At 56.1% G+C, this 67,120-nt stretch overlaps 6 protein-coding genes across 9 annotated transcripts; 1 reads left to right on the top strand and 5 right to left on the bottom strand.

The window, feature by feature from the left end:
• Positions 1-7,884: 7,884 nt before the first annotated feature.
• BUD13 (BUD13 homolog) lies at positions 7,885-15,229 on the bottom strand. 4 transcript variants are annotated; one of them, XM_035346176.1, is made up of 12 exons: positions 15,099-15,229; positions 14,876-14,966; positions 14,348-14,432; positions 14,126-14,183; positions 12,628-13,460; positions 12,066-12,207; positions 11,880-11,973; positions 11,433-11,541; positions 10,806-10,944; positions 10,270-10,454; positions 9,805-9,886; positions 7,885-9,383 (listed from the first exon to the last, which is right to left on the bottom strand). In XM_035346176.1, exons 1-12 carry the CDS (start codon positions 15,212-15,214, stop codon positions 9,290-9,292), a joined length of 2,028 nt encoding a protein of 675 aa, XP_035202067.1. In that variant the 5' UTR covers positions 15,215-15,229; the 3' UTR covers positions 7,885-9,289. The 4 variants fall into 4 exon arrangements, with proteins under 4 accessions (XP_035202067.1, XP_035202065.1, XP_035202063.1 ...); XM_035346174.1 differs by lacking the exon at positions 15,099-15,229 and having other exon boundaries at positions 12,628-13,063; positions 13,259-13,460; positions 14,876-14,991; XM_035346172.1 differs by lacking the exon at positions 15,099-15,229 and having other exon boundaries at positions 12,628-13,151; positions 13,308-13,460; positions 14,876-14,991.
• A 264-nt stretch (positions 15,230-15,493) lies between these two features.
• ZPR1 (ZPR1 zinc finger) lies at positions 15,494-19,937 on the bottom strand. The gene is given in 15 exon segments (XM_035346192.1): positions 15,494-15,789; positions 16,122-16,187; positions 16,447-16,533; positions 16,874-16,984; positions 17,104-17,193; positions 17,682-17,752; positions 17,947-18,013; positions 18,114-18,167; positions 18,372-18,494; positions 18,580-18,666; positions 18,855-18,925; positions 19,093-19,183; positions 19,541-19,702; positions 19,784-19,876; positions 19,878-19,937. Coding segments are annotated over 15 exon segments (1,347 nt in total). The 5' UTR covers positions 19,923-19,937; the 3' UTR covers positions 15,494-15,660.
• Positions 19,938-21,151: 1,214 nt separating this feature from the next.
• Positions 21,152-22,691, bottom strand: APOA4 (apolipoprotein A4). The gene is made up of 3 exons (XM_035346195.1): positions 22,532-22,691; positions 22,257-22,383; positions 21,152-22,152 (listed from the first exon to the last, which is right to left on the bottom strand). Exons 1-3 carry the CDS (start codon positions 22,578-22,580, stop codon positions 21,225-21,227), a joined length of 1,104 nt encoding a protein of 367 aa, XP_035202086.1. The 5' UTR covers positions 22,581-22,691; the 3' UTR covers positions 21,152-21,224.
• A 764-nt stretch (positions 22,692-23,455) lies between these two features.
• APOC3 (apolipoprotein C3) lies at positions 23,456-24,245 on the top strand. The gene is made up of 4 exons (XM_035346219.1): positions 23,456-23,521; positions 23,642-23,701; positions 23,794-23,920; positions 24,023-24,245. The coding sequence occupies exons 2-4, from the start codon at positions 23,644-23,646 to the stop codon at positions 24,117-24,119; spliced, it is 282 nt and encodes a 93-aa protein (XP_035202110.1). The 5' UTR covers positions 23,456-23,521; positions 23,642-23,643; the 3' UTR covers positions 24,120-24,245.
• Positions 24,246-24,831: 586 nt separating this feature from the next.
• Positions 24,832-26,618, bottom strand: APOA1 (apolipoprotein A1). Its single transcript, XM_035346221.1, has 4 exons — positions 26,516-26,618; positions 26,203-26,258; positions 25,776-25,929; positions 24,832-25,685 (listed from the first exon to the last, which is right to left on the bottom strand). Exons 2-4 carry the CDS (start codon positions 26,243-26,245, stop codon positions 25,088-25,090), a joined length of 795 nt encoding a protein of 264 aa, XP_035202112.1. The 5' UTR covers positions 26,246-26,258; positions 26,516-26,618; the 3' UTR covers positions 24,832-25,087.
• A 1,754-nt stretch (positions 26,619-28,372) lies between these two features.
• Positions 28,373-66,208, bottom strand: SIK3 (SIK family kinase 3). Its single transcript, XM_035346145.1, is given in 25 exon segments — positions 28,373-30,314; positions 30,693-30,860; positions 31,215-31,347; positions 32,115-32,278; positions 35,626-36,509; positions 37,111-37,394; positions 37,396-37,469; positions 37,985-38,094; positions 38,796-38,881; positions 39,194-39,319; positions 40,094-40,244; positions 43,324-43,467; positions 47,125-47,195; positions 47,796-47,951; positions 48,446-48,599; positions 49,519-49,628; positions 49,734-49,811; positions 50,077-50,220; positions 50,379-50,489; positions 50,839-50,957; positions 52,493-52,616; positions 52,984-53,108; positions 57,974-58,135; positions 63,622-63,685; positions 66,094-66,208. Coding segments are annotated over 24 exon segments (3,774 nt in total). The 5' UTR covers positions 66,136-66,208; the 3' UTR covers positions 28,373-30,314; positions 30,693-30,702.
• Between the last annotated feature and the right edge of the window lie 912 nt (positions 66,209-67,120).

Here is a 67,120-nt window from a genome sequence, read left to right as displayed (position 1 = left end):
CGTGTGCAACCTGCGCAGCCCCGGGGCCAGCGCCTTATGCACCGCGAGCAGGGCGCGCAGCGCGGCCGGGCAGCGATGCGCCCAGCCACAGGGACACTGCATCTGCAGCGCTAGCGCCTGGCCAGTGCTGTGGGTTGTGGCACGGCAGGGTTACATCAGCCAAGTCTCTGCGCTTCATTTCCCGGCCTTTCGGAGCAGGTGGCAGAGCCTTGCTCACAGCTCCATGGGGCACCGCTCGCCGGGCTCTGCCCGAGCATCCTCCCCCGGGCTGGGGCAGGACCAGCAGGTACCAGCTCCGGCGGTGCCGGCACGCAGCCACCTCACGCCTCGGCACCTTCCCAGCCAGGCTCGCCCCAGGCATCTTGCAGCAGCCAAAAATGCAAAGAGGAGCTGTTTTGGCGGTGCTGGTTTCGGCGCCACCGCCAGCTCCCCCCCTCCCCAGGTCTCCCCTGCTGTTCCCAGCCGTTCCCAGGGATGGAAATAAATGCTCAAACTTCAGCAGATTTTTGTGCCGCACACAAAGAAACGGAAACAGTCTGCCTTTGTGGGGAGTTTGTAAGTGTTTAGTGCTGGGTGTATCTCAGCGGAGCCACTGGATGCTCAGCACTTCAGCAAATCTGGCCTATTTATTTAGATGCCTTTAAGTGGGATCTGAGTTATTCTGTAAATCTGGCTGTAAGTGGGTAATTTGCTCTGTATTATGGGTTCCCCCTCCGCCCACCTCGGAGAACAACCATCTGCCAATCTTTCCAGATCTAAAGTGCACAGTCAGCAGCCCAGCAAAGGGAAAACATCTCTGCTTAATATTCAGCATTAAATAATTCAGCCCCCCTACAGAGAGACCGGGAAGAAGAATGAGTCTGACAAAAAATGTAAAGATTTCCTATGCCACGTTAAAAATGCATTGACCTGATTAGCTCGCTCAAGAGATGCTGAGCCAGGGTGGATCAGAGCAGGGAAGCTTGCTCTCAGTGACAGGAGACACAGAGAGGACCTTTGTGGGGCAAATAAAACTCCAGCGTGATGGCCTTGTGTGCATTTTATAGAGAGCTTTTCCTTCTTTCCGTGCCGGTCTTGCTGCAAATGGGAGCTCCCTCGTCCAGGAGCCATCTCCCACCTTCCTCTCGCAGCTCCATGGCCTCCTTGCTTGGGCTTTGCCTTCCTCATGGAGAAGAGAGCTCCTTGCTTGGGCTGTGCAGGCCAAAGGCGAGATGCCCTCTGCGTGCCCAGTGCTCTGTCCCGGGGTGGCTCCCCCCAGCTCCAAGCTCCCTGCGCGGTGCCGGTGGCCTTGGTGTGCGCCTGCCCCGCGCACCGCCCTGGCAGCCGGCACCATCCCTCCACGCTGCTTGGCAGCTCGGGCTCTGATGTGCAGCTTAACGAGAACTGACGAGCTGGAGACAAGCCTTCAGAAGCCCAAAGACAGGGCCCGGAGCAAGCCTGGAAGGGACGAGACGTCTCGGCACGCTCCCTTTGATTTCTCTGTGCTTGGCTTTGCCTCCGGTAGCGGGGTGAGACGGCCTCAGCGGGGCTGGCACCGGCCTGGCTTTGGGAGGGCACCCGGGCACCAGAGGGCTGTGAGGTAGGGCTGTGCTCTGCAGGGTGAGGCTGGCCCCAATGCACCGGGAGACACACCAGTACCAGCATCAAGGTGTGCTCTCATAAACCCCAAATCTGCCAAGGGGGTGACCCCCGGCACAGCACCTCCTGGCAGCTCAGCGAGCGCACGAGGAGCAAGGCAGAGGCAGGGGCGCTGCTCGGCTGTGCCCAGCACAACGCAGCTGCAGCTCCAGAGGCAGCCCAGTGCCGCTAATCCCCTCCCCATGGGGGGCTTTTCCCCCCCTGGAGCCCACCGCCTGGCCTCCCCACAGCTCCCCGCCGGCCGCCCCACCGGGACAGCCCCTGCTGGGCACCACCGAGCACCTGCATCGCCCCCAGTGCCCCCGCTCTGCATTAAGCCCTTCAACGAGAAATCTATTAGCTAGTAATTACATGCAGCCTCAAACACTGCAGTTTTATTACAGCCATAAAGCACTCCACAATTATATCTGTAAGTCCTGCTTGCAGGGTGTTTACCACCAGAAGCACACCTGGGTCGCAGCGCCGCACCGGCTAGGACCCGAGGGCTGCGGATACGCTCGCACGCACCAAGGATGCTGCTCGGGGCCAGATCCATCGAAACAGCCCCCGGCAGGAGGAGAGGGACCAGCACTGGTCCCCACGGGCCAGATTCCTGCTCCTGCTGCAGCCCCAGCCCCGCGGTGCTGGGGCAGGATGAGCCCCACTGGTGGCCGGAGGGCTGCGCAGCCGGGCTGCTTTGGCTGATGAAGTTGCAGTTTCTGCCGTTCCTCCAGAATGAATATGGATGCACATCTGTCTCCGCTTAGGTGTAACAAATTGTCCGAGATTGTGTTAAATCATCCCAAAACCGCGTCCGCCGTTGACATCCCAACGACCGCGGGCACGTACCGGTGGCGGCCCGGATCTGCCAGGAGCTGTTCTGTAGCCTGGAAAGAAGAAACACGGCGGGCTTTTAATGTTTCAGCAGCAGCGTGCGCTAATACCCTCCGCTGCCTCCTCCTCTGGCCGTTCCCGGGGCAGGCAGCCGCCCCGGCAGCCCCTCACCTCACCGAGGGATGCTGCGGGGCTTGGGGCTTCCTGGGGAAACTGAGGCACGGGACTGCCCCCCTGCCCTGCTCGCCCCCCGTCCGCTGCCGAGCAGCCCCAGCCCGATCCCCACGACTCGGTGCTTTGCTCTAACCGCTAGATAACATGCCTTAAATGTGTTTATTTCCATCCAGGCTGCTTTTTAATTTGATTATTTATCTCCCGTTTAGCCTTTGACAGATCAAAGGCTCGGCAGAGGGGAAGCCGAGCTGGGCTGCGCATGAGAATGAGCCTCGATACATAATTAATTAACATAAAACAGTTTCATTAGGAGACGGCGCTACACGGCTGTTTGTCTTCAAAATTTAAACCATGTAAAGAGAACGAGGGAAAACCCATCTCCGTGCCGCGCGTGTCCGTGTCCCGGCCCTGCCCAGTGACACCAGTGGCACCAGTAAACACCAGCCCAGCTCTCCCCAGGCTCCGGGACCAAGTTTGGGAACACGCGCCCCCTCCGTGGTCCCCACCCCTCTGCCTTAATTGCGTGCAGTGTCGCCTCCCGTTGATTATTAATCTGTTTTTAATTCTATTAAGAGATGGCCAGGAGAAAGAGTATCAATTTTAGATTAACAAGGTTATTAGCACTTAATTATGTGAGGTGTCTTTGTAATTGAAAAGGAAAAGAGGAAGCACCATAAATATCCCCAGCCTCTGAGCTCCTCGGGGTTTGCGGGTGGCTCCTTTTATTCACGAGGATATGGAGCCATAAATATTAAATATCTTGCAAAAAAAATTACAAGGCAGGGAGAGGAGGATGCCCTCTGGATATTCCCGCGCTGAACGTTCTCGCATTTACAAATATTCATTAACTGGGATCTGCAAAGTTATTTCCACCAAGACTGGGAGAATGAGCAAGAGAGAGAGGTTATTTAAAAAAAGTAAGAGTCTAGAGTAAATATTATTAGTAATTTTTATCTCGGCATGTCCCTAATTATTCCATAATTAGGAAAAGTGCACATGTGCATATACAATCACTAACCTGTCAGGCTTGTTGGTTTTTGCTCCTGGCCCCGCTGCCAGCCTGGGGAAGGGGTCGGTGCGCAGCCCAAAGGGGGGCTGGGGGTGAGCCCCCCCCACGGCACCTTCCCCTCGGCCCCAGCCGCACTCCCCTGCCCTTCCCCTGGCCCCCGGGCCCTGGAGGAGGCCGCGGAGGCGCTGCCAGTAAGAGAAAAATTTAAATGACAGATCTTGGGCTCTTTTTAATTAAAAAATAATAGGAGATCTCAGCAGGAACCGGTTACAATAACGTGTCATTTGCCAGAACCTGCTTTATTGGAACTATTAAAAAAAAAAAAAAAAAAAAGGAGCCTGGTGGCCGGGAGAAGCCACATTTCCCTCCATCAGTCTCGCTGATGGATGTCTGCCCCAGGGGCACGGGAAGCAGTGGGGGTGCCCCAGCCTGGCAAGCTGCAGCAGGGCACCGAGGGGCTGTTGGCTGCTCCCAGGCAGCCCCAGCACCCTCCTCCCCCAGTCACCCACTCAGGGCCCTGGTGGGGAGCAGGAGGAGAGCTCGGTGCCCCCATCCCACCTCCTGGTGGAGGTTGTAACCTGCTCAACGGAGCCAGGCGAGGAATTTAGAGGTGACAATGGGACACCAGGGAGGGCAGCGACTGGGAACAGGAGCCTTGGAGGAGTGCACGGCCTCTGGGAGCCCCTCCAGCCTCTGCTTCCCCGGCAGGGTTTCCCAAAGCACTGCCCAGCAGCAGCAGAGCCCAGGGGGAGTGGTGCGGGTTGGGAACCAGGCAGAGACAGAGGGGCTGGAGGAAATTACAGCATTTCAGAGAAAGCGCTTTCATCTGTTTCCCAGTGTGAAGTATCGACACACATTCATCTTTCTACCTTCTGCAAACCTGCCCCATTCATCTGCGGAGGAGGGAGCACAGCGAGGGTCTGCGGCTTTCTGGGGACTTCCAGCAAAGGGCGATGGCGAGGAGGAGGCAACACGAGGCCGGGGAGAGCTGGCTCCAGGTACCTGCAGAGGGCTCCCAGCCTGTCCACGCGCATCCTTCCCGTGCAGAGCGATGTTCCCCGGGCCGTGGAGGTGCAGGAGGACAGAGGCAGGGCTGTGCCCCTCTGTCCGAGGCTGTCCCATGCCACCCAGCCCCCTGGGACTGGGCAGGGGTCATGGGGGGCAGCTGGTGTCACCCGCCAGGAATTAAGCCCTTAATCTCCACTAAACACATTACTGATGAGCTCATCAACAAAAATCTAATTATTATGTGTGAGGCCAAGCTTAATTGCTTGTCCTTGACATGAATAATGCACCACGTAAGCCTATTAGCCAGTGTAAGCCTATTATTATTATTATCGTGCTCACTGTCAAAAGTATAAAAGTAAAACAGTCGAACAGGGGGAAAAAATAATGTTATGCAATTAGCAGCAAAACGCCAGACAAATAAGCTCATTAATTCTTAGAGGGAGCGAGCTCCACCAGTAATTAGCAACTGCCCGTTTGGGGGCTGGTCAGGGGTGAAGCCTGCTCCCGCCTGCCAGGACAGCGGGCAGAGGGACAGCAGCAGAAAGGAGTCGATGGGCAGGGGCTGGCGGCCAGCACCAGCCCCCCAGGACAGCGGGAGCAGGGGCACCCCCAAAGAGAGCAAATCCCTGGGGAAGCGTCAGCGAGGGAGCTGGAAGCCAGGAGCTGGAAGCTCACTCCCCATCCCAGCAGCCGCAGCAGTGCCGGGGCTGGCAGCGCTCCTCCCTCACCTGAGCACAGGCACCGGCCCTCGACCTCCCCCCAAGCCCCGCTCGGCTCCTCTGCATCGTTTGCTAATTAAATCCCGTTAATGAGAAAATCAGGATGCAGGAGCTGGCTGAACAACGCTGCCTCCTGCGCATACGCTCCTCGCAGACTTATCACTCGTCACAGGATGTTTACAATAATTTTTAATTTGTGCAATTATTAATCATTTTTCTATCTGCCTAATTTGCATAATAATTACTCTGCTTGGTGTTTGCCATGACTGTGAATGACAGTGTTTTAAATTAAATTAAGATTTTAATTTTTTTTTTTTTTGGTTAAAGCTAATCAAAGGTGCTGGTAGATGCCAGCCGGGGCTGCTGCCCTGCCAGGAACAGTAACGAAGGGGTTCATTCCCAGAGGCACTCGATCCATCTCCACCACCCCTCTCATCCCCGAGGAGCCCGGGGCATTTTCCAATTTCCCTGCAGAGCCACGTCGGGGACAGGAGAGCTGTGCCAAAGCCGGACATGGACCGAGGGCGTGGGGACAAGCCAGCCTCCCTGCTCCTTGGCCCAACCGCGTGCCCGGCAGCAGCTCCCCGTGCCCGCAGGGTCTCCCTTCCCCAGGCTGGCAGCACCCTCTGCCGGCTAGCAGGGCCTGGCCAGCCCAGTGAGGGGAGGCAGGGCCCGTCCTCACCTCCTGCTGCCTCCCAGGGTGTTGCCTGGCCCTTGGTAGACACTCAGAGCTACAGGGAGAAGCATTCACACTTGCCGTGGAATCTCAATACTCCCTTGGAGCCACCTCCCCGTCCTCCCATCCTCCTACGGGAGCCCAGCACAGCGGGACACTGCTGGACAGGATGCTCGAGGGCAGCTCTGGGCTCCCCAGCAAGTCCTGCTCGCACCAGGAGGGGCTCTGCGTGGATCCAAGCGCTTGTGCTCCCTCCACCACCCCAGGTTTGCAGGCCAAGCCTGCGCCACGCAGCACGCGCCTACCCCGGGGAGGTGAGGACGGCACGAGGAGAGCCCCAGACCTGGTGTCTCCAGGGGGCACAGCCCCAGGGAGCTGCGGCAGCACCTCGGCAGCGGTGGTGTCAGCAGGCCCCTGGCAAGGCACCGGCACAATTGGAGGCTTTTTCAGTCCAGCGGTGCTCCCAGGCCGCTCAGCAGATGCAGAGAGGCGGCTCTCCTGTCCCTTCTCACACCAAAGGGCCACTTCGGATCCCGTATGTTATTAGTCCAGCTGCAGCCACGCCACCCATCACAGCATTTGCCAATTTGCATCCAGGCAACGACAGAAAAGGACTCATTTTAATGGTTAAATTGCATCATCTGAGCTCTCCTACACTCTGTTACTTCACACGGATACATCTTAGCGAGGAAGTGTCTGGTAATAAAACTGTAATGGATGTATGATATAAATTCAGTACCGTAACGAGCTCTGCTCTAAGGTCCCTGCGGTAGTAATACACACGTACCTCCCTTTAAAATTTTAAAACTGGAGCCTTCAAAATAAGTTGCAGGAGCAGAAGTTTATGCTGTTCGCAGGTGCTAAAAAGCACCGTGCTTAGCACCAGCACTAAGATGGCTCTGCCTTCCCGAACAGCAACTTGTATTCCCTACTGTCGTGCCAGCTAGCCAGCTGCGGTCTGCTCCTCTGCAAGGAAGCAGCACGCTTCCACCCGGGAGGGGTGGACAAGAAAGTCCAAGCACCTAAACACAGCAACAGTTCTAAGGTAAATTCAGTAATACAATGTAAAACAATCAAAACACACAAGAAAATACATCTCCAGAAGCACTGTTAAGTGAGAGCACAAATGAGTGTGTTTAAGGTAACTGTTCTTCATGGCTGCAACTCCCGCTGGATACAGGAATAAACCAGGACCTTGGAGGTGAAGGGAGAAGTACAAGCAGAGCCTGTGCGTGGCTGAAGAGCAGGTTTTCAGTATGCTGCAGCAAGCAGCTCTGCAGCACTGAACCATTTCTGCTGCTTCACACTAGTGCCTCGCGCTCCCAAACTACTTTCCTGCCTGACAGGGTGCAGCAGGGCCCACGCAAGCCAAGCGTGCCTTTACACCGCCTGTGTGTCCACAGAAAATGAGCCCTGCTCAGGGCTGCTTCCCTCGGTTTAGCTATTAAAGTAGAAACCACAACTCACTCCCACAGGATCTACGAACGGTGCCTCATTCTCCATTCCTCTCCTGACCCCGGTCGCGGGCTGTGAACAGAAGCCCGTGGTTTATGTACTTGCCAGCAGGGATGGAGGGTACCTGTGCCCACAGAACGCAGCGAGGCTTTTACCAACCACCCATCAATACCAGCGGGGCTGTCAGCGCAGCTACGGTCCAGTAAGTTCCCGCTTTTAGCTGGATAGTTACCAACAGACTGAAAAAGATGTTAGCGAAGTACGATTTGTTTGGCCAAGCAAAGCACGGGCTGTGGTGGCAGCAGAGGAAATTACACCCAATCCTTTCACCAGCAGGCTGACAATTATTTACCCTCCCCGGCCTCGCCTTGGAAAAAAACAGCACACAAAAATCAAGTAAAAAAAGAAAGCTGTTATTTACAAGTGTACATACAGAGTCCAGGATGGCCAGAAACATAACAGGGAATGAAAAACAGGGAAGGAAGTCTCAAGGCTCACACACTCCAGAGAAAACTTTGTCATTATATTCTCACCCACAGCCCTCCTACTGCTCACGAATCGCTGCAAAGAGCAATGCTGATGACTGGCCCCTGATCACTGCTGAAGACAAGGCATCTCCATGGAAACTGCCGGCTGCAGTTAATACACGCTCTCTGGGACGTAAACAAGAACAACTGTATTTATTTCCAGAAGTGCTTTCTCACAAGCAGGGATTGAGTGAAACACTCTGCCTGGCCTTCAGCTCCAAGCCCGACAAATCTGATCACAAGAGGGGGGTTACGTTCCGCGCTGGAGCGAGCCCCCAGGCAGTGGTGTTAAGAAGTGCCAAGCAGCACTGTCCAGAGACATCTGTGGGGACTAATCCATGACCATTAGCTACTCTGAAGAAAATAATGGTCAGGGGAAACAGTTTAAGCCGCCTCTGCATGTTTATTTCCACGAGAAATTGACCCCCAAGGAGCTGCTAGAGCTTCTGAAGATTTTGCCTTCAAATACAACCTCGCGTGTTGTTCTTTCAGCCTCTTCTAGGGTAGAGCCAGAGTGATGGATGCACAGCAAGCAGCTTCCTGCCACAGACCGACCCGCCTGGCACCGCTCCAGCAGGACAAGGAGCAGCTCTGCTTTACTAATTTCCCTGCAAGCCAATGACTCTGTGAACTAGAGGGCACAACAGCTACACAAAACCGAACAGAAGCCCTCTGGGCTCACCAGCAAGGACGTGGGGGCAGATCTGACGCAAGCCCAGGGGCAGATCAGCTCACAGTACTGAGTTTTAGGGCACAGATGCTCTCTGGAAGAACTCAACCGCAACTGGAACAGACTGACCTACTGGATGAGGTTAACTCTCCAGCACCCAAGTTCCCAGCATACTTTCACCATGAAAAACCCTGAGATTTAAAACACCTGAAGATCTGTAAACCACCTTCAGAGGACAAAGCATTTGGCATAAAACAATTCCGCATAGCTTCTACAGCTTGTTAGAAGAGAAATCAACGGGCCAGTCTGTGTCTGCAGCACCTCACGAGGGAGCGCCAGAGAGCAGCAGCAGGCAGCAGCCACTGCACCTCTCCGTCACACTCCGCCGCCGCAGCTCTCTGCGCCAGTCCGCTCCGGCTGGCAGGAAATCCTTTCAGCAGCTCCTCTAAACGCAGCCTTGCCTCCTGGCAGACGGCCCGCCGGGATACGCTGAGGGCAGCGCTTGGTCCAGGCAGAAGGAGCCACTACTTACGGCCCTGGCAGCGGTAGTAGGTGGAGCCCTGTAGTCCAGGCGTGGTGTTCTGCACGGTTTCCTTCTACCTACATGTCCTCAACGCTCCACTTGTAGGCAAGCTCCTGAACCGCCTTCTTGTTGGCTATCCTGGCAAAGCGCTGCTGCTCAAATCCGTTGGACCTACAAAGCGACACCAAGACAGGAGATTTTCTAAAGCAACATCATCTTTTTAGAGACATCACAAGTTTTTCACTACTTTTGCTTTGCCGTCTCCAGCTGAGTTTCCACCTTGATCTGTGGTTAACAGCAGCTAGTGCCTTTGATGAGAGTTCAGCGACTACATCCTGAGGCTGAGGGGCCAACACACAGCACAGCATGCTCCCCTGGTGCCTCGTCAGAGCCACTACAGGCCTTGAAGGACCTGATCAGATTAGAGCCTTGCCCCCTTCTGTCCCAGGCAAGGATGTACTTACCACCCATTCATAACTGTTGGCAACGTGAAGGCTGAACGTGTTAAATCTCATTCACTGTAAGCTCTCTGAAGTAAAAGCCCTTTATTTTTACTGCTATTCTATGTTACCAATGTCTCAGGAACACATACCTGTCCACACCATCCCAGCGATGCCCCGGCCATATGTTAAATCTGTTGAGTGGAGGTGCTGGTCCGTTGTACCGAGGTTTTTCTAGGGACAGAAAGAGCAATACAACCATTTACTACCACATGGCAATCTTGTGATCCCATCAGCCTAGCAGCTATATACACACACACAGACATAACGCACAGACTGCCTAGGAGCCAGCTGGAGCTCACAGTGGATACCCCCAGCACTCCCTTAGGCAAAGGGAAGCTTGCAGACTGCTCAGTCACTGGACACGCTCTCTAAGCTAACAAATAGCAGGAAGGGTTACTAGTAACAAGCCCCTAATAGCAAATTCCGCTGTGTCACTAACTCCAGACAAGGACTAAGCTGCCATGAAGCAATGTTATGCTATTAATTAAACAGCAGCTGCACTTCTATGTTCCTTGGGCCTTAAAACCTACAGCAGTGTAGCTTAATACCCATACCTTTCTTTTCTTTGTTCTCCTTGGCCTTCCTTTTTTTGATGAAGTCAGCCATGGGGTCTCCTTCTCTCTCTTGTTCTCGCAGCATTCGATCCAGATCCTGATCATCAATATAACGAGCCAGTGGCTTCTGCATCTCTCTTATTGCATCTTCCACATTCTGCTGCTGTTGCCTCCCCTGTGCTAGCCTGAAAATGAACACAAACAAAGCTTTATCCCCAAACCACAGAATCCTTTACCGTGACTTGCAGTACTGATCACAGTCCTGAACTTCCGTTGTGTGCAGCATTCCCAATGCACACGCAGCAATGGACAGGACAACTCAAGGGGTCTCTAAGATGTGTTGGAGTACGTTGTATCCTGGTCCCAGGCTCAAACTCAAAACAGTATTAACCTTCAGTCCCTGACCCTGTGAAACGACATGCCACCAAAACCACCGCAATAAGCGGTACCTTTGGTGGTACCAAAGCTGGACGAAAACGCAGGGAGTGGAGTTGTGATGCAGGACCCAACGACCACGGAGCTAGAAAGACCCTTACCCTTTTCCCCATCTGGCGTATTGCTCATCTCTCTCGGACTTGGCTTCATCCTTCTGCTTCTGCTCAAGTCGTTCCTGCGCGAGGTCCCTCTTGCGGCCTGACTTGTCTCGGAAGATGGTTTCAGTGTGCCGGGATTCCTCTGCAGGTGAGAGATGCCCCAGGTCACTCATTCTGGAACATTTCACAGTCTCCAGACAATTCAGTGACTAACTGTAACTCATCTCAGCATATTTTCCTTTAACGTGTTCTAGCCTCTGAAAGAGCTGACCTACTGGTAACAGCCAAGATCACAGCTTTTCCCTTTAGCTGCTGCCCCACAAAGCCACACTCATACCACGAGCTCTTTAACACCAGTTCACTTCTTCAGATTAGGACTCACAGCCTAAAAGCCTCTCACCTCCCCAACTATTTCACTAGCGTTGCTTTGAAATCACCATTTATAAGTGCTTTTCTTCAGAGGCCCACTGACCCTACCCACAGGAACCCATCGGCATGCCTAGATGCTGCTCCACAGGGCTGCTCTCCAACAACCAGCACTCAGGACAGAGCCTGACACAGCATTAAAACCAGCAGAAAGCAGAGAAAAATAAAGCGAGCTGGTGCTCACCAGTGGTTTTAGACCCCTACCTTCCAAGCGCTTGTTACTTCTCTCCCGCTTCTTGAGCTCTTGCTGCTCCCTCCGCAGCACATCAGCTGACATCAAGCCGGCTTTCACCCCAGACATCATCACGTTTGCCTGTGAACCGAACAAGGATCACACTTACTGCTAGCCGGGAGCTGCCCAGTAACACAGAGGCATAACGAGGGGATGGCCCAAAGTCAAGGCAAGCATCAGGAAGGACAGCCACGTTACAGAGCCACTCCACTGCTTCCACAGCCCTCCAAAAAAACAGTGGGCTGAGACAGAATCCCCTTATGCCCATCTCCCGCCTCATCTCAATGCAAGCTGACAGCCCAGCACGGCTGCACGGATGAGGTGTATTTCTGCTCTACAGCCCGTACGCCATGGGGCTTTTAAAGTTTTCTATCAGAAGGAAGTCATCTAGAGCCCAGATGGAAAAACAAAACCCTTACCTTCTTGGGAGATCCCTTAGAGTCACGGTGGTGATGAGGTGAGAGATCAGTGGGACTCCTCGAGCTCTGCTGATCCTTCCCAGTGGGCAGAGTCCTTCACAGGAGAGAGAAATCAGAGTCCAAGAGTTGCTCTGATTCTGTTGGAGAGGGCCACGCTTAGGGGAAGCAATACAGAACAGGCCTGACCTGCGATCCTTCCGCTGGGGAGAAAGGTCTGCATCAGAGGCGTTCCAGGCGGCCCTCCGTGGAGGCGGGGAATCAGAGTCATGCCTCAGGCACCTCTGAGGCGAGGGCACGTGCCGAGGCTTTTTAGTGTCTGGGGAAGCACCTGTAACACAAACACACACGAGAATCACGGGAGGTCTAAACGTGGCGATGCACGAGGTAACGGAAAAATCAATACCTTCAGAGGTGACAAGCTGTAGGGAAAAGACAAACGTGACAGTCTTTAAGTTCTGTTCCTTTTGAACGTGCATTGCTTGGAGACAAGGTTTAAGATTCCTTTCAGACAAGTGTTTAAGCCTCACCAGCTAACCTGTAGGTTAACTAATAGCTTATAACTAGTAGGATTACAAGAACTACTTTAACCAACAGAAGCAGCAAACTGCCCGCTACCACTCCTTGCTTACAGACTACTAATTCCACACTGCTCACCCTCAGAAGCACACAAACGCAGCCACCCACCAGGCAGCCAGCGACCACAGAGACAGAACAAGAACTCTTAGAACAAGAACTCTTACTGACCCACCTTTTGTTCTACTCGACCTTTTCTGACTAGGTGACCCAGACCTCTTCTGCCGACGTGGCGATGAATCCGGGTCAGTATCATCTCTCTTCTTCCGTGGAGGGGACAGATCTGGAGTAGCCTGCCGCTTCTGACGCGACGAGGACTTATCAGAGAAGCCATGCCTGAGATGAGGCTGCTCTCCTTGCATCCCCCCTGACAGGGGCTTGTCTGTTGTTTTGCAGCCTTTTTTTCCCATTGCTGAACTGACTCTCTTTGGAGAAACATCGGGGGAGTCGTGGCGCTTCCGTCTCGGAGGAGAAAGATCCGGGGAGTCGTGGCGCTTCCGTCTCGGAGGAGAAAGATCCGGGGAGTCGTGGCGCTGTCGCTTGGGAGGTGATGGGTCTGGGGAGTCGTGGCGCTTCCGTCTCGGTGGAGAGAGATCCGGAGAGTCGTGGCGCTTCCGTCTCAGAGGAGAAAGATCCGGAGAGTCGTGGCGCTTCCGTCTCAGAGGAGAAAGATCCGGAGAGTCGTGGCGCTTCCGTCTCAGAGGAGAAAGATCCGGAGAGTCGTGGCGCTTCCGTCTGGGTGGGGAGAGATCTGGGGAGTCATGGCGCTTCCGTCTCGGAGGAGAGAGATCTGGGGAGTCGTGGCGTTTCTGTCTTGGTGGGGAAAGATCTGGGGAGTCGTGGCGCTTCCGTCGTGGAGGAGAGAGATCCGGGGAGTCGTGGCGCTGTTGCCTAGCAGGTAAGAGGCTGGGGGAATTGTTTCTCTCTCGCCTGGGAGGAGACAGATCCGGGGAGTCGTGCCGCAGTTGCCTTGGTGGCGAGTTGTCTGGGGAGTCATGGCGCTGTCGCCTAGGAGGAGGGGAGAAGCTTCAAATGAGGATTTGCTTGTTTGTTTTGCTTTGCTGTCTCCAGACTGGAAACAGAAACAAAGCGGAACCTGTAAAGGTACCAGGAGGGCAGAATAACAGCAACCTGCATCACTGAGCCACAGACTTACCAGAACAGATCCAAGAAATCTTCCAAGACAACTTAGATCACAGGAAAGCACTGTTAGTATCACTTGAAGGTCTACAGGAACCCTTGTAACTCAGACTATAAAACCCATTTTGTGCACTCATACAATCACCTTCTCACAACAAAACGCGCCACCAGGCTGTCTCTGAGCCTGGGCGCTGATCCCAGAACATCCCCCAACTGCTTTCAGAAGAGAGGCACGTTGCAGTGCCGCCACCCTCACTGTGTGCCCGGTCTGCAGCCAGTCACCACCCAGACTCCTCTGATATCAAGGGTTGCAGGGTGGCTGTTTGCATATCTTGCAGAAACCTAAACAACGCGCCAGCCGACAGCTTTTCTCCCCCATCCAGAGGGGATTCAACAGTGGAAGAGGTTATCCCCATGTATGCTACTTCTCACGCTGCAGCAGACTTTGAAAAACTGCAGAATGAGACAAAGGATGACCAAAACAAATAAAAAAGGATCAACTAAGAGAAGAATTTGTGGCTGGAAATACAGACCTTGTGGTAGATTTGGCAGGTACTGAGATATCTGAACTCTGGGAGTCTTCATTCTGGTCTAAAGAAAAACCATCAGTAAGTCACCAGCAGTAAGGTTCTCCACACTGTGATCTCTTAAGCACTTCAGAGATGTTTTGCGAGCTAGCAATATTTTTACCTCGCCGTTTTATTGTTTAGAACAGCAAAGCACTCAGGGAGAAGTGCAGGAAGGCCTAGCCTCACCTCCTAAAAGCTTCCATTTCGTATTTGTTCGGAACTCCTCCATGAGCTTTACTTCATCGGGACGCTCATCAACGAACTCAGCCACCTAAGGATGAAACGCTACAATAAACAACTTATAGAAGGAAAAACAAACAAATGGAATTATACTCTGCAGAAGAAGCGGTTAGGTGTGACTGTGTGGGTAAGAAGGATGTGTAAGCTGCCTTCCTGCGGGTGGTTCTCAAAGCAGCTGTCCAAGGGCTTGGACTCGAGGATTTTGGGCTCAAGGTTTCCCCTCCCTTTGTCTTGAGTGTCCTGGAGGTGTGAGGAGAGGCTGGGCGCGGTGCCTGGGGACACGGGGACACGGTGGGAGGGGGTGGTCGGGCCGGATGATGTTGGAGAGCGATTCCAGCCCCAATGACTCCGTGACTCCCCCCCCGATGACTCCGTGCCTCGCAGCCCCCCCAGCCCCGTTTCTCTCCCCCCTCGGGGCCGTTCCGCCCCCCCACGAACCCCACCCGGTGCCCGCCGCCCGCTCGGGGCGCTCACCACGGGCAGGTCGCTCTCATCCTCCTCCTCCTCCTGCTCCCCGCCGGCGGCCAGGCTGCTCCAGCTCACGTCGTCGTCCACGATCCGCATCCTGCGGGCGGGCCCGGGGCCTCCGTCAGCGGGGGGGGAGAACGGGAGGGGACCGGGCCCGGCTGCGGGGGGAGGGGGGACCCGGGCCCGGGGAGGGGTTGGGGAGGGGAGGAGGCCTCGGCCCCGCACTCACCCGGCCCTGCCGGCGCTCGGCGGCTTCTTCTTGCGGCGGCGGCGGGGCTGCGCGGCGGGCGGGCCGCTGAGGTACCGCTGCAGGTACTGCGCCTTCGACAGGCCCGGCGCCGCCATGACGGGACGGCGGGAAGGGGGGGGGGCGGCGGGACGGCGGCCGCCGAGGGACACGGGGCGGCCCGGGGGCGTGGCCAGGGGCGGGGGGGGCGTGGCCAGTGCTGGAGCGGGCGTGGGCAACGGAAGAATGGTTGGCGGCAAGTGGGCGGGGCCACTGGGGGAGGCGTGGTTATCGGGAAGTAGGCGTGGTCGGTGGGGTGGGCGTGGTTATGTGGAAGTCGGCGTTGCTAGGGGAAGTGGGCGTGGCCTCCCGCCCGCCACGAGGAGCCGAGCGCAGGGTGGGAGCTGCAGGCGCTTTATTGGAACAGCCCAGAACAGCCCAAAACACCCCAAAATCCCCCAAAACCACCCCAACACGGCCCTCGCGGCGCTTCCAGCACGCCCCCGGGACGGAGCAAGTCCTGCTGCTGAGGAAGAGGAGGACAGCGGGTGGCTCGGCCCCGTCGCTATCGGTCCGCCGCCGCCTCGTAGCCCTCGGTCCTCATGTCGTTGAGGCCCAGCTCCTCGTTCTGCTCAAACGTGCGCTCGTAGCGCTCCACCTTCAGCTCCGGGTCCTCCTCCGGGGCGTACACGTTCTGCGGGGCAGAGAGAAGCCTCCTGCGCCTCCGTCCCCTCCTGCCTGGGGCTGAGGAGCTCCACACCAGACCAACCCACCAGCCCTGGGCCGAGCCCCAGCCTTGCCCACCACGCCCCAGACAGAACTACCCCGTTCCCAGCCCCAAATCCCAGCCACAGACACTGCTGCCATCATCCCTCCCCCCAGTTCACCAGCAGTCTTCCCCGGGCAGAGCCCACAGAACCCCCCTCGTTACCCAAGCCCCCAGGGAACCCTGACAGCCAAGACAAGGGAAAAAAATAGGCCCAAGCTGCTCAGAACACTTCAGGAGGTCTGAGCACACCACCGTACCTGAAGGTAGCTGTTGCCTGCTGGATCATCCATAACAAAGTGAGCCTTTGTCTTTCCTTCTATTATCTGCAGAAAGAGAGCACGCCAAGACATTAAGGCTTTCTAATCCTTTGGCACTTCTGGTACCAAGAGATCCACGGCACACTTTAGAGTTTAACTTCTTCCTTAGTTAACACAGCAGCTTGACAGACATGTGAGGACATGGAATACAAGTGTGGAACAGCTCAAAGAGGCTCTGTGGCACTCACCACAGAGTTCAGGTAAACACCCTCCATTAACTGCAGTGACAAAACCACACTGCAGTTTGAGTTAAGAGGACACTCACCTCCTGCAGCCTGCCAACAAATTCTTGCAGCTTTTCTTTTTTGCTTGGAGTAGAGCTGTCCCCGAGAGTGAAGGGGTTTCTCTCAACCTGGAAGAGCAGACCCAGCACTTATGCAGGGCAGGAGAAACCCAGTCCCACAGTGCCCCTGCCACACACAGGCCAAACATTAATTCAGAGGGGTCTGAGCTCTGCTGGGTGTCCCTTCAGGCAGAGGCCAAGGACCCAAGCAGAGAGCATGCCCAAGTCTGACCAGTGCTGCCACCGAGCTAGTTGGGAACAGCAGAAACTGGAAATAAGTAGCCAGAAGCACAACCAACACACCGCTGGGAAGGGAACAAGAAGCTTGAGAGGAGCAGTGTACTGCTCTGTAGAGGAATATAAACACTTCTGACAGAGCTCCACTAGACAGCAGCACAGGACCACTTACCAGGTCTTTGATGTCCTTCAGCAGCCCTTCCAATGTGGTGAATTTCCCTCCCAGTGCTCCCATTCCCAGCTCAAACTCCAGCTCTGGAATCTCCACTCTGCACGTCTCCGACTGTAACAGGGACCCCAACGTGAGTCCTGACAGCCCACCCCACAGCCAGGCCACCAGGCACCCTCTGCAGGAGGGGGCAGGCAACAAGCAGGGGGGGCAGGTATCTGAAGGCTCTTCACCTTTAGGATGTCTCTTGTCATGTCTGAAGGATCTGTAATCCGAAGGGTAATCCTGGTGCCTTGGGGTTCTATCGCTCCTCCAGACTTCACCTAGGAAGAGCCGGCAGTCCGTGGCCCCAACTTTTACGCTGGTCAGGCCATAATGTGTATGGAAGTCAGGCCACGACGCCCTCAGAGGGCCTGCTCTGGCAGCTCTGAGCTCGCAGTGCCAGCGCTGCAGCAGACGCAGGGACGGCCCCCTACACTTCGGGAACCTGGGCAGGTTTGGGGATGGATGACCCTTTCACTAAATGCAGCTCTTCAGTACTGAACTCTCTCCCCTCATTTGGGGAACTCAGGAGCCTTCCAGCAAGTTGAACAGCTTGCAGGTGATCTGCCCCTACCCACAAGCAGGTCAGTTCGATGCCCAGTGCAACGTACACCATGAACACACTGTGAGCCCAGCCTCCTTGCCCGGCTTGCCCAGACTGCTACATTTTGAGCAGTGAAGCACAGGCCAGGGAGTCTGAGAAACATCTATCAATGAAAGAGAACTCCCCCCAACACAAAAAGAATAGGTCAGTGGTTTACCAGCTCACCTCATTTGTCCTGTGCCCACAGGAGTCACAGTTTGTGGCCATGATGATCACTTCCTTGAAGTGGGGGATTTCTGGAGCAGGCAGTCAAGGAAAATTCAACAATTCCATCTCAAAGTGGTCTGTGCCCTCTGCTAGATATTTATTCATGCCTTATGGATGCAGCAGAGTAGGTCTAGGGCAGCACACAAAGCAACCCTCACCCTGGCCTTTGCACAGACCCAGCAGAAGCCACCAGCCTGACCCCGTGCTGTTGCTCACAGGATACGCACTAGCTTCATGTTAGTGTTAGCTGGAGCATTGCACTCGGGGCAGTTGGTGTTGAACTGCAGTACCTAGACCAGAGGAACGAGAAGGACAGTCAGGGAGTATCAGCCAGCCCCACGTACCAGAGTCACCTCGACACAGCCACCATTAGATTGCAAAGTCACCCACCTCGTTCCTCAGATCTTCTGCAGAATCAGCCGGCTTCTCATCCAACTCCTCTCCCTGCAACACGAGAGGCCAGAAACAGCATTACCTTCTGCCTGCACCTGCTCTTTAAGTCGGGGTCTGCCAAGCAGCGAGGGACAGGTCAGTCCTGAGCATGTGCCCAGGCCTTGTGGCCTCACACATGCAGAGAGCTGACACCAGGCCACCAGCGATGGGGAGGGCACGGCTGGGCAGGAAGGGAGCACAACACCTCCACGCTACCTCAATCCCCAGCATGGCAGCCTGCTGGGGAGTCCTCTTGTAATGAGTGACCACAAGAGCTTCATCTTTCCGTGGTGCATAGGGGTTCTCCACAAAGCTGTTCCCTGAAGGATCGTCTATGATCTACAGCAGAAGAGAGCCGAAGAAAGCCTAAGGAAGCCAGCCCACGCTTCCAACAGAACGCGTCTGCCCCTCTGCACATACTTACAAATGTGAAAGGGGAATGTACTTCTTTTAGCTGCTTTAATTTACCGATGAACTCATCTATTTTACGTGCCACCTCTTTGTCTGTTGCCTGTAAAAAGAGAGAGGCATTTGAGACTGAGGTCAGGGGCAACCCAGAGCTGAAGATAATGCTGTCAGTAAAACAAACCAGAGCCCGATACACTTCTAATCAGCAGGGTGGAGAGCCAGTAGGTAGGGGAGCAACAAGGCAAGGATGTAGCAAGTCTCTGATGAGATTCCTTTTTCACAGCATCTTACCCAGCGGACAGGCTGGTCCTGCTCCAGGCCCACAACAGCTCTGTCAATGATGCCTTCAATGGTGGTAAGAACTTGAAAGGGAGAGAAAACAGAAGCGCCGGCAGCATTCAGTACACCACAGCAGCGGTGCTGCCCCTGCCAGCTCGCACTGACCACACGCACAGCCACGAGGCCAGCTCCTCGCACACTGCCTGGGGCACGGCGGAGGCACGCGAAGGGGCGCAGGCGCCATACCCACCTCCCTTCTGGGAGAAGGCAGGGATCTCGAAGTCCAGCTCTGGAATCCGGGTCGTGGCGCACTCAGTCTTCACCACCTCCCTGTTCATGTCCTGCACGCCAGCGTTACGGTCACCACGAGCGCCCTGCGCAGCCCCAGCGCCTCCCACACCCCGCACACCCCTCCCGGAGCAGCGGCCTCAGCTCCGGGCCAGCCTCGGCAGCCTCCCCTCCCCGCACAGCTGGGACCCCAGCCTCGGAGCCGGGGCTTCGGGGCCCGCTCAGCACCCAGCCCCCCCCGCCCCGAGGGGCTCCCCCTCACCGCGGCAGGGCAAGGCAGGGGGAGCCCCGCACGGCCGCGGGCGAGCGCCCAGCACCGCAGTCCCGAGCCCCCCGTCACGGCCCGGGGCTCGGCGCTTGGCTCGCGGCAGGACGAGGCCCGGCGCGGGGCACGGGGGGCGACCGCTCACCTGCCGGGAGGCCACGGCCAGGGCGTAGCGCACGCCGCGCTCCTGGATGCTGCCGGCCGCCTGGATCTCGGCGTCGGCCCAGCCGCAGGCCCCGCAGGAGAAGGAGCTGACGATGAGCTCCCTGAAGAACGGCACCCGGGTCAGCAGCAGCCGCGTCACGCCCTGCATGGGGCACGGTGAGCGGCGGGGGCCGCGAACCGGGCCGCCAACCCCCCCCCTCGCCGCCGCCCCCCGGCGCCTCACGTTGCGGTGGCACTTCATGCACAGCGACTCGATCTCCGCCGGCCGCTGCTCGCCGTCCTCGGCGCCCACGGGGCGGAACAGGGCGGCCGCGGCCCCCCCCCGGCCCGGCCCCGGCCTCCACCGCGCCCAGCGCCGACATCTTGTGGAGCGGCACGGCCCGCACCGCGCACGCGCGCCGGGCCGCCACGTGAAGGCGGGGACACGTTGGGGGGGGCGGCCACGTGAGGGCGGGGACACGTGGGAAGGGGAGGGAATAGGGGGGAGGAGGGCGGGGCGGTGCCTTTATTATGAATGGACACGCCCGCGTGGCCACGCCCACGTCCAGGAGCCACGCCCTCCTCCTGGCGGCCGCGCCCCCTCCCACGCGTGTCCGCGTCACCCTGCGGCCCCCTCTAGCGCGTGGAGCCGAGGAGGAGGATGAAGATGAGGAGGAGGAGGAGGAGGAAGGCAGCGCTCAGCGGCACAGCCCGCAGAGCCCTGGGGCAGCCGCTGACGGCAGGGCGTGGGGGAAATCGCCCACGCGTGGCTCCGGGTGGGGATGCCCGGGGCAGGGGCAGGCGCCCCCCTGGCAGTGCCGGGCTGTGGGCTCCTGCCGGTGGCTCGCGGGGTCCCGGGGCGGCCCAGCGGGCTCAGTGGGACGGGCAATGGGAGCGGGGCGCTGGCTGCAGCCACCCCTGGGCACCACGAAACCCCGGCCCCGGCTGGGTTCACCCGTCCCTTGTTCAGGTTTTGCCCCAATAAAAAACATGTCCACGGCCTCGGCCCAGCTCTTGTCCCCGCAAAGAGCGGCCGCTCCGAGAGGGGCACGGGCTGCTGCGGGCGGCTCCCCCCCCGGCCGCTCACCCGGGCTGCTGACCCCGGGCTTTGAGTGTTTGCTCTGAAGCAACGCAGCAGGCAGGGGCAGGAGCAGACCTGCTGGAAGAGGCACCTCCGGGGCTGCCCCGCACCACCGGGTCTCCGTGCGCCTCGGGCAAAGTCCGGCACTCGGGGTGAGGCCGCCAGGAGGGCTGGGGGTGCTGCTGAGGACCCCGTTGTGAGCCCCGGGGTGCCCAGCCCAGGCCACACCAGGGCCTGGCCTTGCTGCAGCGGGGATGCTCGGCGTTACGCCTCCCCTCCAGAGCCCCAGGGGAGCCCAGGTGCCACCAAGGCGCCGCAGCCGTGCGGTGACGCCCCAGGCTCAGTCCCCGTGTGGGGGCAGCCAGCCCTGTGCGATGTGCTCACCCGGCCGAAAGGTTCCTGGCCCCACGCAGCGCCCGCAGCCCGCCCTGGCCCCCTCCCGGCCCCACCTCTGGATTTGGGCCCAGAGCAGCACCCGGGGGGGCTCGGGACAGCAGGGTGCTGGGATAAGGACGGACGCAGAGCACCGGGTGCATCACAACGTGGCACTTTATTTCTGCCCCGCGGAGGAGCCCTGGGTGCTACTGGGGGACGGAGGGGGGGCTCAGCTCTCCGCCTGCTCTGTGGTGCTGAGGAAGGTGGCCACCTTCTCCCGCACCTCCTTCTCCAGCAGGTCCAGGTGGTCCTCCACGCCCGCGGTGCCCGACTCCAGCTTCTGCCGCATCTCCTCCAGCCGCTGCACCAGCTGCTGCCCGAAGGCCTCGCCGACGGGGGCCGCCTGCCTCTGGAAAGCCTCCACGGTCTGCCCCACGCGCTCCTCCAGCTGCTGGGCCAGCGGGGCCAGCCGCTCCTGCAGCCCCTCGGCGTCGCTCTTCAGGGCCTGCCGCAGCTCCAGCGCCAGGGGGCTGAGCTGGGAGCGCAGCTCCTCCAGGTTGGCAGCCAGGCGGGCGCGCAGCTCCTCGGCCGCCCGCTCCATCTGCAGCGAGAGGCTCTCCAGCTGCCGGTTGAGGCCGTCCTGCACCTCCTGGGCGTAGGGGCTCAGCCCCTTGCGCAGCCCCTCCACGCTCTGCGCCACCTGCCCCTTCAGGTCGTCGGCCAGCGGCGTCAGCTGCCCCCGCAGGCTCTCCACGCTGCTGTCGATCTGCTGCTGCAGCCGCTCGGCGTAGGGGCTGAGGGAGGCCTGGATGCCGCCCGCGTTGTCCCGCAGCCGCTCCCGCAGCTCGGTGGCGTAGGGCTCCAGCGCCCGCCGCAGCTCCCTGGTGCCCCGGTCCACCTGGGAGCGCAGCTCCTCGGCGTAGGGGCTCAGCTTGGCCTGCAGCTCGCGGATGTTGGTGCCGATCTGCTGGTGCACCTCGTCGGCGTAGGGCGCCAGCTTGGCCTGCAGCTCGGCCAGCTCCCTGCGGATCTGCTCCTTCAGCCGCTGCGAGTCCTGCGCCAGCCGCGCCTGCAGCTCCGTGGCAAAGGGCACCAGGCGCCGCTGCAGCTCCTCGGTGTATGAGTTCATGCTCCTCAGGTTGCCCTGCAGCAGGGTGCTGGGGAGAGCAGGAGGTCAGCGCCCAGGGTCCAGCACCCAGCGCCCAGCACCCAGCACCCAGCGCCCTCCCTGCCCTGCAGCCCCAAGTGCCACAGCACTTACTTGATCTGCTTGGTGATCTCGGCTTGCTGCAGCTGGTCCACGGTCTCCTTGGCATTGCTGCCCAGCTCACTGAAGTACTTCCAGAGCACGGTGGCCACCTGGTCCGCGCTGACATCGGCCTGTGTCCCTGCAGGCACACAGACGCGGGGTCAGAGCTGGCACTGCCGTGCCCAGAGGCTCTCCCAGGGACGTCACGCCAGGTCCCCATCCCGAGGCAGAGCCCCGTGCTCAGCCCCATGTTTCCCCCGTGGGCCCAGGACCCCACGGTGCCTCACCTGCGATGGCGAGGAGCGCCAAGAGGAGGGCGGCCGCCTTCGGAGACATCCTGAGCGGTGCAGGAGAGGCTCCCCTGTGCTGCTGCCTCCTGCAGGACCTGCGGTGCCGGGCAGCGCCGCCCGCTATTTATGCTCCCCGAGCAGCCTCGCCGCTTCCACGCAGGCCTGCGCCACGGGCCCCGGGCTTGGACTTTAGCAAGGTCGCGACGTGGAAGCGCCTGACGTGTGCGCGGCGCTGATCTCACCCGCGGCTCTGCCAGCTCTCTGCCGGGTGCCAGGGGTCAGCGACGTGTGGGCAAACCCAGCGAGGGGACGGGGGGAGCACGGGGACCCCGGGGCTGAGACCCTCCTGGGACGGGGAGGCTGGGGGAGAGGGGACAGCACGCCAGAGTGGAGGCCGGTGGGGATGTGTGGTGCTGGGGCGCAGCACAGGGGTGGCAGGGGCAGGGAGCGGCCGGGCACCAGCGATGCTGAGGTCCAGAGAGCCAAGGCCAAGGCCCTGCGCCGCTCCTGGCCTGAGCACCTCGGGGTGCCTGGGGCTGGGGACGCAGCCTGGGCACTGCCAGCAGCCCCCCCCGGGGTCACAACCCCCTGAGCAGAGGCAGCCCTGCGTTATCCCACGCCAGGAGCGGGTGCCACTGGATGTCACCCTTGTGCTGTGCGAGCCCACGCCAGCCCCAGGCCTGTCCCCACGGCCACCCTCAGCCCGGCGTGGCTGCACGCACACGTGTGTGCACATGCACATGCACAGCCCCCAGCCAGCCCCTGCAGCCTTGGCCCCCAGTGCTGGGGGATTTCTCAACTCCAGGAGGGGGGAGAAAAACCCATCCAGAGCAAACCTGGCAGCGGGAAAGGGCTCTGGGAACGCACCCCCTCCCCGCGGCCACTCCGCCGCTGACCTTTGCGCAAGCACCCTCGGAGGCGGCTGTTGGGGAGGGTATAAAGTGGGAGGCCGGGGCTGCCCCCGCGGAGCAGAGCCCCAGCGCCCAGGTGAGTGGGGAAGCCCCCGGCAAGCCTCAGGGCCGGGACAGGCGCCAGGCACCGGGGAAAGGGCTTGGGGACGGGTCCCACGCCTGCCGCCCCGCGCCACGTGCTCTGCTCTCTCCCCAGCCATGAAGGTCTCGATCCTGCTCCTGCTGGTCTGCGTGGCCGTCCTGGCGGTGGGAGCACGTAAGGGCGACGGGAGGAAGGGGGAGGACGGAGCTCGGGGTGCGCGGGGCGCAGGGGTGCGCACACCGCTCCCACGGGGCTTGTGCTTGCAGGGGCCGACACGCCCGATGACACGGACACGGTGGTGAGGAAAGTGCAGGAGTACGTCAAGCAGGCCACCGACGTGGTCAAGTCGGTCTTCACCACGGTGCAGGAGTCAGAGGCAGCTCAGCAAGCCAGGTGCCCCCGCGCCCCCCCCCCCCCCCCCCGCGCCCCCCGCCCCGCGCCCCCCGCCCCCCGCCGCGCCCCCGGTGCCGTGCTCTGACCCCGGTCCCCTTGCAGGAAATGGCTGTCGGACAATGCCGACGTGGTGAAGCAGCAGCTGGCCCGGCTGAAGGAGCAGCTCTCGGAGCTCTGGAAGCTGACGCCGGGCGCGTAGCCTCGCCGCGGGCTGGCGGGGGGGCGGCCGGGTGCGGGTCCCACCTGGCCACCGGCCCCGGCTCCCCCACGGAGCGACGCGTCCCCTTCGTGGCGGTTCTTGTAATAAAGTGGAGCTGAAGCCAGATGGATGGCTGTGCCGGGGGTCACTGGGGGCACGGGGTGGCGAGGAGGATTGCGCAGCGTGGGTGGGGAAGGGCACGGGCTGGGGGCAGCCCCGCGTGGGGACGGGCCCCTCTGCCGTGGGTGAGCACTGCACTGCACCAACACAGACACGTGTCCGGGGTGGCGAGGAGATGGGGGCCTCTCCTGCAAGCTGGGGAGGTTCAGCCGACACCAGAGCAGCCCCTGCTGTGCCTCCCCTCCTGGCAGACGCTTCTCAAGGTGTTCAGTATGACAGAGCCCGTGCTGGCCCCGCGCAGAGCCCTTAGCGCAGGGGGAGCTGCGGCAGGCGCGGAGCTGGGGCTGTGCCCGGGCAGAGCTGGGGCCGGCACCCAAGGGGCTCGGAGGTGTGCAGTGGCAGCAGGGAGAGCCCCAGGCACCCACCCTGCCACCTCCCTGTCCCTGCTCCCCCCACCCCCCCAGCACCCCCTGGCCCAAGCCCCCCTCTCCCCCCTGCCCCAGGGATGCGGCTGAGCCCGGTGCCACTCGCTGCCCCCGTGTGCCCCCCCCTGCAGGCTGCCCCCCCTCCAGCATCCACTGCAAAGACTGAGTGAGCTCCAATAACTTAAGTCGTGTTTATTTGATAAAAGAGAGGCGAAGCTGAGACAGACTCCGGTTCGGGGAGGGAAGGGGGTGTGCGAGGAGGAGGTCCCCGGGGGGGCTCCCCGGGGCCGGCTTGGCCCAGGGCCCCCGGAGCCGGTCCCCTCGGCCACCCCGGGTGCCGGGCAGCCCGGGCAGAGCGGGGGCGGCAGCGGGGGCACTGCGGGAGCGGGACGGGGTCCGTCCCTGGCCGCGCCAGCCGGCCGCTCAGGCCACGGTCTTCTGGAGTTCGTCCAGGAGGGAGATGAAGCGGGTCTTGAGGCTCTCGGCGTAGGGGGTGAGGCGCTCCTTGAAGTCCTGCACCAGGGGGGTCATCTTCTCGCGCAAGTTGCTGAGCTGCTCCACCACCTTGGCCTGGTACTCGGCGGCCTGGGGGATGCCCTTCTCCCGGATCTCCTCCAGCTTCTGGCTCAGCTTCTGCCGCAGCTCGTCGCTGTAGGGCGCCAGGTTCTTGCGCAGCTCCTCCACGTGCCCGCGCAGGCGGTCCCGCGCCTCCTCAGCCACCGGGGTCAGCTTCTGCTGCATCAGCTCCACCTTCTGCTTGGTGAGCTCCTTCAGCTCCTGGGCCACGGGTGCCAGGCGCTGGCGGTACTGCTCCAGCTCCTCCGTCCACTTGGTGGAGAACTGGTCCAGGAAGGGCCGGATCTTCTCCTTCACCTCCTCCAGGTCCTTGGTCAGCTCCGCGCGCAGGCTCTCGGTGTCCTTCAGCCACATCTCCCGCACCTCCTTGTAGTAGGGGGCCATGTCCTCCCGCAGCTTGGCGGCGGCGGCGCCCAGCGTGTCCAGGTTGTCGGCCAGCTTCAGGCTGGGGAGAGCAGAGCGAGGTCAGGCACGGCGCCGGGCACAGGGACACGGCCTCCAGGGCCGCCGCACGGGGGGCGCCCGCGCCACGTGCGCGAGGTGTTTGCCCACGGCAGAGGCCTCGAACTGGGCGATGGCATCCTTGCCGCTGGCCTTCACGGTCTCCAGGTAGACTTCCACCAGGTCCTTGATGCGGTCCAGGGGAGCCTGGGGCTCATCGTGCTGCCAGAAGTAGCGGGCCTGGGTGCCTGTGGGGACGGGCGGCGTGCTCAGGACAGGCAGCCAGGAGCTCCGGGCAGATCCAGCCCCGCTGCCGTGCCCAGGACCCGCTGAGCCCTCACCACCCCGGGGAGCTGCCTGGCTCGGGAGCCTCGGGAAGCTTGTGGCCGTGGTTTGGCTCGTGGAGCACTTGGGGAGCCGGGTGCTCCCCGCAGGGCTTGCACCAGCCTCTGCTGCCCCATCCCGTGGGGGTGAGGAGTGCCTGCCCCATCCCCGTCCCCACTGCCCCCCTTTGGACCTACCCGTCAGGAAGAGCAGGGCGAGGGTCACCACCACGACTCTCATCTTCGGGCTGAACCTGGGGGCAGAGCAAGGCAGTTGGGTGAAGGGAGCTCTCAGCAGAGCCAGCCCAGCAGCCGAGCCCCCCCCCCGAACCAGCACCAGGCACCCCAAGGGTGTCCCCGGTGGGCGAGCGTGGGGGACGCTCCCTGCGTGGCCCCCTCCCGCTCTGGGGCAGGACGCCGGCCCCGTGCCCCGGCCAGGGGTCCTGGAGCAGCCCCGGAGCCGGGGGCAGCCTGGGCGAGCATCCCGTCCCGGGGCAGCGCGGGCTCTTACCAGCGCTCTCCTGCCACCGCTCTGCTGCTGCTCGTCCGGTGTGAGCCCGCTGCTTCCCCACGGCTGCTATTTATGCAGGAGGGGCTGCTCCCGCCGGAGATAAGCCAGCGCTGCAGCCCAAGAAATCACTCCCCGGCGCGGGCGATGTGGCGCGGAGAGTTCAAGGATCGTGCGCACAGCCCGGGCGCGGGCCAGCACGCCAAGGAGCGCCGGCTTGGCAGGGCCCCGAGCAAACAGGACTCCCCGCGGGACGCGGCTCGCTGGCCAAGGAGCCTGTTTACGCTCCGGGTGACCCAGATTCCTGCCCGCTGCTCTGGCCCCACCAGGGCCCCTCGGCAGCCCCCAGGGATTGGCCGGGAGCCCGGGGACAAGGTTTATACCCGCAGGGATCTGGCCTGCTGAACCCAAACCCCTCGCCCTTCTTCCTCCGCTGTTGTGGGCCCCTTCCCCTTCCCCAAGCCCCCGAGCCCCCCACTGCTCACATCCCCCCGGTTCCTGGCATGTCCCCGTGCAGAGGGCCTGGAGCCATGCCCAGGGGCTGCTGCGTGCCCACGCCAGCATCGCCGGGGCCTGGGCAGAGAGGCAAAGGCTCAGCCCCAAGCAAACAGCCAGCCTGGGCACAGCACCCCGGCACAGCCACCCCAAAACTCCTCCTTGGTGCCCAGCCGCTCAGCAGCCAGAGCGAGTGCTCCCTGCGGGGGGGCGAGGGCAGAGCCCGAGGGAAGGAGCCCGGTGGGCCCTGGGCACAGAGCAGGGCTCAGCCCCCCGGTAGCGCTGCGGAGGGGCACCGAGCACCAGGAGGGGCTGCTTGATGCCACGGGGAAGCTGCTCGCAGAGGAATGACGCTCCCTGCTCTGGGGCAGCACGGGCTCTGCAGCCCCAGGCACAGCCGAGTGGCCGGGCACCGCATCCCCGTCCCTGTCCCTGTCCCTATCCCCTGCGGCACTCTGGCAGCTGCCCCCTGCTCTCCTCCCCTGCTTTGGCCCTCATGCTCCAGGCCTTGCCCTGGGGAAGCCTGGCTTGGGAGGAGGCGCTTGGCACCGTGGCTCTGAGCCCCAGCCCTGCCCTTCCCCGCACACAGGGATGGAGAGGGGTGCAGCACACACAGGGGGCCAACGCCGCATCCCGCTGAAGTGCTCCCACCCTGCAGGCTCCCGGGGCAGGCGGGGGATCGGGATGGGCACCTCGAGGCACAACTGGGAGGCAAAGAAAGCAGCAGCGATGCCAGCACCGCCACAGCTGCTGGCCAGGAGCTGGTGAAGCCAAGGTGAACAGCACCCGAGGGAGGGCAGCGCTGCAGAGGGGGCCTGGCTGCCTGCGGGCACTGGGGAAGCGCAGCCGGGAGCTCTGGGCTCGGCGTGGGTTCGTGCTGCAGGCTCCAGCTCTGCTCCAGGAGCCCTCTCCCCGGGCAGGGCCCCGCAGCGAAGCCCCCGTCCCCGTCACCGCGCAGGAATCATCCGCAGGATGAGTCAGCCGGGGCGCAGCGCTGCTCGGCGCCTTCGCAGGAGGCCCTATCGCTGCAGTGGGGGCAGGGAGATAAGCCAAGGATTTCAGGAAAACATCTCCAACCCAGGCTGCGGCTGCGCCTCCGCCATGCCCCGAGCCCCGGCGGCCCCTGCCAGGAGGGCGCAGGCGAGGCAGGGAGCGAGGCGGCCCCGAAACCCCCGGGCGCTGCACGGGGCCACGTGCGCCCCACGCCTGCCCCGAGGATGCGGCGCTGAGGCTGCCCCGTGCCCGGCCGCAGGAGGGGACAGCGGTGCCACCGCGCCAGCCTTCGCCCCCGGCGCCCCCGGAGCCCCCCGGCCGTCCCCGCCTCCGCCCCCGGCGTTGAGCAACAAGGCAAACAAGAGAGCGGGGGAAGATCATAATCATGGTTTTATTTGTCATGATCCCACTGTCCAACTAATCGACTAGTTGCAAGTGACCCACAAAAAAATGGACTGAAGATTTACCGAAACTTTTTTTTTTTAGTTTTTTTTTTTAGTCCAACATAAATGAGGAAGAAAAATACTTCTGACATTTCCAAAAAACAGAAATAATAGCAAAGTATATTAATATACATTCAACATATACTGCGCGTATTGATTACTACAATACAAAGCAATGATAAAAAAAAGTGTGATACTGCGAAATGGCACGGTTAAGCGAGTCCCTGCTTTTTTGGATGCTTACTGTAGGGTGGCTGTCAACTCTCCCAGAAATACAGTGTCATGTAAACAAAAGGAAAACAAACCGAAGGTACAGAGCAAAAGGCTTTCAGTGTCTCCTGGCATCTTCCTGCTGAAGCCCGGCAAGCCCTGCCCGGCTCCCTGCGCCCCCCGGCCCGCACAGGACCCCCTTCACCAGGTAGGGAAATACATGCAGCAGGACAGCTACGCCCCGGCCGAGCCTGAGCAGCTCGAGGGGGCCAGCAGGAACGCTGGCTGGGGAGACGCCGCTTGGCAGCTGCCGAGTTTTTCCTCCTTTCTGGTTTTCTGGGCTGCAGATCCGTTTAGCATTATTTTCCTGGGGACAGGGTGGGGTGGGGGTGGGAAGAGGCATGGTAGCAATAGCGAATTAACCTCTGCCATGCTGCTTTCACACTTCCTTCTGTGCAAATTCAGGAGGGCTGGGTCGATTTTTCCTTTTTTTTTTTCTTTTTCTTTTTTTTTTTTAAAAAAAGACTCCCAAAGTGTCAGTAAGAAGAATTTCAGCTGTAGCTCGTGAAGTCCCGAAGGCAATGATGACACCAGGTGCTCCCCGAGCCCCGGCCGCTGGGGGTTTGCTTTCTCTCAGTCAAGGAAAGAATGGAAAGGACAAAGAAGAGATCTACGCGTCTGAACTGTATAAAGGAGAATACCACTTTCGCCACTGGCACGAGAGAGAAAACCAGTCACAATTACAAAGTCATTAAAAGAAATAAAATACTTTGAACAAAAGGTGCAAGTCACAATTCATATAGAACAGAATCTAGTTAAAAATTTCTCTCAAACAGAAATTCCTTTTGCCTTTTATTAATAACAATAATAATAAAACAACATTTACCAAAAAACAATTCCTACATGATCAGGAGGAAAAGCTAAGAAAACAAAGGAAAAAAAATCTGTCTTCCCTACATTAAGCCAGGAGGAGAAAAAAAAAGTTGTATGTGGATTTGAAAAGAAAAGGTTAAAAAGGGCGAGGGTGGGGGAAGAAGTGATCCTTTCAGCACGATGACAAAATGAAGAACAAAAGCAGACGAAGATGAGACGAGAAGCGTATTGCACCAGGGGTCGGTGCTCCGCGGGGAGGGCCGGGCAGCGGGGCCCCCTCCTTCTGCCCCCGCTCCCAGGCTCGGGTCCCGGCGGGTCCCTCCCCAGTGCAAAGGATTCGGGAGGGAAGGACAGCACGGCCTCCTGGGGACGGCTGCGATGGCTCAGCGCCGCGCTGAGCTTCCATCCCCGCCTGCTCCTTCCCCGCGCCGGGAGGCACCGGGAGGCACCGGGAGGCACCGGTCCCTCTGCTCCTGGAGCAGAGCAGCCCCGCGGCCCTGCCCGGCCGGTAAAAGCCCTCCAAAACCAGACTCAGTGCTCAGGCTCCGTGAATCCTCCGCTGACGTGTAGGACTCGGGTTCTCTGGTTATTTCTGTGATAGCTGGAGTTACAGGCAAATATGGCAAAAATTAAAGAAACCAAAGGAACAACACACTGGATGAACTGATTATGAGGAAAGGGGCCATGGTATTCCAGTTAGTCAGAAATACTACGGCAATTTGGCGCAATGCTGCTAGATACTGTTGGTTTAAAATGGACCTTTTTCATTTCAAAGCTGTACAGAAAACCTGCAACAGAGAGAAAAAGCAGAGATGCGTTAGGGATACCACGAAACGGCAATCCTGCTCCCACAGCCCCTTGCCCTGTTCACAGTCCGGACCCGTAAGCTATGCCCAGAACAGGGCCACTGCCAGTAAAACGTGGCACAAGCGTGTGACAGCAAGTGCGTGGAGGAGGACGCTTCCCCCCAACAAGCAGAAGGGACAGCAGACAGCCACAGAGCGCAGGAGCTCGGAGCCGGTCTCTTCTCCAGCCTTGCACCAACACCAGAGCAACGGCACGGGGAAGGAGACACAGGTGGAAGTCTGGCCAGCACATCTTTGGGTCTGCCATCCAGGCGAGCCTGGGTGTGTGGGTGGAGGGAAACGGAGGACACGGATACTCACTCCCTCCTCGTTACACCCCTGCCTGCTCCATCCCAAAGGGCACCTCCGGGTGCTTGTAACTCAGTAGGACGTCCGTAATACATGTCGACGGGTAACAGGAGGTGTTTAGATGCTGGTTGCCATCACCTAGGTTGGGATGCTCTTGACCTTCCAAACCCTCTCCGCATTCTGTAAGATCAAAGACCAACATCAGGGCTTGCACTAGGAGCACTAAGGACTTACAGCTTCTGCGTGGGGATCAGGCCAGCAGGTGAGGCTGCCTGGTGTTTCTGCAGGAAGCCCAGATCACTGATCCAAGCTCAGGCTCTGGCCAAGAGCACCCACGCAGTGAGCTCTGCAGGCTGTCACAGGCTCGTACCCAAAGCATGGCAGGGCCAGAGAGACCCCTGCTGCACTGCTCTCGGGGAGCAGGGGTGGCTCTGCAAAGCAGACTGCGAGCTGTCAGGCCCACGTGGATTCTTCTCAGTTCCTGACCCACGCCCTGCGCAGGGTCCCGGGGCCTCCACGTCTCTGGGTCCTTACCCTCGCTCTCCCTGTCCCGCAGCTGCTGGCTGGCCATGAGTGACGACTGGCTGAGGACGGCATCAGACATCCGAGCAGAGCTGAGTGCTTTTCCTGCCATTAAACTCATTCCAGGCAAGTTATCTAACTGCACCTGCGGAGACACCAGCACACAGCTCAAAGGGGGATCAGAACCAGTCACCGGCTGCGCCCCCCGCCTATCCCCAACAGGCTGCCCAGGGGGTTTCTGCAAGCCCTCAGTGATGGCCTCCGGGAAGAAGTAAGGAGCAGACACCGGGGACAGCAGAGGTGTGGCTGATGCCACCTCAACACCTGGGAACGGACGGGATGATCGGACTGCGCTCCACACCTGCATGTGACTGGTGAGGGAAGGGCCCTTCTCCCTCGTAGCAGGAGGAAACTGGCAAGGAACACGCCAAGATGTGAGTATGACTGTTCTCAGAGATGCAGAACATGGGAAGCAGAGCAGCTGCTCTTTGTTCCTGGTCAAGGTCTGCGCTGTAACAGCCAGGTCATTTAGCAGCCCTGCAGAACTGAAAGCTGGGCTTTGAGCTCCTGTAATCCTCTGCAGCCACAGCCAAGCCTGGGGCAGCCCAAATGGCTTCACCAGAAACACCTCGGGGGAAAGAGAAGAGGTGCCATAGCTGCAGCAGCCAGCTCTGGGACAAATCAGGCAACACACGAGCAAAGCAGTACTTCCCACGTTGGTCCCTGTTAAAATGCTTTCAGTATTAGCAAACCGATGTGCTGACTGGGGCCTCTCAACAGCAATTCATTCTTAGCAGCCCCACGGAGCAGGGCACTGTCTTTCCTACGTGACGCCTCGTCCAGAATCCACACACAGCGAGGGAGCTCGGCGCTGCCTCTAGATCTGCTGGGCACGGGCCTCTTCAGACTTACGTAGGCATCATCGCTGTTCTGGATGGTGTGGTGTCTCTGCAGGGTCCTGGGCCGCGGGTGCTCGCCGGCCGCGGGTCGCGCGGGGTAGCCCAGCCCGTTGTGGTCAGGCACCTGCATGGCTTGGCCGGGGGAGCTCCTGTCCATACAGTTCCCTACGATAGACTCTTGAAAACCAGACAAGACAGAAAAAGGAGAGGTTATTACAAGGAACTGGCAGCTCTCGGTGACACGTGACGCTGTGAGGCTGCGGGTCTGTGCCCTGACAGCATGAACAAACCTCGCTGCAGAGCAGCGCGCTGCCTGCCAGGTGACAACTGCTGGCTGCTCTCACACACGTGGTGCAGCATCTCCCCGACACGGCAGGCAGGCAGACCTCTCCCTCCATCGCACAGCACGCCCCAGCTGCCTCCCCCTTGGACCCGAGCACATCCTGCACCCTGCTCTGTGCACTGCTCGTATTACACAAGAGAAGGGGGAGAAGGGTCTCCTCCCCAGCCTCCAACACAGGATGTTCTAGCAGGGCCCCTTGGCAATTGTATGCAACATATCTGGCTGGAAGAGTTGCCAGGATACTAGCTTTTATCAGATGACTTCTCCCTGCCCTCCTACAATCTGGCTCTAGGAGTACAAGAGTGTTCTGCCTGGCAAAGTCCATCTGCACTGCAAGCTCTTATGACCGAGGGTAAAGGCTACATTCCTATCAAGCAAAACCTATCGTCATCAAGTACATGATGTTTTGAATAAAGTCCTGAGGTATGGAGAAGCCTGTCATTGGCTCTGATGCATGTAAACAGTTCTCTCTTGGTGAGGAGTCCTACAGAGCACAAACATGCGGACGTGGCCACGAGCACTGGGGAGCTGCCCTGAGGTGACACCCTGCAGGTAGATCCCCAGAGAGTCACCGGGTTTTACAGGGCTTGCTCAGCAGGAAGTGATCCCTGCAAGACGTTTCCTGGCTGGGAGATGCGAGAAGTGCTCTCTCCAGAGTGACTTCTCCCTGAAATTACCAAATCTGGACCAGACTGGGTCACAACCGAACTCTGCCACCCGGGCTCCCCGCGCTGCTCCCAGGCCCGCGGCCACGCCAGCTCGCCCGCTCCAGCATCCTTCCCGGCAGGATCGCGCCCTGCGCGCAGACACACGGGGCTGCCAGCACCACGTCCGGCAGCCAGGGATGCAGCTGGCCTCCTCTCCTTTGCACAACCAGGGGGTTAAGCTTGGTTAACGGTCAGCCTTCCCGGAAAACACAAGAAGGAAAACATGAGGTAACACCGAGCTGGCAGAGCCGTGCCACCCACGCACCGCTCGGGACGCTCTTCCAACTGTGGGAACGGCCGCGCGGGCAGGCAGGCGCCAGCAGCCCGCTGCTGCTGCTCCATAAACCAGGCTGGGCCCGGCCGCGAGCCCTGGCACCAGCCTGGGGGGACAGGGGAAGGCCCCTCGGCCAGGCTCCGTGGCCAAACGGGGCCCCGACCTGTGACAGCCACACACCGGTGGTCCCTAGCGCTGCGGCACCTCTGGGACCACCGCGGCTCAGGCAGCAGAGGTGGGGAGCCCTGAATTTGGGCTCCTTTCCTCGCCGGGTGCCGTTCCAGCAGCCTGAGCCCGCAGCCAGAAGGCCTTTTCTCCTCTCCCGCCCTGGGCCAGGCGCGCTTTGTGTCCCTGCAGCATGTGACGCTGGCAGCGCGCGGGGCCACCACCGCCAGCTCGGGGGAAGGCAGGGTTCCCACGGCAGGAGGCTCAACGGGCCTGGCAGAGCTGCTCAGATGCAGCTGGGTCACATCCTGAGTGCAGGTGTGGTTGAAACGGGCACGATCCCCGGTCACCACCTACGGCTGATGCGGGGGGCGAGCGTCTCCCGTCCTTTAGCACCCGCGCACGGCACTCGGTAACCCCCGGGCTGTACCACACGCCTGTGAGTGACACCATTATGGGCGCCTACAGGGAGATTTATAGGATTTCGGTGTAGGTCAGTGTGCCCAGGCCGCTCGGATGCCCACACCGTTGGGAGCCGAAGCAGCACAGGCCGGATTCCAAGTGGGTTATGGGAGCCCGGAGGAAGGCGCTCCGAGCAGCTGCGTCTCCGAGTATGGTTTACTACACGAGCCCTCCAAACAGCCCATCAGAAGTGCTTACACAACACTATTTGTAAACATTTACTTGCTTTTACTCATTTACAAAGTCTTGTAGTCTAAAGTCCTTTTCCCTTGTGTAACCTGTTTTAGCACCATCGGTACCGGGGCAGAAATTTAGCTCTGACTTCACCAGCCCCTCTCATCTCACACGTTCCAGCCTTACGATATTATGATGTAAACCCAAGATTGGGTCCAAAACGCACTGCCCAGCTTCCAACCTCCGCTTAACCTGGGGCGATTCTTCCCTTCTGTGCTTCAAGCACCGCAGGGAAACCGAGGTCTGAGAGAAAACACCCCGGGAACACAATTTTGGAAGGCTTCAGAAGAGCCGTGCCTCGTCCCCACGCCCCTGCCCCAAGCTGAGGGCCGTGGCTTGGCATGCCCGCGCTGCCCTGGGAGCCGCTCTGTTCCAGCCCGGTACTTTCCCAACAAACCCATGCTGTGTCCCCAAACAAAACGCTGCCTCCTGTGCCCAGGACACTGCTCCTTGCAATAGGGCTCTCTGTGCCAAGGGCGAGCTGATGGCTTCAGACCAGCGCAACTCAGTCCTGCAGTGAATGCCGATCCACCCCGCTCGGCCTGGAAAGCCTCCCTCCAAAGCCCGTTGAGCTACGGGGCAGGGGTTTGTTTTTCCTACAGAAAAGGCCTGTAATTGCAGCCCCGGCAGGGTTTTCTCTTACAGCACATCGCTGCCAATGCAGCCACCAAGGAGCAAGGGCACAACTGCTTCCAGCTAGCAGGGAAGTTCTTCCTTCAACGCTAACGGCAAGTTTAAACTCACTTTCTTTGGCATCACCCCTCTAGCTCAAGCGAGCCTTGCTGCTGCTGCTGCTGCTTCCCGACGGGCCGGAGCAGTTGGTGCAAGGCACATTTAGCAGCAAGTCGTTTATCACAGTCCTTAGGGAGCTTGTTTATGGAAGCTTTGGCAGTGCCTGGACTCAGGGGTCTGCTCAGAAGGAACATGCCCCAGTGCAGTTACAGCTGTACCAGTAACAACTTCTGGGCACTTGTTTACACAGGGTGGGGAACATCCCCAGGAATACAGGAGTCAGCAGATCACAGCATCTCTTTGGAGACCTCTCTCTTTGGTATCCTGAGACCTGGCCTTTATCTGCCTGCAGAAGTAGGTCAAATTCCAAAGAGAAGAATCTGGTCAAGTTCCCTTCTTATTTAACGCTGTTTATTAGAGAGACTATGCCTGCAATTTACTTATGGCCACAGAAGCCAGAAAGAATCTAGGTAATTCTGTGCTATGCAAAGTATGTCACGAAATCCTTGCTGTACTGGGTAGGGATGGTGTTCTCTGGCAGAAACGCGAGCGACACGCAGCCAACATGGAAAAGCATTTCATCCACGCGAGCAGCACCGAGCCTTACCTCTGCTGGGCACCTTATTCCTACTGAATCCAGCAGCGGGCTGATGTCTGTATTGATGTGTCCCCAACTCCTGCGCGTGATTAGCAGTTCCTAGCAAAGATTCTGGGTCCCCGTGCCCTCCTGCATTTACAAGCAGAGGGGTCTCGTGGCAACCTTTGGTCAATGTGTTTGAATTCTTACTGTCTGGAAAGCTGTCCCTGGCGCCCTCGCACGCACAGTCCTCCTCCATGCTCTCCGAGTGGAACAGGGCTGGCTGGTGTACGTATCCGTGCGGTGGCACGGCCGCAGGTACCTGCTGGATACATTCTTGCGCCCTGATTTTTAAGAGATGCTGGGGGCTGTTCTGCGGATGGTACGTGTCAGCACTCTGGTAAGGCAAAGACAACGACTGACGCTCCGACAGGCTCTGTCCCATGCTGGTGCCCATGTTCCCAGCATCCCCTTGACTCATGTGCCTGAACAACTCTTGAAATTCTTGCTGCTGCTGCTGCTGCTGCTGCTGCTGCCGCCGTTTGATGAGCTGTGCAAATTCTGCCTGGGGCAGCCGCATGTCCGTGTGCCCCGTGAGCGAGTGCCGGGGAGAAAGTAGTCCCTGGAGGATGTGCGGTACCTGCTGGTGTCGGCTGTAATCGGGAGGTGTCGGGGACAACAGTGCTTGCTGTAGTGCCGATGCAGTGTAGTGCTGCTGTTGCTGATGTGCATTTTGAGGGAAATTGGGATACTGGTCAAGCTGCGGGACTTTCAGAGCTTGCTGAGCCGGAGGAAACCCAACTCCTCCCGATGGGCTGTAGTTACTGGGGGAAACACGAGGCTGCTCCGGGAACAGGTGGGGGTGTAAGTGCACCTGGTCGTAGTTGGCAGGGGAATACCTGTTCACGTTCAGACTGCAAAGAAGAAAACAGAACAAGTGGCTGTACTGCGGCAGCTCCGGCTGAACGAGGCACACGGGGCTGCTTCCTGTGGTCCTGCCACACACGGGGCCCACTTGACCTGCTGCGCCCACGTGAGAGCAGGAGGTGACAGCTACTCCGACGGCAGAGTGACCATAGTCACCCAAGTGACCCACCAGGGAGAGCCGAAGCATGAGGTGGTGCAGCCCTGTCCAGAGCTGCTAAGTGTAAGGGAAGCAGGAACCATGGCTGCACAGAGGAAAATATGACTTTTGGGAAAAAAAGATATGCAAAAGCACCCCTGCTTAGCTTTTCACTTACTAGCAAAGAGACCCCTGGCAGGAGGCAGTGGCAGCCACTCCGGGCAGGAGGTGCTTCCCAAGCCACAGGGCAGGTTCCCTGAGCCCCCACCCTGAAAAAGGAACTGCTGCTGGTGGCAGGGAGCCAGCCTCAACCCCGGAACAAGTGCAGCACAGCCCGGGGCTGCTGCAGAAACCCCATCTCCATGTGATGGACGGCAGCTCTGCCTGACACCCACCCCCACCGCTGCTCCCCCCTGCTCGGGGGCACGGTGCAGGGTGCCCGGTGGCCTTACCTGTGCGACTCGGCGCTGTCGGCGCTGAGCTGCTTGGACAGCTGCCTGTGGCCGTAGGTGAGGGAGGCCATCAGGTTTGCACGGTGCTGCATCTGCATCTGGTTGGCGCTGGGGCTGATGGACATGCCCCGCGCGTGGGAGGACATGCCCTGCCCGGCCACCGAGGCGCCTTGCAGGAGGTTGTTGCTGACCATGTCACCGGGCTCCTGCACTTGGATGGTGACCTGCTGAGGCTGTGACTGCTGCTGCAGGCCCAGGCACGTCAGCCCCATGTTTGGGGGGGGGGGAACAGTTACCAGACTGCGGGAAGATTGTGTTGTGGGACGGCATCCCTTGGAACTGGGACTGGGAGGCTGCACCTGCGAGGAACAGAGACTCTCAGCACCTCCGGCAAGGCTCGGGAGAGAGGAGCTGCTGCTCTTTGGGGCGTGCTGAGAGCCCCAGCATGGCTGCAGATGGCGAGGGGAGAGCTGCTCCTGACTCCTGTCACACTGCACCAGGGTGCAAAAGTCACGGCTAGAGGCCCTCGCACAGAAAGGGAAACAAAGCAGAGTTGACAGTGATTTGCATAAACCCAGGAATATCAGCCCTTCCTCCCCACCCCCAGGAGCGATAAGTAAGGATCTCATGACAAGAAACGTATCAACACATTCCAGCTGGCAGATCCTTGCGAGCTCTCGATAACACCAGCCCTTGCTGCCAGATGGAGAATCTTTTACATCATCAGCAAACCGCAAGGACTCGAACGCAGAGGGACCGAAGCCCCCAGCACCCACACGCACTGTTTTCCCCGGAGCTTTGCTAAAACCATACGGTTCTGCCAAGTGGCCCGCCCCGAGGAGCGCAGATGGCTCAGTAAACTGTCGGTGCTTACCGTGGGGCTGGAGCACGCTGCTGCTCACAGGAGGTGGGCTACTGTTTGGTTGCCTGAAGAGATGGTTATTAGGGTGGTTCGGGGGCGGGCTGGATGGCTGAATCCGTAACCTACGCAGGGAAACAAGAGCCTTTTCATCATGCGTGCTCCTCATTAAGATGCCTTTTCAACTGAGAGAACTGACGCCAAATGCTACATCGCTGTTGTTTTAAATAAACACCACGAAGCCCGTGTTTGGGATCCCGAGCTCTCTGCAGCTTGCCTTCTGTTTTGAAAGCCATCTAACTTGCCCAGGTCACAGAGGTAGTGAGCATAACCCAGTGGCTAGAACAAAAACCCCAGGGACAAGGACACCGCAAGCTGTCTTCCTGAGTCACTCTGGCCTGTGAGAAAGCCTGCCCTTCTCCTTCCCCAGAATTCTGCCGCATCCACAAGCCGGGGCGATGCAGACAAGGACTGTTACCTAACAGACAGCCTGAAGAGGACCGAGAAGCCCAGAAGCAGCTCCGAGTAGAAGCACGATACAAACTGGCTTACTGAAGGTAACGTTTTCAAGCTGGTCAGAAGGCAGAGCTGTCTATCATTTGTTCAAAGCAGATCTGTGCCTTTGAATCACATTTCTCTACCTCCAGAAGTCCTTCAGACAGAATCCAGCAAAAAGGACCTGGCACATTCACCTGGGAACTGGCTCAGCCATTCTAATTCTACACGCTTCCAGCCTGGCCCTGGCCTCTAAGTGTGCTAGCTCACCCCTGGGCTTGAGGTCGAGAGAATCCTATCCCCCGGAGCTCTACTAAAGCCATTTCTTTACCTCTGAAGCTGGTGAGTGAGCAGAGCCGGCTGGTTTTCACATTGAGCTTGCAAGGGTGGAGACGGCTGAGGTGGCCGGATACAGTCCTGAACCAGGCACCAGAAAACAAGAAGTGTTTGTGATCAATGATGGAGCAAGTAAAACATTTCGGAAATGCTGACTGGTGAAGTAGGACATATCCAAGTGTTCTCCAAACACTTGATCCCTGACTGCAGCTTTGGCTATCACAGCAGCTGAGTAAACATCGCTGCTGAACTCCTTCAGGCTTGCTTCTTACTACAGCAAGCTGAGCCATCTACCCTCCTCAATCCCACAGGGACCAGCTCGGTATTTATTTATCTGCAGCCATGCAGGAAACCCAGCCAAGACATCAGAAGGTCTGGTTCAGGCTCTAGTACCTGAATCTGCTGATGAAGAATCTGATGGTGCTGCTCCTGCTGGTACAACATGTGCTGCTGCTGCGTCTTCTCCAGTGTCCTCTCATCCATGTGCCCACCATACATCTTCTGAAGCTGCTCACACTCCTGCAACAAATGCAACACAGCCTCCAAGTGACCTTTTGTGCATGGCAACAGAGCAGCCTGTTGTCTACCTATCTGAAAAATCCAGTACCAAAACCCGATCCATTTGACAGAATCGGGTGTGTGATAACATGGCTAGCTCAAGCCTTAGATAACAGAGAAACTGCACACGAGATCAAACCAGCACCATTGCATTCCCCCAAAAATGCAAGCACAAAGCTTTTGTAATGATAACTTAAAGGTGAAAAGAGCATCTCATATTTCTCCTGTGTTGCAAGGTGAAAGTCCTGTCCCAGTGCCAAATCCCACTGAAGCCATTGATAAGACATACACGGGCTGCAGAGGGAATACAATGCGACATACTCCGAGCTCAAGCAGTAGGAACTGCCCTTTGCCCAGGCATCCTGGAACAGCCCCAAAACATTTCTGCCATAGGAAATGTGGGAGAGCAGCAAACACAATCTGGCAGTGCTGATGGGACCACAAGGGCTGGCAGAACAGCCCCAGTATGGGCACAGCACCTGCATTATTTCCCCCCAGAAAGAGTGGGGTGGAACCCCGGGGTTCACAGATTGCAGTTGAACAGCACATTTAGAGGACATTCATCAGGGCTGCTGCAGACATTCAGGAGGAGAAAGCTCCTCAGCTGGAAGGCCGCTGCATGTCCACAGCCATCGGCTGTAAAGACTTGACCTTTCGCTTCCTTCAGGAGTAGGCCTGAGACAGTAAGAAACCCTCGTAGATGCTCTTTGGAGGTCCCCCACGCCCCTCTTTTACCTGCTGAAGCTGTTTGATGCTGCTGTTATTGCCCATCTTCTCCAGGTGGGCTTTGAAAGCCTGGATGCTGGCAGCACCATCAGAGAAGCGCCGAACCGGGGAGAAGCGTTCAGTGGGGAGGTGCAGAGTATTGGAGTCCTTGTAAATAGAACTGAACACATGGGGAAGTGGGTTAGTGATGCCAGATTTAAAAAACAAGCTCCGGTAGAGACATTTAATTTACACCAGCCACGCCAAGTTCTACCTGCCCACTCATCCAGAATAAATCATGTTTTAGATTAAGAAATAATGTGCTATCATCACCACGAACAGGAGACGGGATCACCGAGTAGCCTCAGTGCCTGGGCAGATAAATGTCTTACGGGTTGGACGTGGTTCAACCACCAACCAGATCGGAGATGGGCAGCAACTCCTCCACCCAAATACATCCATCCCTCAGAGAGATAAAGTTTAGGGAAGCTATTCAGCAACCTAAAAATGCAAATTCATCTCTTCAGTAGTCACTTCTGGAGCTCTCCAGCTCCCGAGGTCCCTGACTACCTCTCAGGGACTGCTGATGCTTGTGGGTGACAGCAGAGGCACAGAGAAGGGAGGTTTCTCCTGCTCCCAGCCTGACGTGCTCCACTGAGGAGGAAGGGGGGCTGGCATCCCTGCTCAGAGATGCACTGAATTCAAAAAGAGGACAAGGACATAAAACTCTGCACAGTAGGCAAAGTCTTCCTAAAGCATCAGCCATGCTGTCACTTCACTCGCAGAGTCTCCTGGTTGCTTGGCCCTGTGCAGTCAGAACAGGTACCTTGGAAGAGCAGACACAGCCAGCGTCAAGGCAACTGCGCCAGGAATCTACACAGGGCTTTCTCTTCACCGTGAGATTTCTTCTTCACCATAAGAGGGAGCCAGAATAGGATTTTTTTGGGAGCTCATTTCTTCCGCAGCTGGGGCTCCCCCTTATCAGAGTCGAGCACTAAGCTCCTGCCCTGCTATCAAGGTGAAACTTGTATTATCATTAACAAGGCTAACTTCCCACATGTGTAAAAATGCGCCCTCTGACAAACAGAGGCAAGTTCCTCCGCCTGCCCTAATGGTTTCTGTGCAAATCCATTCCACAAACCCATCCGTGTTTAGTGGTACGGGCTCCGACTGAAGCCCATGGGTGCGGTCAGGGAGACGTGCTCCTTCCAGCACTTCCACAGCCTGGCACTACAGCCAACAGGAGCCATCTGCCTGCAGACTGGTGCGGTCCTGGTGTGTGCGACTGCAGACGAGTCAGTGCCGTCGCTGCTGCGAGTACTGGCTCTTGGCTGAAGCCTGTTCCAAGAAGAATGATTTCTCCCGGAGAGGCTTCCCTTGTCAGAAGGTGACCGGTGCTGGAACCCCGCCAGCACGCTGGGCTCAGTTCCTGTCCCTTGGCCTGGCTGAGCAGGACATGCTGCAGTTTCTATAGATTACACCCGACTTTGTTCCAAGGACAGAGCTGTGCCACTGCCTTTTGATGCTATCCCATCCATTATCCTAATCCATTTGATCTTTTGTCGTAGCAGTGGAAAGCAGAAGCTACAGATAAAAATCTCACCGAGGTTCCCAAACACTCACGGCCAAGGCAGATCAATGCTGCCCACCGTGCTTCAATTCTGCTTCCAGATACTAAGTCGTCATGACCAAAACTGGTGCTATGTATAAAGAAGATGGCTTAAAATATGTTAAGTGCTAAAATAAGCCCCACCAGCTGTTCAGTAGCCAAGGTCTATTTCTGTGATGGCAAGACTGCTAATGGTTTCTGTGCTGTGTGTCTCAGACACGACTGGGGGAGTCGCTTTGGGCCGTGGTCAGATGAAGTTTCCATATTTCTCAGGCAAAACGGGAGGCAGGCTTAGAGCACGTTACGACACTGAGGGTGGAATGAACAGATGCCACCCTGTTCGTGATGCAACCAGCCTCAGGACTCCAAAGCCAGGAGGCAGAGGTGATACCAGCGTATTGACTGGGTAAGCGCGTTTCAACAATTTGTTAAAGCAAAACAAAAACCAGTTCCTGCAACGTGTGAGTGACCCAGCTTACCTTCACGATTTGAAGCAATCCTTAAAGTAGGACGCAGCATATTCTGGTTGTTTTGCAAGCTGCACTTCTCTTCCTATCAAGCTTTTCTGTGACCCTAGAAACCTTTCCTCCCCCCCCCCCCCCCCCCAAGCAGCTCTGGGGGAGTAACTTCAGCGCACAGAGGTGCTTATCTTGGTTGTCTGGAGTTCCAGCGTGGCACTGACTCTGCCTCAGTCTGCTCAGAGTTCACCTGTCTCTGCTGATTACATCAGTGCTCAGCTCAGCAGGTATCTGGCTACAATAAAAAGCGCTTTGTCAAGCTTGCCAGTGTGAGCTGGCTGAAGGATTTAGCGTGAGCACTAATCTAGCCTGGTAGGCAACTTGCTTTTTCAAGAGGGAGACTAACGGGCAGCAAACTGCAGTCTGCAGCTGGTTTACGCTCTTGGCACCGAGAGGGTCACAGTGCGTGTTTTAAGCTCTCTCTGTGGCATTAGTGTCTCCGGTTTGCTGCTGTGCCAAGTACTCTGTGTCAAATTAACACCTCTCCATCAGGAATGACCCACCCAAACATTCTGAGTGTGTTAAGATACAATCTGCAGCAGTTCCCTCCTTTCCATTGTGAATTTTCTTCCCTCCCAAGCTTCTTTTCCCCACATCATTCCCAGCAGGGGTTACAGATCAGAAATAAAATGGCTCTCCAGGAGCTTTGCAAAGAGACTTTGCAGTCTAAACACACAACTCTGGTGCAGAACAGTGAGGTTTTTAAGCCCTGGCATAGATGATTTTTGGTGCAGTCCTATCCCTGCATCTGACTCCAAAATAATCCATAGAAAATCTGCTACCTACAGGTAACTTGACACCTACCCGTACGACAGAGAAAAGCTCTCCTCTAACATGGATAGTTTACTCCCATCCCCTTCAGTGATGGCAGCTATTCTGGCAAGTCATCTCCAGCCACAAACACAGGGCTGGAGGGGAAGAGCCAGCTGATTCCTGCCCCGGCACTGCCCACGTCTGCAGAACTCCAACGTCCCCAGGGTGGTCAGACATCTGCCCCGGGGCCTGCTCCTGGTACTTCTTCCTCCTCCTCGCCCCTCCCTGCCAAGCAGGATGTCCTCAGAGCTCCGTTCCAGGTGACATCTGAGCAGGTTTCCTGGCGCAAAGCTGCCCGAACGGCCGGTGCCATTACTCACCGGTGCTGATCGGGTACCAGGTGTGGAGCCCAAGCCCGGGGTCGGAAGGACTGCTGTCCTAGCTGCCTCTGCAAGTCTGGAGGGATTTCAGCTGTAGGGTTGGTCATTGCCAGAGTGTGCCTTTTTGACCTATTTGCCAAGTATCTGCAACAAGCAGGAGCACATTTTATAAGAGACTGATGTGATGATACTCCAAAAACAGGGAGTGTTAGATAATCCAGAGTAAACGAGAAGGAAGAGCGCTTGCTGCAGTGCTCAGAACCGGCTGGGAGCTGCGTGACGCCCAGGGAGAAGCACGCCGCAGACACACTGCCCCTGCCTGTCGGATCGCCAGGCCTTCAGTGCTCAGGGGACACCTGCAGCTTCAGCTGCTTGTGCGCTAAGGCCAGCCTCAGGGGGAGAGAGCAGCCGCTTGCCTTTCCCAGCAGGAAAGCCGCATGTCAGCCCGAGGGGAATGCTGGTTATTCCTTTGGGAATACCGAAATGACCAGCTGCCGTCAGCCAGGATTCACGGCACTACAACAGGCCTGCCTCCCTCTCCCAAGGCCCTGCCGAGCCTCAGGGAAGTCTTTTCATGGCGCCAAGAGACTAGTCAGGAGAAACCTCGCAAGAGAAGGGGCGCCGAGCAGAGCTGCTGCTCAGCACCCCCTTGCTGGTCGCCCTTTGCACTTCAGCCCTGACCTGTCACACCCTGGGCCCAGCGCGCGAGCAGAGGCCAGCTCAGCACAGCTCGGGAAGGGCGCGTAAGGGACAGCCCGCCGGGGATTAAGGGTGAGCAGAGGCTCGGCTGCCCCAGGAGCATGACAAAGTGCAGGGCCGAGCGAGGCCTGGTGCCCAGCCCGGTCGCAGGGCGCCATCTAGGCCCTGCTCCGCTCCCCATGGAGCAGACATCGCCCGGCGATGTGCAGGGGAAGAGCAGCAAGGGAAGCCGAGCAGCGAGACAGCTCCTTCTCCAGGCCGCAGCCCTTGGTGAAAACACTGGGCTTGCCTCTTGCACCAGAGCCTGGCATCAGTAGCCTAAGCCGAGGAGCCCCCTGCTCTGGAAGGAACAGCCTGCAGCTCCTCTCCAACCCCTCCAGGAGCGGGGAGCACGCAGAGCACAACCTCCGCTTCGGTAAGGATGTGAGGAGCGCTGCGCAGTCCTGACAGCGCCTGCCTGAGCTCGTAGGGACTGGTGGCAGCGATGCTCGGAGAGCTGGGGGCACAGGGCCAGAAAAGATAAGGGGTGAAGCACCTACACAGGGTGCCCTGGCTTCTGCCAAGCGCCTGGGCAGCACGCTGCCCGCTCAAGGACAGGCGGGACGAACGCCCACTTCTGAACCCAGCTATTCCTGCTGCTGAGCCAGGAGCAACGCGGCAGCTGTGGTAACTGTGGCAAAGATCGCTGGGCCAGTGACACAAGGGATACTAAGAGGGGATTCTCACCGTTTTGTAACCCTGCTAAGCCTCCTTGCAACCGCACCTTCACCTTGTAAAGCAGAGAAGAACAGAAAGCATAAAAGTGGTCTCCTCCAAAACCAGCCTCTGCCAGCTACTACCGCCACGGAAGCAGAAGGTAGCAAGTTAACAGGAGGAGGAGCGCTTAGCATCGTGGTAACTTGCCAAAGTCTGTGCCATTAGCTGTTTAAGAATCATTTGATGCAGACAGGGAAAGTTTCCCAAAGAGCTTTACAGTTGTGGTTTGCTAAGATCATTTTATTTCAGACCTCCAGGGAACAATCCAATCATGAGCTCTAACAGCGTTTCGGGTGGAAGAAAGTTTCCCAAAGCTCAAAGGAGATGTGGCTGTTCCCTGGAGCAGAGAAAAGAATACACGCTGCTTTCAAGGTCAGAGTAAGAAGGGCAAAAATTGTTCGCTGGTGGCTGCATACAGAGTGTTCAGAGCGCTGTTCTGAGAAGCTAAATATTTGCATCCCTCCCTGATGTTATTGCTATTTACCCTTCTCCTCTGATGACTAGTTACGGGTTGCAACATAAGGGGGTGGAGAGCAAGTTAACACACAACCTGGATGGGGCTTTTGCTGGGCCATCTGGTGGAAGAATGTGTGGTCTGAGAGGACAGCACTGCCGAGAACTGCGAAGTGACCCGTGGGGCTACAGAGACTGCCCTTCAGTGGGATCTGAACGCCTCAGCACCTTGCACCCTATAAAATACTGCATGTGGGTTTTAATGTCTTTCGAACTGAGCTAGTTCTTAAACAAGACTAGTTCTTAAACAAGTGAAACCTGAGGATTTAATATAGGAGAAGTGAAAATCTGGCCAGGTAAGATGTCCAGGTGCCACCTTGCCAAGAATCACTGATTTATCTGATCTGAACATCCAGAAAGACTGTCTACCGTGTGAGATGATGTCAGTGGAGATAAAAGTTGCATTTTTGAGGACTGTAAACAGCTGCCTAGGTGGCACATCTGTGTACAGCTGCCAGCACAGAGGATCTTTATTCCTGAGCCCTGCTAGGGAGGACAGCGCACAGTTAGGGTACAGAGCTGAAGGGTAACCGACCACAGCCGGCACTCTCCAGAGGTGCGTGCTCTTCACCTGCTCAGCTCTACGACTTGGCCTTATTTCTGTCATCATATTGCCTGGGGCAAGTGGATGAACAGCAGCTTGTGCAGCTGGAAAACACTGTGAGGGTGAGCACAACGATGAGGATGGCAAGGAACTAGAGTACAAGGCTGTGCAGAAAATACAAGATGCGTTCTGCCGAAGGGCTGCGGCAATTCTAAGGCAGGGTTGGAAGCACGTTCTTTCCTATGGACCAGCCTTGACTTCCTTCTGAGCTCTGGTAGGCAAAAGGAGTATCAGCACACATTCTGCACAATCCGTCACTGCACACACCCACTGTTCAAATCCCCGTGCTCTGAAGCACTGAAATGACAAGAGCTGGCAAGGGCTCTGGGATACGAGCTCTACCCACCCCAGAGCTTCTCTGCCTGCAACCAACCCCTCATCTGAATCCTTCTCCCAGGCATAGCCCCTGAAAAAATGTGGTCTTACTTGAGGTGATGGCCTGCACAAACCCGGGGAAATCCAGAAAACTTTTCAAGTTTGAGGTAAGAAACAGGAGCACTCCATAACCAAACCCAACACATAGCGCACCAGCTGGTTAGGACAGAAGAAACTACACAAAAGCTACTGAGAAAATGTTAGCAAGGACATGGTTAGTGTTTTCATGGACTGAGAGAGTACAAGCACATTCTACCCACTTCCCAGTATGTGTCTGGAGCAGACAAGGAATAGAAGTTTCCAGCCTGATGTCTAATAATCCTTCTCCTATTGGAGCAGACTGTTTTAAGGCCTACAGCTAAAATTAGAAGCCCAGAGGTACCCACATTTCCAGCAAGCTCACTTTGTTTAAGGCATCAGAGTTGGATGTTTACTGCACGTCTTGATACAAAAGCTGCATTTACACCCAAGGCCACAGATGAGCCCTTCCTACCTCCATCACTCAGCAGGGAGGGGTGAATCACTTAGCACTCATTTTGCAGGTTAGTGTGGATCGCATGCTGGTGCACACTAAGCAAAGGAATTTAGCAGTTTCAGAGTTTCTAGAGAACATACTGCTGAAATAGCTTACAGAATTTCAGGGGAAATCCAGTCTTGTAAGCACCTAGTAGCATCAGAGGAGTAATTGCCTACAGTAATCAACACCCACAAGAACAAGAGAAGTGTTAAGCCTTTGCTGTAATCAACGCTGTTGCCTGTAATGAGGTTGCTCGTGTTTTAATTCAGCAGCAGAACACCACAGGGTGAGCCTCTTTGAGGGTAATAAGGGCAAATGTTAGCAGACGGGGGGTTACCTCTGCACAGCTTCCTGATCCGGCTCCCCGTCGGAGCTCTCCTCATCCACAGGAGTGACAGCTGGGACAGCCTGCAGAGAGAAGAGAAGCCATGGGCTCCAGAAGGCAGCCGGCGTGCTCCCATCCGCACAGCAGCCACCTGACCTTCCCAAACAGGCTTTCACACAACGATGTGCCAGCTCCTCTGCAGCACCAAGGGCACTCGGCCAAGAGCCCCTTCCCACCTTCCTTTCCCCATACATCCCTGCCTGAGCAAGGCTGCTGCTTCTGGTGCTACCAGGAAAATTCACTGATACGGATGCAACGAGGAAGACAGATTGTGCACTAACACCCGAGACTGACATTTTAATTTTCTATCAGCCAAAGAGCAGAAAAACAACTGTAGTAAGAAGTTCACAAATCCTCCGTCAATTCCAACGAGGAAAATCATGCCAGCTTCTGGCTACAGGACACCACAGCAACTCTGCTATGCGGGGACAGAGCACCCCACTGCTCCTGAGGCAGGGATCCTTTTGGAAGCAAGCAGGCACTGCCACTGCTGCACTTCCAAAGAGTGCTACAGCCTGAGCCTACTGCTTGCTCTGCTGAGACCTGGAGGCCGTTATCTCTGCCTCCAGGAGAACGTATTTTTAAACGCACCACCAGTTCTGCTCTTTCCTTTGGCTACTTACTGGAGTCATAGTGACAAGTGGAGATGGACCTCGAGGACGTTTCAGCAGTTGCTGTGCGTGTAACTGGATGTTAGCTCCGCCATCTGACGCTCTCCGCCCCAGAGGGCCCATGCCATTCAGCAGCTGCAGGGTGGGGGGCTGCAGCAGGGACTGCTCCTGGAAGCACATACAGCGCAGTTAGCAACCCAGGACCAGACGCTTCTACAACCCTGGCTTAAGGCCAAGGACTGGGATGTTAGCACGAGAGGAGACAAGACTTCTGGGCTTCAGGAGAAAGGAGAAATCACCACCAACATCTCCAAGCTGAAGTGGGGCAGCGAGAAGCAGTGTCAGTGGAACGGTAGCGTGTAACTCCCTGCTTCCCAGCACTCTTCCTCAGTTAGCAGGCAGGCTGCCCCTGCAGCTCCAAAGCCAGGGAGCAGCCTTCTCTCTCCCCAGCCCATTCAGTTTCACATTCCTGTCTCCTTTCATTCGTAGTTTAAGTAACTAACTAGAATCATACCTCAAGCAGCAGCAAGAGTGTAATTCTTGAAGCTTACAGAGTCCAAGGAATTGGCAGATAGAGAAAGCAAGCGTGAGCACAGACGCACAACCACACGAGAGCTGGTGCAGCCCGGAGTGCAGCAGGGAGCACACGCAGCAGGCAGTACCTTGTACTCCAGCTGCCCCGTGGGCTGCAGGTTCTGCCTGGGCAGCACGTTGTGCATGAAGTTCACGTTCGGGGTCACCTGCAGGAACGGAGCCTGAGGAGTGACACGAGGGAAACCAGGCAGGAGCTTCTGCAGATCTTCCATGACTTCCGTCCTGTGCAATCACATTTACAGACAGGTGACTTAGCAATGATGCAAAGGGAACACCCATGGGCTCAGCGCGCTCAGCTTCCCTTCACAAAAAAGCTTTTTACTTCACTGGAAAGTGGTCATGGGAAGTAGCCAGGCTGCTTTTCAGTTTTCATTTACCTTTTTTTTCCCCTCCAGGTTGAGCTTTTTCCAGCACTTGCTCTGTGTATTAACACTGAAAGCACTTACCACAAAGACTTCAGCTAGGACGTGACAGCAGTGCAGCTTAGGTGAAAAATTGGCTTGCACAACAGTCAACACAGCTACAAGCTTACACAGAGCTCATCAGGAAGAAGAGAAGAATCTCATCCTCAGCTCAAATGCTAACCAAGTTGTTCAATGGGTCTAGGATATTTTTAATGTTTCATGCACTTAAAAGAGACACTATTGCTGAAGAGACACCTTGAATTTCTTTCCCCTTCTAGCAAGAATTGAATTTGCAGGAATAACTTCAAGCCACTCACAGCAGGAGCAGAAAACTGAAGGTTTGATACCAGCTATGAAACAGATACATGCGTTCATCACCACCAGAGTGAAGCTGAGGTCTGGGACCAACGGGCACCTTGTGCAGTGTATTTCTCAGCCTGGCAACTAGAGACCATTGCCAACCTAAACAGTATCAACTCTTCTAATGCAACAGAGCCTGGAAGTTCCCTAAGGCAGTATCCTCTGATCTGCCGACATAACACAAGAACAAATCTGTGACATCTCAGAAGGATCCAAGTCACATTCTAGGAGTAAACCTTTACTACAGGCCCACTCACTGTTAATAAGAGATCACAGAAACCTAGAAATATATAGCCCCAAAGTCTAGCTGAGAAAGGGTTTACAAGTAGTAAGAATGCCCTTAATCCTCCATCAAGGAGGTAGAGTCCAGTACTAACCGTGGGTCAGCTACTCCAACCGTGTGCCTTCTCATCGAGAGGTAACGGACCAGAGCTTCAGGTGATGGCTCTTCCCCTTCATCGCTGTCCAAGTTCATTGTTCCGTCAGTCTGGGCAGAAAAAATATTGGAGATGTTGAAACATAACGTGAGGGTCAATCAATCAAAAGGCTTCAGAGAAAAGCCTTGCAGGGGTCATCAGGGGGAATACCTCACCTCCACAATCTGGTTTTCAGGGTTGATGAGCTGGACTTGTGGCACATTGATGCTCATGGTATTGCCTGCCTGCTCTGTCTGCTGAGCAGAGGGATCAAGATCAGAAGACATGAAGCTAGCATCTCTTACAACCTCTTTACAAATGCCACTAGATTAACACCAAAGAACAGACCTAACCACTTGGGAACAGAGATTATGGCACCCTGAGAATACAAAAAGATCTCAGACAAGGAAGATTTTGACACTCGTCAGAACAAGGATGCTTACAAGGAAGTACAAGTTCAGCAGGGAAGGCTTAGAAGGCTTCCTAGGGCTGCAGGAACGTTATACAAGCAGGACCTACCTGGATGTTAGCAGAGGTGGGGAAGGTCATGGTCCGTGGTATACTTGGAGATGGTGCAATGCGCAGATTCTTGTGTCTCTTCAGACGGTCGCACAGCAAGCTGTAGATTGCACTGTAGTGATCGTAAGCATCAGCTCTTAAGGACTAAAAGAAAAGGAGAAAGTGGTCAATTGCTTTCTGCCAAGCAATAAAATAAGCTGCATACTGCGCTGAAGTTGCTCAGCTACCAGACGTGATAACCAGCACAGACATTTGCTCTCCGACCAGAAGAGGCAGCACAGAACCACCAGCTGTGGCGTTACCTGAACTGTGCGCTCCTTGTCCAGCCCCATTTCTGCCATTGCCAGCAGCACATCCTCGTTCAGTGGCTCCATCTGCCTCTCAGTCTTCAGGTGCTGACACTCTGCTATCAGCTGCAAGAGCACAGACGCAGACTTCAGTGCTTATGTTCCCAAAGGCACAGGGATGAGTCAGAATGCTCTACAGAACCAATCCACCAGGCTGCAAGCTGGCGTGAGCTCTGAAGGCTGACGGTACAGTAATTCAGAGGGGGAAGAAAATATAAAAGCATACAGAGCTGAAGGCTGATGTGGAAAGCAAGACAAGGGGGACACAAAGTAGAAAGGCAGTACACCGGCACTTGGAATAAGGGTTCCAGGCAGCTGAAACAAGCTCTGTGGCACTACTTGCCCAGAGCCTGTTTGCAGTCCTTTGTGCACTGAGCAAACCCCATTCGCACACCAGCTCACTTCAGCTTCTCACCCTGTCAAACTCTGCATCAGCCTCTCCAAGCTTCATCCACTTGTGTTTGCAGATCTGCTCCATTGAGAGCCGCTTACTTGGGTCCAGGACCAGCATGTGGCGGATCAGATGTTCACATTCTGCAAGAGAACAGAGCTGGGAGTAACTCACAGCGAGGGGCACAACTTCTGCAGGCAACAGCCCTGTGCTGCAAGGGCAAAAGGAAAAAAAAAAAGGCCAAGTCTTTCTTTCGAAAGAACATGCCTTTTTGAAGGAGTCATACACAACACAAATACTGCTCCTCCTGCACTCCGCACCCATGCAGTCCTCGGTGTGCCACTTGCTGCAGACATTTGATGCTACCTGCACACAACTGGTGGGACAAGGACCATGGCCCCTTCCAGACAGAACCAAAGGCTGATGCTCGAAGTTAATGGGGCCACATTTGACACTGAATACCCACAGCCCTCTGGCTAAGCACTGGTCTAAATTGAGTGGCACAGGAATGAAAGCCTCTCTCAAGACACCTCAGTAGCTGCTGCCACCCGACACAGGAGCACCTCCCCTTTTCAAGCTACCAAGGACAACGGTGGCACTGGCTCCCAGCCCCGAGCTTCCAGCACTACCGCAGCTCCTACGGGTGAGGACATCCTCAGTCAAGGAATATTTTCAATGGTTTTCCAAAACCCATCTGAAACTACCTCTGGAGCAAAGTTTTCCTGCCGATACAGCTGTAGATCAGTATGCCCCTTTCACACTTCCAAAACCTCACGCAGGATTTCCCCATGCTAGGGAGGAGGCTGGCCAGGCCACAGCGCCCTTGTGCTGTTTGCCAGCGCCCCTAGGTGGCACGCTGTCACCCTGTCCCTGCCCGCCCTGCTGGCATGGGCCTGGGACCCAACTGGCTTGGTGGGGTTGAAGAACAAGGCACAGCGGCCGTGGCTCAGGCTGCCAGCACGGTGCTCCTAAGGCTTACTGCAGGCACACCTCTGCCAGGCAGCCCCCGCAGAACCGCGTGTGGCACCACCACTTGAGCCAGGCTCAGAGCATGCAAGTGTGATGAGATGTTCAGCTGGGAACCCGAAAAGAGGGCCTTTAACCCCCACTGAATTTTCCACTTAGAGGTCCCATAGAATACGAGCTGCTCTTAAGCAAAGCTGGTTTTACCCAAGAATTAATCACATTTTTCAGAAACAAGAGTTATTACTTAAGTATTCCAAAACACTTTTGCAGAAACAGGAGGTGGACGTTCACTTGTGGTGGGGCTATTGCTGGAAATTAATGTGCCGTAATGCTGTAAAAAGCCTCTTGTCTAAAGCAGATAGAGTGAAAGCCTCCATATTCCTACGTCACCGTTCCATTTTTAGCTTTCATGCTTCCCAGAATTCAGTAAGCGTATCTTTGCTAACGTTTTGCTATAGTTTGCAGTTACCTATACAAGAAAGCGGATTATTTTTAGGAAAGAATATTTGGGTTTCTAAGTTCTAGATTCAGAACTCCTTTTAGCTTCTGTTACAAACGGCTATCCAACAGATTGGGTTCCTGGCATACTACTCACCCACCACACAAATCAAATCGTGCATTGAAATGTAAGTGTTTCAAGGGTCTGTGAGCAGAGATGTGACCAGAGCCCTGCCTGGTGCAGCAGGCAGACTGCGGGGTGTGTGCGCCTCACCTGTGGACATGAAAAATGGAATGCGAAACTTCCCGCTCAGCACCCTCGCGCGCAGATTCTGCAGCGTGCTCCCGTCGAAGGGCAGAGCGCCGCAGACCAGCACGTACAGCACCACGCCGAGACTCTGCATCCAAAACAAAGGTCACGTCAGCAACACAGGGAGAGACCGAGAGAGGCCGGGGTTAATAGCAGTAAATATTGTTTAAATAAAATAGAAAACAAGGAGGAGCAAATCCTTGGAAAGGACCTCGTGACGTCTCAAGTCCCAGGCCAGCCTCATTTCTCCTTCAAGCTTAATTCAGACTTTCTTCCAAGCCAATGGCTACACCAACAGCCCAAGCCCACCCAAGGGGTCCCTGCGCCACCACGGTGCCCGCATGCCCGGATCAACGCAGCGGCAGCAGGCCGAGCACCACTGCGTTGGCAAGGATCAAAACCAAACAGAGCAAAACCAAAATCCAAGTAAAAAGAGAAGGAGGTTCACGACATACCCAAATGTCAACCTTTGGCCCATCGTACTCCTTTCCCTCAAAGAGCTCTGGAGCGGCATAGGGAGGACTTCCACACCAGGTTTTAAGCAGCTGGCCAGGTGTGAAGATGTTACTGAATCCAAAATCTGGAAGAATAATGAGAACTGGTCAGTGGAGGATGATCCACCTCAGCTGTCACAACCAAATGGTACTGAAGTAATTTGCTGTGCCTGGTGAAGTCTCACAGAATTCCGTAGCTGATACCCAGACACCAGAAAAATAAGAGTGCCAAAGGGGCACCTGGAACAGCGTGCAAATTTCTGTCCTCCACAGGCAGAGAACAGACAACCAAGTATCAACAGCTGCCTGTCCACTTCATAAAAAACCCACCCCATTTAAACAACCTGCTGAAAATTCCCCAGCTTGGGCCTGCTCCACATACTCTAACTATGCTTTTCTCTGGGAACACAGATCTGAAGCGTGCTCCCCACTTTTCAGACACGTGATTTCCGTGCTGGAGTCAGTAAATAGCAATCAGACCAGCTAGAGATGCTCTAAGTCAGGTGAAGGGCTTGGAATGAGGTTTCCAGCTTATATCCGAGGGACCACACACGATCTTTGTGGTAATTTCCAACCTTTGGCTTCTCTGATGACAAGTTCCACAACTTCAGCAGAATCAGGGCAGCTGCCAGCAAGGACAGAGCGCACACAAAGGGGAAGGAACATGCAGTTTTTAAAGTTTATTTTCCAGAAAGCACTACGTGAACCGAGATCTTCAGCTGTGGTAGGCATCTCTGCAAACCCAGTCAAATCCTTCACCCACAGCAAAGAGTAAATCCTGAACGAGAAGTTAAACGAAAGGCCTTAACTTCCCGGGCAGTCGACCATCAGCTTACGTGGGCACTGACGGCATTCCCTGCTGATGAACCTGCCGCCCCTGGAACGCAGCTGAGACCCGCACTAGGAAGAGGAAAGGAACAGATGTCTGGATTTAAGAGAAGTGAGCTTTTTCTTATAAAATAAAAGGAATCCCCATTAACCGTTTTTTGACTCATTTGAACAAAAGCAAACCCAGAGAGAGAGAGGGCTCCAGGCACCCGGACAGGCATCCCTGGGAGCAGTTCCTACCAGGAGCGGCACCGCAGCCGTTACCTGCAGACGGCTTTGCCAAGTGTTCTGCTAGCCTTGTGCCAGCAGCAAGGTGAGTGGCATTAACGCACGTGGACGGGGACCCCCAGCCACAAGGCCGCTGCTCACAGCATTTGCACGAGCAGCAGACCCTCATGGCAGGCCTGGCCGAGGAATGCTGGAAAAACCCAAGGCAGCCGGAAATCTGCAGCTTGCAAGTTCAGACTGAATAAACCCCAAAACATCATGGCAAAAATACCAGGGGTGCAGAAAGTAAAACTTCTAGGAAGAGCTTCGCTGTAATCTTTACTCCATTGCTGATCCCAACTGCAGCACGTCTGGGGTAACGCCAGCTGACCCAGCCTGCCAGCGGAGCACCCAAAGCTCTCCAGGAGAATCTGACTGAAAATGCAGATTATAACACATGCATGCAAATGGCAAAAATATTTGACATGCAAAACACTAGCTTTTTCCCCTTATTTCATGAAAGAAATATACATTCATCTTGAACATCCCTCTTAATTTTATCTGCCTATTTCTCCTTGTAGTCTTTGTCCATGCTTCAGGAGCCGAGGAGCTCAGAGCACCCTGCAGCCACCAGTGGAGGTTTGCTTTCCATGACCATGACAAACTGCAAGTTTGACCTGGAATGTTTGCTGTTACCCTGCCCACCCAGGCAACGGGGGTAACTCCAAAGCAACAGGAAAAAAGACACACAAAGAACTAAAGAAAAAAAAAACAACACAACAACCCCCCATGGTTGAAATACTGAAATACATTTTCTTAAATACTGCAACTCCTCCCAGCCCAGGAAGGACACGTAAATTCACCAGGGAGCAACCAGGCCCCATCCCACAAACAGCCGCAAAGGGAAAGGGGAGTTTTTGAAGGGCAAACTGAAACTCGTGATGCTGCCGTACAGGGAAAATACCTCAAAACTCTCTCTCTGCACTACAAAGAAGTGGTGCAGTCGTCCAGTCCCTCATGCTTCGCCAGAGCAGAGCTTCAGGGAGTTGCCATCAGGCTGTACAGCGGGGACTTCTCTCCTCTGAAGGCGAAGGAGCGAGCAGGCTCTTGCAAATGAATGCAAAGCAAGGCATAGGTCGGATTCCTGCCTGAAATCATACCCCAGGAAGGCCTGCGTGTTTAGCAATAATCGCAGCTCCTGGCTGAACCCTCGGACCGGGAGCACGAGCGAGCACAGTGCCAGCAGCTCCTGACTCACTGTGAGGAGGTGCGCGGGGAAAAGGCATCCAAGGGAGAAGTGAGAACCAGGGTACAGGACTTGTACCTGACTGCTCGTGGAAAAACAGTGTGGTTACGGTCAACAGAAAAGCTCACCCGTAGTTACCACCACGTGGAAATAGCAGCACTAACCCACTTACTGCCAGTGTTAATTGCTGAACTCACACCAAGTAATGCAAAGCTGCAAATGCAGGTCATAAAGTCCGATAGAAGGGCTAGGAAATCTGCACTGGTGGCGAGCTGAAAGGTGAACCTCCAACAGCTGCTGGAATTATGTAAATTGATAAAGATTTTACATATCAGAACCACATGGCTCTAGTCCCACAGGAGTGCTCTGGGTGCCCGAGGTGACACGCTGGCTCCCCGCAGGCTCTCCGGATTCCTGCTACTCGACAGAAAACAAGCGACCAGGGTTTGCCAAATGGAGCCTTCAGAAGGCACGCTCAGGGCTCAGCTGATGGGAGCTACGGACGCATTAAGTGCATTAGGGAAGAGGTTTCAGTTAGGCAGCATAGCAGGCTTGGCAGCGAAGGTTTTCTGCTCCCTCGCCCTGTCTGACAGGGCTTTGTGCACGCCTGCAGTATTTATCCTGGGAGGTCCAGAGCGAAAGCCATCAGTTGCTTTTTTGTTGTTCTCCTGAAACAACGGAAGAACTGGTGTCAAGTTGTAATTGATGAGTTATAGGGACCAGACTTAATACTCGGAAAATCCTATACCATAAATCAGCTTTTCCAGGCTACTTTTCAAATCACTACTCCAGCCTCCTGCCAAGTACAACACTACCATCACCAGGGTGGGAAATACCTTCTGGAGACTGTGCTGGGAACAGCCTTGGAAGGAAAACAGTTTCCACCTCCCCTAGATAAAGAGTCTGCGCAAGCTGCAGACATTCAGTGAGCTTGTCAGCGTGCTCGTGGACGTTTCTTTAAGAAACTCAGCTGCACTCCAGTCTCTTCCTGGGTTAGTTTTCAGGTCTTTCTTCCCCTCTGCACACACGGGTTAGCTTGTACCCCTTGAACACGTGATGGCCTCAAATCGTCAGTGCATCTGCCTGCACAAAACAGACACCAGCAAGCGCTGCCCAAAAAGACTTCCCGTGCAACCCCTCCGGCAGGAGCTCTGCCTCTCGCTGCCCAGTACAGCGGCTACCAGCAGGCAATACCCAACGCAGGAAACGAGTCTCGCTGCCTGGCAAAACCGAGCCATTTTCTGGAATGGCTTGAAGGAAACACCAGAAACCACTCAAGTACCTAACCACGACATGCCTCTTGCTCAGCTTCTGCTCCCAGAACAGCGAAGCACAGGTTAGCGTCCCTGCACTGAAACAGAGCAGGACGGGGCCACCAATGGGCAGAGGGAGGTTCATGGGAGGCCTTCAGTCCTTTCCCTTCCCTCCCGTTCTTTCCTCACGAAGCGAGAGTGAGAAAAAAAAACGCAAAATAAAGTAATAAAGGAAAAATCATGAGCGATACCGCTGTGCGTGTGTTCCATTACCTTTCCATAAGCTAAAATCTGAGGTTCAAAAAGGAAGATGAGGAGCCTGACAGATATAACCCAGACTTCAGGAAAATAAATACGCACATCTCAAGATATAAGCTCCCTGCAGAGTTTAAGTTAATGGGCATTAACATTGCTCTCAGACTGAAGAGTTTTTCAGCAAGTTAGTCTGAGGCACTTTTGAAATTCAAGTTACAAACCCTTGTAAAAGCTGACAAGCTCTCCAGGGAAGCCTGTTAAGACGGGGAGGAGATAAAGTGCTTTCCAAAAAACACTCTGGTATGCGTTAGGCTCCAGCAGAATTCAACGGTAGGTGTTGGCTGTTCCAGAGCAAAAGCCCATGAAGTGAGATGGCCAGGGCAGTATTAAATCCTCTTGTTTCAAGCAGTGAGCTCATAATCCAACAAAGCTAAATGAAGTCCAGGTACACCACAGAGCTCAGCAGCCCAGGCTCGCTCCCCGTGTACAAGAGGAGCACAGTGCAGACGCGGTAGGTCAGCACACAAACTGCCCCTGGTGACAGCCCCCTGGAGGGGAAGTTAGTCGCAGAAGAAACCTCCCGGCCAGCCCAACACCGGGAACAGACTGAAAGGGCCTGGTTTTTACTCATTTCAGCTTCTGCCCCGGCGATGAATAAAACACTCAGTGCACTGGGGCTGTTCTCTTGCCCTGTCAGAGCGAGACAGTGAAATTGTTCTGACTGGTTTTTCTCTTTCAGTTCTATACCAAAAATTGTCATCTGCAGTTTTCCCTTCTTTTTCTCTCACCTGGTCTGACCTGCTTCGAAGAAATCCTAAACTGGCAGTAGGACTCCGAACAAGGTCAACTGCTTTATTATTTGCCTTGCCCATTATCCAGTGGGTTGGAACCCTGCAATATCTATAGCTGCATATTTGCCTACGAAGCCAAACCAGAGTTTTTTATTTCCTTGATTTTATTTTGCACTACTTGGAGGGAGATATAAATCTCCTGCCTACAACCTGCCAGTTTCAGCCCTGGGCAGCAGGCCACGCTGAAATCCAAAGCTTCCTTTAGCTGCACTGCGTTTCCTCCTTTCTGAATACCTGGAAGCAGCCAATGCCTACATTTATTAACTTCTCAAAGCAGCTGCCTTCCTCCCACACCGCTAGTCTTAGCTCACCTGCTATTTTGATGTTCAGGTTAGCATCCAGAAGTAGGTTTTCTGCCTTGAGATCTCTGTGAACGATGTTACGGCAGTGGCAGAAGTTGACAGCGGCCACTATTTGTTTGAACTTTCTCCGAGCTTCCTTCTCCGCCATGCGTCCGTGGGCCACCAGGTGATCTGTGGGGGACAGAGCGAGGGACAGCGGTCAGACACGCTCCACAGGGAGCACCCTGGGCGAGATCCAGCCTCAATGCTCCTCACACACACAGGCCCCCACTATAACGCTGCAGCTCAGTACCAAGGCAGTTTCAGGAGCTTTTTAAAATTTTAATTCTGCAATACAACAAAGAAAATTGTCTCACACGCTCAGAACATGTGTGGGTATTCCCAGCTTCTGGGTATTTGCTACTGCTTTGGTGCAGAAGTGTACCTGTAATAGTCAGCACGCGTTAGCACAGAACTGGAGCTTACTTTGGTAAGATCTGAGGGCTCCCAAGTGCTCTGCTGGAGCTATGCTCTCACTCAAAGGCAGGGCCTGTGGCCAGAGAGGCTTCCTTTGGGAGCTACCATTGCGAACGGACAGAAAAAGTCTCCGGCTGGCCCGCAGATCACACAGGGAGGTATCCAACAAGCAGACTTCAAGCAATCCACTTACAACACGCAAGCACCAGACTTGCAAAAGCCACTGTCGTACGAGCCGGTAAGCCAGGTAAACAGGGAGGAGACAGGCAGTCAAACAAGGCAGAGAAAGGAAGCGAAAACACCTCGAGCCTCGTCACAAGAGGCAACCAAACTCCACCAGGAAAAGTGTCCAAGCCAAAGGAACTGGCAGGGAGTTAGGAAACGATTATTGCCCTCTCTCCACATCTCCCTGCCCTGTTCGCAGATCTGGTTCAAACGGACATCGCACGACAGAAGACAGGGCTGGGCACAGTGGTTTGCAGGTTCATGAAGTCGAAGACAATGCTACAGAAGGAGCAGGAGAAACCTGCGGAGTGCTCTGGAGCCCACAGCAACCAGGCACCCCGGCCCCAAGGGGGACCAGGAGCTGGAGAAACTCGGGAAGAACTTCCCAAAGCCAGGCCACAGCCAGCGGCCCAGCGCAACAATGCTCCCAGAGCAAACCGAAGACAAAACGTGAGGAACGGATGCCCAGCATTACCCCCTCGCCCACTTCAGGGGAGCATCACTGCTCAGGGAGGTCACTGCTGACCTCAGACAGCTTCCAGCCCGAAACAGGCTGAAGAGATCCGTTTCACTGCACAGACTCCATTGGAACTGGAGGGCTCGATACAGACATCTGCTCTTGAAAATAATAAAAATAAATCACTCACTTCTGAAGGTTTCTCATCAGGTGGCTGTATTAATTAAAGCCACCCATTAATTAAAATACCTGCGACATAAATGACTCGCAGTAAATACTAATTACCGAGACATCAAAGCAGGTCTGCCTGCTCCTGACTGAGCAGCAACCTGCTCCTCCACGGCTCCCTCCGGATGTTGAGCAACACAGCGAAGGTGTTTTCAGCAGTGCCCATTGCCCTTTATTCACTGGATAAATTTATTCCAGGGGCAAAGCTGAACCAGGCTGGGGAAGGGCACCCAGCACCAATTGCAATGTAACCCTTAGGAAATCCTGCTGTTATCGCACCCAGCCCCACATTACCTCCCCTAGCCCGCTGGGTCTCATTAGGCACTTCCCAGGGCCACCCACCTCTCGCTCAGAAGGGCCGTGGCAGCGATGAGCAGAGCTAAGGGCCCGCTCCATCGGCAGCATCGCTGCTGATGAACAGAGAGCAGCCCGGCTCCTGAACGAGCCGAGGTCATTCACACTTTGAACGCTCTCCAGTCTGGGAACGCCGCCTGCGGATGTAGTAAGCGCTCTTAAACCAAGTGCAAAGTTCCAATCTCTCAATGTTCCTGAAAACATTTAAAGAGTTCCTCCTGCAGGCAAGAAATCAGATCCAGCTCCTGCAGCAGGCACGTTCCTACGAGGCTCTCAGAAGCTTCTTTCAGCCAGCCCAGGCTCAAACACAGGCTGAGAACACTCCAGAAGTACACAAGTACGCAATTTGGGTCACTCGGACACTTCACAGCCCAGAAAGGAACTTCGACGCTCCTATCTCAGCACTGATGCGTAGCGAGGAGCCAAGCCGTGTTCTCACACCCTGCTGAAGGACAGCCCTGCAGGGAGGTGTCCTCTCCTGCGGGATCACAAACCCCCCTGCTCCCGGCCTCGCCGTGGATCTCTCTCTGCTGCCGGCTCCCCCTTCCCCGTGGCTCCGGGCCCGGCCTCGCAGGGCCACAGGGCTGGGGCTGCTCCATCCCCTTCTGTCGTGCTCAGGCTGCAAAAACTCCGTTAGGTGAGCCGTGAAGCTTCACCTTTATCGAAGAGACGGGGAGCGAAGGCCCGTCCCCGCGCCCCGCACGTAGGCGCAGCACTTGGAGAAGGCTGACATTTCTGCACCAGCTCCAGAGGAAGGATAGGAACAATGAAGCTACAGAATGCTCCACATACCACCCAGGGCAACTGTATGCCAAAATTAACTATTGCGAGCTTAGTCTGCATAAACCTCTCCTGCGGAGAGGCTGCAGCGCTGACCCAGCTGGGCAGCCAGCAGGCCGACCCCCATTTTGCAGAGCAAAGCCCAATTTGCAGAGCAATCGGTGACCCTGCCATCCCAGAAGCAGTCCGACCTTCTCACGACGGCGCTGTTTCGTTCGCTGTCTGCCCAGGTCACAAGGAAAGCTTCTGCCGAGCTGTCGGGAGGCAGATGCAGCAGCGCCTGCCTCCCCGTCGCAGCGCCCACCCAGCACAGCGCCCTTCTGACCAGCCACACACCCCTGCTTCGGTCTGCGCATTGCTTAGGGCTGCAGATCACTTCCAGTACTCACAGCAAGCAGCTAGAAACCAAACGCGCGTTCAGACAGTTGTTTGACCTCCACTAAGGACACTCCAGAGATGTGGCACAAAGAGCATCCTGTTTAGGAGGAGACATCGATTTGTTCCCGGTGCCAAATCACCGGCCCAGCCACACGCAGAACACGCACAGGGACAGAAATAACAGTTTACATTTTGCTGCTGAAGTCCCCAGCGAAAACAAGCCTTCCCTGATCCCCGTGCACTGCTACACAGAGAATTATCAGAACGTTTCCAGGAACAGACGAACCAAAGACGCTGACGGCGCAGCCTGCCCACCGAAGGAGCTACCGGCCGTGCCACAGCCTTCCTCTTACTGGAAATTCAGCTGGAGAACGTGCGAAGCTCTCTCAGGTGCTAACCGAGGAAACCTGCGAAGCTCGGACCGACGAGGGCCCCGAAAGGCGAGCACCCGGCCCCGACTGGCTTCACCAGCAGCCGTTCAGAGATGCCGCTGTCCTGCCAGCTACAAATTCCAGCCTGGTTCCTGCCCAGGTGACATTTACAGCTGCAAGGGACAGCTTCAGCCTTCCACAGGCCCCTAGAGCCTCAAAGGGAAGCCTTCTGTTTGCCTCTGACAGCTCACGGCGCTGCATTGACGTAACGCGGGTTGTACGAGGCCCTCGCAGCACGCACAAAGCTGCGGTCAGCGTGCCCCCCTCACACCCCCCCCTTCTGCAGCTCGGCACTCGTGCAACCATTGAAACACAGCCAAGAGATGAGCGACTGAGCACAAGCACGTTTAATACAGAGGACTCCCCGGGGCCAGAAACAGCGGTAGATAACGCAATGGAAATCGAGGGGTTTTCTCGTGTACCCCTGCCCTGGTGCAAGTTTTGGTGCTCCACGAGGGTGTGAGGGGACCTTGTTCTGGTTTGTTGGCACCCAGTGAGGAGCTGAGCTTGAGAGCTCCTCCCGCTGTGCACACCGTACCGCTCCAAGCCTGTCTGAGGTACTGACGGGAGTTAAAGGTCATCTAAACACGGAGTAAAACCTTCTCCCTCACCAAAAGGCACCGCTTGGCCCTCCCCTGTCGGTGACTGCACTGCACGCACGCCCAGCAGCTACCCCTGCAGCGAGCCCAGCCATGCCCAGCCAGCCTCCCAGACAAGGCACAGACACCGAGGGGAAGAAATACACAAGCCAAATGTTATCCTCAGCAAGCAGCGAGCCCCAGCATCCATCCTGCAGGTAACACTAGAGAAGAGCACGAGCAGGTCCGAGGCTGCAGCGCGATCTGTGCCGACACCACGAGGACGTGAGGTCCTGCGGCGCTGGGGGTGCCAACAACGGCAAGGAAACATTTCCAAAAGGGGTTGCTGCTTCCTCCCTGCAAACTGCTTCCTCTGTTAGAACAAAGTATTGATGGCTGCTCAGGAAGCCCTGATTACAACAAGCTGAAACTTGGGTTTTCCTCTCTCTGCCCTAGCTCCGAGGGCTCGCCGGGCCTCGCGCAGTGCCTGAAAGGCAAAAAACACCCTAGGAGGGCACAGCCTCCCGGCCACGGACCCGAACAACATCACGGCTACTGAGTAACCGGCAGGGCTTGAGCTGCCTGCTCCCAGCTCTGAACGAGGATAAAATGTTGGGCAGTAAAACGGAAATTAGCCATTCTAATGAGCTGAATTTACTACAGCATAAAGTATTTCAGAAAGCAATTAGATTTTCACTTCGAATCATGGAGAGGGCTATTTCTGTAACCAAGAGAATTCATTCCAAGTGTGTATACGAGCGTGCGCATAGTTCTGGATTTATAAAAAGATGAACTGCTTCTGCCAAATTCAACAAAAGAGGGAGAAAAAGTAAAAAGGATTTCATACTTTTCTGCAGCGACGCACATACAAGCGAAGTCCCGTAACCACCAGCAGTGCCTAATAACCATGCAAATGACTGTACTGCAATTACGGCTTGCTGCACTACGTACCGTGAGTTTCACAAGCCCTCAGAATTGCTCAGCATCCAGCACCAAGGTTAAGGTTTGAGTAAACAACTGGCAAACCCAGCTGGATTAAGTCAGTTTTGTTTTTTTAACCGGGCGATCCACAATTCCCAGGCATCAGCCACTGCTCGCTTCCTCCTTCAGCTGTCACCTTCCCGAAGAAGCGGCTGGACCCCACGGCCGGTGCTGGGGAGGAAGCACCGCAGCCGCCTACCAGGGTGCTGAAGGGCGGCCGCTGGATTCTGGCAATGGAGCTGCAGATACTGCTTTTCCTTTAAGGACTGGCTTCTGTGGTCAGAAAGCTCAGCCAAAACCTCGTCAGCAGACAATGGAGTTTAAAATGGATGTATCCAGTACATGCCACGAAAACATCGGATTAACAGAAAAAGGCAACTCATGGGTTTGAGAACGAGACACTACAGAGCTGCAGGACAGCCTGTTCTCTGACAAACACACGCCGACATCGAGCTACAGGCGACGAGTTTCAGAGGCCTTGCTGTGAAGCAAACACTCAGCAGCACGCTTTTTGAAATGTAACTGGTTACTACTTGGACATGCTTAATCCCAAAGTCAGCATAACAGGGGAGCGGCACCACCTGTCCATGAAACCCGAAGAAGAAACGGAGGTTATGGGAGTTATTTTTCCATCAGGTATCATTTAGTTCTTTACCCCTCTTGTCAATGGAAAGTTCTCAGCCTGAAGGGCATCTCTCGACTGAAACAAGAGAGCGTGGCAGCTATTTTCAGTTTACTGTAGTTAACCAAGTACATTATCTGATTGAAGAATGCCATAAATGTACTTACCAAATATTTCCCCTCCGCTAGCGTACTCCGTCACGAGATAAATCATCCTCTCCGTCTCCATAACCTGGACACAAGGACAGCAAAGTGACAGATAAGGAGACTGCTCCTTTTTGCACGAGGCAAACTGATGCCATTTTTTATTCCTGCTGTAGCACACGTGGCTGCTTGCATCACATCAAACCCCGGCCTTCCGACGGTTTGTAGGGCAGCGCAGAGAAAGGGATGGGAACTGGGAGAAGTAAGAGTCCAACAGCGGCTTTTAAATACTGAATCTGTAACTGACCACGGTGCTACACCCGCACCCTCCTCCTCCTCGGTTCCCCCAACCATCCCTATCAGCACCTGGAACTGGGAAAAAAGCATTTGGCAAGGCACCGTGTGGCACAGACGGAGCAGCACGCAATGCCCGTCTTCAGCCCCCGGGCCATACGCTGGCAAGGGTGGCTCCGAGGGCCGCTCAGTGAGCGGATTACAAGATCCGCCTGCGGGCAAGCACACGCTGGCAGTGTTTTTCGAAGCTTTGTGTTGTTTATTTAACGAGCTTCGCAGCTTTGTCGAGGGGGAAAACATCCCATTGCTTCACTGCCAGGGCCTCACCGGGCACAACAGGTGAATTTCAGCAGGGCTGTTTGCACAAGCACGGAAACATTTGGGTTTGCTTTGGCTTTTGTCAGTGCGTGCTTCAAACACAAGCGCAAGTTCGCCCTTTAGCTGGGATGGACTGTTACCCCTGCAGAGAGGCTCCCTGCTCGGCGCCCTGCGCTGCCTGCTCTCCCTAGGAGCTAGGAGCCAAACACGCCGGCTTCGCGCTTGCGAACACGCGGCTGCTCTGGGCGGCAGCAGCTGCTCCAGGCTGCTCTGCTCTGACTCCGAGTGCTCAAACAGGAGCGTAACGGAGCCAGACCCCAGTTCTGCTCAGATGTCCCAGGCGTACTGCTCCCACGTACGGCAACGGCACGCGTCCAGAGGACTCCTGGGGTGGGTTTGGGGATTTGTCACCGATGTTTTAACAGCACGTATCTGTTCTGAGACAAGCAGAATCTCTTGAGACCATTATTTCCTTTTTCTCCTCTTTCACTTACACTAAGTACGTTAAGTTCAAGGAAACATGAGTTTTAAACTCGAATTCCTGATGAAAAACTCTGAATTCCCAGCTCCAGGTTTCAGCAGTTTTTATTTAAAAACCAAGTGCCATCTTTAGATGGAATAGAATAGGCTGATTTATTTTTTTGGGGGGGGGAACACGAAGGAACCAGTCTGCAAAGAAGCATTCCCCAAGTACCTTAAAATGTCGAAATTCTGTAGCAGGCATCTATCTCACTTCTGGCTGTTTGGCCAGAACAGGTAAAACATTAACCTCTCTCACGTCAGCCCAATTTTAACTCTTTGGAGCTGGAATTTCTTACATCTATCGAGCACCGATCAGGAGCAGCCTGGTGGGGAACAGGCAAGAGCTGATTCTAGGAACTGGCAGCTTCCACCGAGGGTTAGCTAACTTCTCCCTTGAAACGCACACATCAGTATCACACTGCAGAAGGAAACAACCCCAGCGTATCGCCCCCCGAATTTCAAGTTCTCACATTCCCAGTCTGTGACTGCCAGCCCCCTGGCAGCTGTATTGCTGCATCGAGCGGGGGGCAGTCCTCACGCACCAGGCAGGACCCCGGTAAGGAGCCTTCAGCCCATGGCTTCCAGGAGTGGGATCGCAAAGAACAGAGGGAGGTTTGTAGAGCTCTCAAGCACTCGGTGCCTGTAAGGCACTGCGAGCCCTTGAATCCAGAAGGTTCAGGGAGGGAATCTTTCATCAACAGCTTCCAAAGCAGCGTTTAGCATTTCACCAAGGTGTTGGTCTCCTCTATTTCTTTGCTCCCATCGCTCTGCTCGCCTCTGCCCTGTTGCAACTTCCTTGCTGCTCTGTTTGACCACGCAATCGGAGGGGCACCACCAAAAATGTGCATAAAAAGCATCCTTTGGGGATTCTGCTGACACTGTTTGCAGAGTGAGAATGCCAAACAAGCACCAAGTCTGCAAACAACATTAAAAAACCAACAAAAGCGGCTGCGCCATCGCTATCGATCACCGTCCAAGAAAGCACGGAACAGAGCAGCGAGTCCTCAGAACCACCGCGCAGGGAGCAGCAGCAAGGCAGCAGCACGCCTTCGGTCCTGCAAGCGGACGGACTCGCTCCCTCCCCGAAGTCGCCCAGGGGAGCCCACATCCGGTTTCAGCTGGGAAACTGGAAGGCACACACCAGCCATAAACAAGTGGCACGGGGCCAGCCCACAGCGGAAGTGGGATCTCCCAGAAGAGAGAAGCATTAGCCACGCTTTTTGCCTGCCCCCCTCTGATCGAAGCGCTTTGGGACCTTGAGAACAAAGGACTTGAGGACTGGAGGGACAATCCTGCACGACGCTGCCGTCGGGTGTACAGCTGGAGGGCACAGGGCTGGCAAACCCAGCAGAAAGCTCCTACCTGGTATAACCTGATGATATGGGGGTGGCAAAGCATCTTCATGATCTGCACCTCTCTGAATATCTTCTTGAGATTCTCTTCATCCAGCTGCGTCTTATCAATTATCTTGATAGCAACCTAGCAGAAAGGAAGAAGAGAGCAAGGTGATTTACCCAGTCACTTATTTAGAAAAGCATTTTTTTAAAAACACCAAATACTGCACATAAGAACCGCCTGTGCTAAACACTGTAGGGAAACAGAATATGTAGCCTGTGCCTCAGAGAGCCTGGGATCTCCGAGCAGCCTACCGAGCCCAGACAGCCTGCCATAAATCGGGCAGGAGGAAGCTTTGTTTCCTAATTGTCAGCGTGTTTTCTCTGCAGTGGGCACTTCATTAAGGGCACAGCGCTGCTGCAGGCGGCAGGACGTGTAAGCTGTTGCCCATTACCGCAGCACAGCCTGCTCACAGGCACCCAGTGCTGTGCTGAAAAGCAAATTATTTCTAAACTCGTGGATATATTGTGAGCAAGTCCAAGCATTTGTTCAGTTTATTCGAGTCTCCTCGATGGTGCCAGCTCAGCCTTGCCACAGCCGTGTTAACTTACCCCCAGAGACGCGCCCCGGCAGCCCGAAAGCTGCGATTCCTCAGCACTACGAAGGGGCACGGAGCAGCTGGGGGGCTTGCCAGCGAGCCTCACGGCGCTGGAACAGCTTTCAGTGACCGAGGTTTGGAGGCAGAAGGAATCCACCACGAATTCCTCCCGACACCAAGCTGCACACGGCCAGCCGTGCTCCAGTCTCCCCATCAGAGGGGAACGGAGCTGGCTGCGAGCCCCAGATGCCCACTCGTGGTGACCCGTTTCTTACTTCTCAGTTAAATCGGGCGAGGAGCTGCTACCGACCTCTGTCAGAGGCTCTCCTGATCCCAACCCGCACATCCAGCTGGAATGGATTTATAATGGACGTTGACAGCTCGGGTGTTTCTGATAAATTGCATTATCCAGACGTGCGTTATGAGCCCAAGCCCAAGAGCAAGGCGTTTCTCCAA

Source organism: Oxyura jamaicensis, chromosome 24 (assembly GCF_011077185.1).
Source record: "Oxyura jamaicensis isolate SHBP4307 breed ruddy duck chromosome 24, BPBGC_Ojam_1.0, whole genome shotgun sequence".
Lineage (NCBI taxonomy): Eukaryota > Metazoa > Chordata > Aves > Anseriformes > Anatidae > Oxyura > Oxyura jamaicensis.
The sequence above is the reverse complement of the archived record's forward strand: the minus strand, read 5'-3'. Positions and strand labels throughout refer to the sequence as shown.

Bases quoted from the DNA above. Each gene is read 5' to 3' on its own strand.
- BUD13 (XM_035346176.1), bottom strand. From the start codon at position 15,214: ATGGCGGCGCCGGGCCTGTCGAAGGCGCAGTACCTGCAGCGGTACCTC. The intron at 14,184-14,347 runs GTGAGGCTAGGC...GTTTTTCTTTAG, and splicing joins GAAATGGAAGCTTTTAGGAG to ACCAGAATGAAGACTCCCAG. The intron at 10,945-11,432 runs GTAGGGGTCTAA...TCTCACCTGCAG, and splicing joins AAGTAACAAGCGCTTGGAAG to AGGAATCCCGGCACACTGAA.
- APOA4 (XM_035346195.1), bottom strand. From the start codon at position 22,580: ATGTCTCCGAAGGCGGCCGCCCTCCTCTTGGCGCTCCTCGCCATCGCA. The intron at 22,384-22,531 runs GTGAGGCACCGT...GTGTGCCTGCAG, and splicing joins GGCGCTCCTCGCCATCGCAG to GGACACAGGCCGATGTCAGC. The intron at 22,153-22,256 runs GTAAGTGCTGTG...TGCTCTCCCCAG, and splicing joins GAGATCACCAAGCAGATCAA to CACCCTGCTGCAGGGCAACC.
- APOC3 (XM_035346219.1), top strand. From the start codon at position 23,644: ATGAAGGTCTCGATCCTGCTCCTGCTGGTCTGCGTGGCCGTCCTGGCG. The intron at 23,702-23,793 runs GTAAGGGCGACG...TTGTGCTTGCAG, and splicing joins CGTCCTGGCGGTGGGAGCAC to GGGCCGACACGCCCGATGAC. The intron at 23,921-24,022 runs GTGCCCCCGCGC...GTCCCCTTGCAG, and splicing joins GAGGCAGCTCAGCAAGCCAG to GAAATGGCTGTCGGACAATG.
- APOA1 (XM_035346221.1), bottom strand. From the start codon at position 26,245: ATGAGAGTCGTGGTGGTGACCCTCGCCCTGCTCTTCCTGACGG. The intron at 25,930-26,202 runs GTAGGTCCAAAG...CCGTCCCCACAG, and splicing joins CGCCCTGCTCTTCCTGACGG to GCACCCAGGCCCGCTACTTC. The intron at 25,686-25,775 runs GCACGTGGCGCG...TGCTCTCCCCAG, and splicing joins GCCGTGGGCAAACACCTCGC to CCTGAAGCTGGCCGACAACC.